The following is a 72,089-nucleotide window of genomic DNA, read 5'->3' as shown; positions in this document are numbered from 1 at the left end:
CAATTTACAAGGAAACTTAACCTTTTGCGGGGGAGTAGAAGGTGGTCCGACCTGAGATGTACTCGGAGCAATAACTGCACAGGTGGCCTCACGTTTATCATATCTCTTCTTCTTTTTCATCATCATCTTCTTCTTCTTAGTCTCTTGGTTACTAGATTTGAAACTTTCACCAGGCGAAGGAGGAGAGGAGGAGAAAGAAACAGGGGAAGAAGGCGTACACTCAACCTTGGAATCAACGTGTCATGATTCAGATGAAGGAGATGGTGGAATAGGAGTCGTGACACCTGGGACCACTGAGGTTGAAAACAACCAAATGGGTAGACCATTGGTTAACCCAGGCAAAGACAACGTTGCCATGTAGAGAGCACCGGCATTTCCAAAAGAAGGAAACGGACCAGGATTCCCATCTAGGGGAAGACCTTGGCCAGTAGACTCGGGGAATGTTGCCATCGGGAACGAGCCTTAGAAACACTCTTATCACAACTAAGAACTTGAACTGTTTCCAGGAATATTTCGTGGGCAGTAAATTTTATGACACAGGAACAAAACTTGACCTTTTCATGTTTCAAGAGTCAAGAAAAGGACAAAAAGGTGACTCTATTTCTTTCAGGGTTTAATGAGCTTGAAAGGACAAGTGCTAGATGGACCTTTTCTTTTAAGGAGTCTGAAAAGGAACGAAAGTGACTGCTCTGGAGAAACTAGGCAAAAGGTTTACCAAACATCCCGTAAAACTGCATGTACACCTTGGCGATCATATGAAAACCAAGGACTTCCCGTATGGCAGTCAATCTTCCCGAATGCTATGTTCAGTGCATTATGGTTTGCAAGGTGGCAGACACGGCTTCCTAGGGATATAGGATGATAACCTAGTGGGGTCTCCCAACATATACTCGACAGTACTGGGAGCACAATTCCGTACTAGACCGCTATTGAGTCATAGAAGGAGGAATCACCCAACTTTGAGCGAAAACAATAGTGACTAGGTTTAACGACGCCAAAGCACGTCTCTAGCCTAGACCTCTAAATAGTGTGCGTTATGTTCCAATGCATTGTTAAGTTTATTCAGTTCATTTTAGAGTTTATCTTGGATTATGTTTCAATTTCCAAGCCCTACCGTATGTATATCAAAAAACCTAGGATGCAGCTAGAATGAGTAAAACATCTTTCACTTCAATGAACACCTACCTACAGGAGGGTAGAGAGATCATTCCCAAACCAAGAAAACCAAGACAAGTGAATGCAAACACTAAGAAACACAATGCATCAATACACTAATCTCACGATGCATTGATACTACTAATGAAAGATTTAAAATTCGCTTTCCAATTTCTCAAACATGAAAATTCGTAATGCAAATGTACTTTCACTTTCATATGCTAAATGAATGCAAATTTTTGATTTTCTTTTTTTTCTTTTTAATTCAAAGAGACAAACAAGCAAGTGTGAACTGATCGATCCAAACAATTGTGATCTATGCTTGGTAGTGAAGAAATCAAATCAACATAAAAAATTGGTTCAATAATCGACACTAAAAATCAACGAGCAAGAAAACAAGCAGCGAAAAAGCCTCAAGCAAATCACAAAACGGTTTTGGATGAACCTTGAATAGACAAGTAACCCAAGCAAATGGTTTCTCGATGAAACTTCTAAAGGACTAGGTCACATAGTCTAAAAACACAAGACTCACTCAATGAAATCAAAGAGAGAGTACCCTAACCAAAATCAATTAAAACAAGCTAATCAGAGACAAGAAACAACAGGGGATAAACAAGATTGATGAATTCAGGAGGTAAAGTTGTAAAAACAACTTTACAGGAATCGTCACAAGTGTTACACTGACAACTAGAGACGAGTCGCTAGTGTTACACTGACAACTAGAGACCGTCGCAAGTGTTACACTAACAACTAGAGACCATCGCAAGTGTTACACTGACAACTAGAGATGAGTCGCTAGTGTTACACTGACAACTAGAGACGGTCGTGAAAGTACACCTATTTTCCGCAACGGTCCAATTTCAAGAGTCGTCGTGGGAATTAAACTAGAAACCCGAGATTGTTGCGAGTACAAAGCTATAACATCAGCGACGTCGTCGCGACTATTAGGTTATCTTCAGCGACGATCTTAAAAAAAAAGACAGACGAACAAGAAAATCCCAAACAAAAACCAGTCAATCCTTTAATCAATAGAGGGGTTTCCCAAATCAACCTAGGTAACCCAAAATACGAATATTTTATCCCCAAAATTCAAAAGAGACCAAATCAAAAACCAAAACAAGAGCAAACAAGAGAAGCAACATACAAAGGACTCCCCAGCAGAGTCGCCAACTTGTGACATAGGAAAGTGTTCTCTCTGCAGACAGAGGCAACCCCTCTAGCCCTAGAGTGGGTCTAGTCACAACAGAAATAGATCAACAATAGATTTCCTTAAAAATTCATAGTTGGAGGCCTACCTCAACCAGTGGTCGATGAATTTCCGTTGTGCTACTCCAGCTTTCGCTTCCTTCTCCTCAATGAGTGATCAACCTGAAACAATGCAAAGGAAATACAACAAAGCACGTAACTTGAAAACAACAATGATCTATTTACTCACAAAGTCAAGAAGTCATGAGCTATCAAGTAAATTACATACAAGACATAGGAAAGCATCATTGATTGTATTAATAATGAAATGAGAGCAAGCTTACAACTAGGTCTTGACGTCGCAAGCCTTCTCAGAGGGTCCAACCAGTGTGTTTCTCAAGCATTCACTCTTTGAAGATGGATCTCCCAACATACAATGTCTTTCTCTCACTCATAAGTTTTAACACTAAGTTAATGGGCTCTTCACAACCTTCCACAAGCTATCAACAATCCCACACTTGTCACACCCACACCAGCTATCTATCAAACTCAAAATCACTAACAGCACTGCTCAATCCAAGAATTTACCAACTAGCTGATCATAGCAATGGTGAGTGTTTAAATAGGAGGAGTCTCCATAAAAGGTGGAAGAAAGAGCTTATCCCCAAGGAAGGTAGCACAAATGACGGAACTGCCATACTAGGGTGACACAAACTATGCCAACAACCAGGTCTGGAGACATCTAGAAGGCCGATTGTTGGAATGAATTCGCCCAATCTGGATCATCACAAGTTTATAACTAAGCTTTAGCGCTGACATCGCTAGTAGGCAATGTAGCCAGTCAAACCGTCGCTAAAGATAGAAAGTAGCCTCGTGTAGGAGCATGAAATCGGATCGTAGCGGGAAACAGATGTACTTCCACGCTGGAAGCACAACTAGACTATTTACAACTACTATTCATCGCGTATATTAAGTCCATTATCGCAATGAGGCAGAAAACTTAGGAAAAGTGGGTCACTTGGCAACATAAGAGAGCATTTGTTCAGTATGAGCATGTTTCACTGGAACACATGACATAGTAGAAGGACTAGGGTGAAGGCAGTGACAAATTACTGTGTAACATACATTTTTGTCATGCCTATTATATCTCTAGCCAAAGGGCTATTGTCGTCCCAAATCAACAGTTGTTATTCACCATTACACCAGAGTCTATCAACCAAATGCTACAAATCCAACCTAGCCCTAATCAAACCCCTCTATCCATTGGAGACCTGTTGGACTTATATGTCACATTGGACCTGGTTAAGATAAGGCAAATCTTCCAGACTTTCATCATTGAAGACTACCATACTCCTACAGATACCCCACCCTATGCTGCCACCATTTTCTCAGAGACTGGCAGACACATAATCACCATGCTCTCATGCATCCTAGGATACACTTTAGATGAGCATGTGGATGAGGTCATCTTGGCCTTCTTGTCCATTTTTACTCCAGGAAAGCCTCCTGCTATCATGTATAATTATGCTCAGTTCATTGCAGATAGAATGCATGAACAATTCACCAGACTTCCCACTGAAAGAGTTTTCAAATACTCTTCAGTGTTGTTTTATATGTTTTTGTATTACCAAACAAATAAGTTCCCTGTAAGTATCCAGAAGTTGGACACCAAGGGAAAGGAGAGATCAGTGGTCTACTAGACACCCTTGGTCTAGAAATTTTCCACAGCATTTACCTACAAAGACTTCATAGACTTATTTGTGTACCCAGTCATGAACATGCTGACCAGTAACACTCAACCTAGGATCAACCAAGAGATCAAAAGGGTGTTACAATTGGCTAAGAATAGCAAGGTGGGAGATTGGTACTTGTACTAGAACCACACTGAAATCAGAGTTTATGGATGCCAATTAGCCCCCTATAAGTTGCCCAAATACCTCCCTATGAGGATATTTTCACTTGAGTACTTCAGACAAATCATCAACTCTGATGAGGTCCACTTCCTATCTGCTAGGAAGAAAACCCAGTTTAAGATGAAAAACCAATTGGGCCCATTCATTTGCAATAACAGAGAGGTTGGACTAGAGGCTGAAAAAATACTATAGCAAATGAAATTCAACAAAAACTTCATGTGGCAATATGACCCTCATGGGGTTACAAATAAACTTAGACTCAGGGTCAAGTTGGGACCATACATCCATCACCCAAGACCTAACATTGAATGGTTTGCCAACCAATCTGAGTGGGTGGAAAACACATTGATTGATATGGACAGCACAGTTTTGGATGTGGAGAACACACTGATTGATCTTGAAAAACAATTTGACCAGAGCTCTTTCCTGTAGGTTCCAGAATTAGGAGAACCAATGAATGTTCATCCTGTGTTACAGACCCCGACCAATGAAGAAAAGAATCCAAAGAGGAACAGGGAGGAGGCATCCAACTCTGCCATGGAGACTACAAATGAGCTGTTTGAGCTAAGGAAAAGGCCCAAGTTGAATCTTGTGTCTGAACAGGAGGAGAATATTGAATCAGTGGAAATAACTGACACTGAAACAATGGGGTAGAGGAGCAAAGATACAGCTACATCAGGTGAAACACAACAGCCATCAACCTCCAACACCCAAATGATAGAGAGACAACAAAGTGTTGAGGTTTCTTCCTTTGTCAGGCCAACTGACAGAGAAAAGGACATCAAAGATAGGTTCAAAGAGATAAATATGAGGAATGAGAAGTTGAAGGCAGAGACATATGCCCAATACTTCAAACATACACCACCCAACCAGAGAAAATTGATGTCAGCCTTTGACATCAAAGTAGGAAAGATGCAGGTATCATTTCTGCAGCCCACTGTTCAGCAACCAAAGACCTCAGTTGATTATAAGAAGACCAATTTTGAGGTGATGGCCAAGGATGTTCATCCCATTGACCAAATAGAGTTCCACAAACAGGTTAGAAAAATGATATACTCCACCCTTACAGGAAAGGCCATGGCTGCCCACAAGCTGCAAGATTCACTGGATAATGTGACAGCCCAGTACAAATTGGATAAGGCCTCCTCATAGGCCAAAGATAACAGGATAAAGTCATTGGAGGACTTGGTCATTCAACTCGGCCATGATCCAAGTGACATTAAGGTCGCTGAACAGTTGATCAAAAAGAATAATGAGGATATAACATCCCTCAAGAAACAACTTAAGCTACCTCATTTGCAACACCCATAGACAAAGGAGGTCCTGGAGAGCCAAACCAATCATGAAGAAATGATGGACCTAGTGTTGCAACTGAATGATCAGTTAAAGGAGATGGAGAAAGAATTGGATAGCTTGATTCAACTCAAACAAGCTAGTCTTGATGATGCTCCTGCAACTGTCATCCCAACAGTTACCACTGTTGTACCTTCTACTTTGGCAGCATCATTGGCCCCCACTGCTCCAATGGCCACAGCACTACTAGCATCTACACCAACTACATCAGCAACAGGATCTACAACAATAGGCTCAACAGGTGATGAAGCAAATAGGTTGGTCAAGGAAATGGAAGAAATGTCCATTCAGACCATTGAGATGAACAGGCTTAAGGAGAAAGTGACCAGCCTGGAGACAGATTGCAGACTTTCCCAAATCATGCACAAAGAAGAACAACAGAAGGCCACAAGGATGACTGAAAGAATAAAAATCCTGGAAAAGGAACTGACAGTCAATGAACCTTTAGGTCAAGCTAGGGAGAAACTATGGGCCATCCATCCAGGTTATTTTTGAACAAATTGATTTGATAAAGTAGGCTACAGAAGCCATTTAGATGGTTAAAGTAGAACTTGGAGATATGCCAAAGGAAGCTGCAAGGATCATTAATTTCCTCAACTTCAAGAAAAAGTATGAGCTACAAGAATTGGACATACCTAACAGAACATGTACAATTTTGGAAGTTAAAAAGGTCCTCACCAAGAGGAATTTGATGTTGAACTTGGAGGATAAGTGCCAAACCATGCAACTGGAAGTTAATGGTTAAATTCGGAATTTTGAGGCAAAAGGGTTTACCAAATCCCTTGGTTATAAATGATAAGCTAATGACATAGGAGGATTATAATAAAAAGATCAGGGAAGTAGCCAAAGATCAGGTGAATACTTCATCCATGAAAGGTATACCTACTGGCAAAGTATTGTATCAAACATTTGAGAATTTGTTTTACCTCCAGCATGAGGTAAAACACCTTTTTATTAATAAGCCAACTTTTGCCAAGTATACAGAGGCAGATGAGATATACAGAAAAATGCTCAATATCCAATTACCAGATGCTGAGACATGGGAAAAACTCAATGATTTACTATAGGAATACACAATAAAAATATGAAATGTATAGTAAAAAGTAAAAGAGCACAGTAAAAGGATATTGACAAGTCAGCAAGGTCAAAGTGTATTAGAAGAAAGGTCAAAGTAAATATAACATCCAGTGTGAAGACCAAATAGCAGAGCAGATTAAATGGAAAAGATCAAAGATTAAAAGACAACAGAACCTAAATAATAGGGACAGCAAACAGTAGTTCAATAGTTGTCTCTATCTTCTTGCATGAAGATATTTCTTTCTCCTAGATTAATTCCCAAGATATTTTGGAATATTTTATAAATTCTTTTTGTATAAATACTTCATAGTTCGAAGTATTGAGTGTGGATTGCTATACATTTGTACGATTATTTTGATCTTAAACCTAAGGGTTAATGTACCAATTTTCAAGTCAACAGACTGGAGCAAGTAATAAAAAGATTGCAATACAACATTCATGATATGAGTTATTACAGTGAAGTATCTTCTTTGTTTGATTTTTTTACTTTCTTATGTGTTTCATAAACTTAAATTTCATCTAAATTTGAATGAATTAACTGGAAATTTAACCCAGAATTTGTTTAAGTACATTCTATTTTCCACAGTTAATCATTTATATGTTTTCCTCTAATATCCGGATTTGATAAACCTAAATTTGTCTCCCATCCCATTTTACCTCTTGCATTTCTCTTCATAATTAAGCCTAGGGAACCCTTAATTTCTCCCTGGATCCAATTGGAAACCATTTCACCATCAAGCCTTTGAGATCTATAGTAACTCCTCTATCTTGCCCTGTAGACACTATTTTTAGAAATTAATCCAGTCTTGTTTGTCTGACATTTGACCCCATAGCCCAATGGTAAAAGACAACCCTTTTTCATCTAAGTAAGTGATCCCACCACCCAAATTCAAATCAAAAACCCCAGCACAATCATAACTAGCCTAAAATCAATTAAATAAAACAAATTTGAATAATAAAGAGAGAGCCCTCTTTGAGATTAGGAAGGTTAGATCCTGATCTCCAAAGTTGGTTTGTGGTTACCTCTATCATTTATTTCTTTAAAAACTTCTAAAGAAATTTTGGAGTGATACCATTATTGGAAACTCAACCGAGGACTCGATCCTAAGTCTAATAAAACTTTAAGGAAACCTTAAATTTCATCTTGAGCCCCTTAAGGTCATTTTCAGAAGTTGTTTTTGAAAAATTTCATAAAAATAGTTAAAAAGGTTAAAATTCTGGCTCCCAAGAAGACTCACTATACTAGGGCAAATCCAGATCCAAACCCTGCTACAATAGTTGATGACCCAGACAAAATTTTAAGAAAACCTAAAAAGGTAGAAACTCAGGCAAGTAGTAGCTAGTTAGTCAAAGCAAATTCACTCCCTGAGGAGTTGTCAACTTTAGAGGAAATTCCATTTGATTTGTCATTTGACCTCTCATTGTTTAGAACTAAATCTGAGAATGCCATTCATGAAATTGTGTTAGACCCTAATTTTATTCAACTCATTGAATAAAAAAAGGTACCTATCCATCCAGATTTAGATAAATTTGTGTTGGACACTTTTGACAAGTTAGAAGCTTTAACCTCTACATTGATAAGCCATATAGATGATGCTTACCTTCAACAATCTGTTGAACTAGCTGCCCTTACTGCTGCTACCTCTGAAATTTCTGCACAATCTTCAAATACTGTAAATACACCTTCATTTACCACCACTTCACCAATAATATCCACCACAGTCCATTCCCCTAAACCAGTTATTCATCAGCCAAACTCCTCATCTAGTTCATCTCCATCCATTTCAAGCCCTTCCTCAAGCACCACAACTTTACCCCCTGGTCAAACTAGAATCTCAGCCATGGCAGACCGATATGCACCTCTGGTTTTACCTACACAACTCCATGCCATGCCCCAATATTATCAAAGCAAAATCTTGTTGTTTGATGCTACTAGTCAGTACACTACACAACAACATGTGAACAAAATGACTGAATATTTTGAGTTGCATGAGATAGATGAATCCGATGTCCAAATGAGGTTGTTTGCTCAAACGTTAACTGAGGATGTTAATAAATGGTTCAAAGCTTTACCTACCAACCATATTGCAGACTTAGCTTCTTTTCATAGATTATTCATTGATAGATGGGAGAGAAAGAAAAACCCTCTGCAAATGCTTTCTGAAAATGAATGAGTCAGTTCAAGATTATTGTACTAGGTTCAATAGCATCTATAATGCAATCCCTGCTAATATTAAGCCTCCACCTGGCCTAGCATTAATCAAATTTCTTGATGGTTTTGACACTAACATGTCATACCAATTAAGGGAAAGAAACCCTGAAACATTGGAACAAATGCAAAGTAATGTTGTTAGTGTAGAGGTCAACCTATTAGCCAAGAAATCTAGAATGAGAAATGAAAAGAGAGTTGTAATTAAAGAGAAAACTTCCACTTCTGATGGAAAAATAGATAGTTTAGCAAAGAGTGTAGAGAGAATAATGGATAGATTAGAAAACATGGAAAGAAAAACTCAGTGGGAGAATCAACAACCACCCCAATAAGAAACCCCAACTTTAGGAATAATCCTAACACTAGAAAGAATATTATACCAAACTAGTATATTAGGCCTCCCTTCTAGGAAAACTATGTTGAGGGTTCACAGAGCCATGAAGGAGAGGATGACACCCAAATAAACTTGTTAGGAATAAAAAATGAAGATGTTGTTTTTCTTACTCAAGAAGAACAAGAGTTATACATGCTGCAACAATTGGAATTAGAATCTGGTGAGTCCTTTGACTTTAAACAGGGTTATGAGTAAGCTATATATGAGGTTCACAAACAATATAGCTTATGAAGTAAAAAGAATAATGAAGCTCCCACTAAAAGATCAATCCAGACCCAAACTAAAAAGATAATAGAAGCTCCTGTCACTAAAATTTTACAGATCCTCCCTAGGGGAACACCAGATACTTCTACCCCAAAAATTTTAGATATAACCTCTACTGAAGATCAAACTGAAACAATTAATGAAATCAATCCAAACAGCACAAATCAAAGAAAAACAACTGAAACACAAACTGAATTGCCTAGTACTGAGAAACAAGATAAAAACACACAGACTACATTTGTTAAGGAAGATCTCATCCAAACAAACAAATCTCAGCTCCCTTTCAACCTCAAAACTGAAATAGAAAAATTGAAGATATTAATTCCCTTGATCGAGTTAGTAAAGAATGAATCCTATAGATCATAGATAACTGAAACTTTAAATATAGGAGAGGGAGAAGATGCTGTCAATTTGAATGATGATCAACCTGAATTATTGTTTGGCCCTGAGGTGAATGGTACTCATCAGCAAGGGGGAATCCCTCCTTTCTACATTAGCCTAAACATTCATGACAAAATATTACATAATGCTATGTTAGACTCAGGGGCATCCCATAACTTGATGCCAAAAGCAATCATGGAGAGACTAAACTTAGACATTACCAGACCATATAAGGACTTGTTTTCCTTTGACTCTAGCCAAGTTAAATGCCTTGGTTTGATCAAGGATTTATGTGTAACTCTAGTCCAATGCCCAACAAAGAGTATTGTGATGGACATAGTAGTTGCAGACATCCCACCCAAATATGGAATTCTATTATCTCGCTCATGGGGAGAAAAATTGCAGGGATCCTTGTAGTTAGACATGTCATATGCCACCATATCTGTTTTTGGCCAACAAAGGAAACTATATAGAGAGACCTTGATGAAATACATGGTGAGTAGTGCAGAAAAACCACAAAAATTTCCTATATACTCCATGCATTCTGATATGGACTCTTTCATCTTGTACAATTCAGACCATGAAAAAAAGGAAATCATAGTTGAAGAACTAAAATACAAAACAGTTGACAGTGAAAACATTTTTCATGAGTCCCTATGGCATTTGGATTTTGATGGATCTGTGAATAGGTTAGGGGCAGGAGCAGGAGTGTGGATCCACAATATGGAGAATAATCATGTCGAAGGTCATGCATTTAGGTTAAATTTTAAATGCACAAATAACATGGCAGAGTATGAAGCTCTGATCTTAGGATTACAAATGGTTAGAAAACTTGGAGCCAAGAGAGTTTCTATACTTGGAGACTCAGAATTGATTATTAAACAAATTAATGGTGAATACTCTATAAACAATCCCAGACTGAGTCAATATAGAGAGACTGTCCTAGATTTGATCAAAGACCTTCTGGAAACAAATTTTGCTACCATTCCTAGAAAACAGAATATGCAGGCCCATAGTCTAGCTACTTTTGCTAGTACCTGCAAATTTCCCTTTCAACCCAACCATCAATACACTACAGAAGTGAGACATAGGCCTGTCATACCAGACAATTTGAAGTATTGGAAAATTTTCTCACAGGATTCCCAAATTTATAACTTCATGAATGCTAAAGGCGAGTTTCAGAATTGTAATATAGATACAGACTGTATAGTAGATAATGACATAGATAGTGACATAGATGTAAATATTTTAGAAATAGGTAAACCCACTAATTTCACTAAATTAGAAGTAGATAACTTAGAAAATGTAGAAATAGAGGAAATAATGAATGATGATCCTGAAATTCTTAATCTTAAAAATATTTTTTGCCTAAGGGATTAGTCCCCTTAGAAGATTTGTTTGATTCCAACGATGTAGCTAGGAAGCCGAAAATGGATCCTTTGAGAGCAGATATAGAAGAATGTAACATAGGAACTAAAGAAAAACCTAAACTCATTAAATTATCAAAAGCCTTACCTCTAGATGAAAAGGTTAAATACATAAATCTATTTAAATAGTTTCAAGATGTATTTGCATGGAGTTACGAAGACCTAAAATCTTATGACACCAGCATAATTCAACACAAGATACCTATCAAAGAGGATCATAAGCCTTTTAAATAGAAACTTAGGAGAATTAATCCAGTTCTTATGCCATCTATTGAGAAAGAAGTTAAAAGAATGTATGATGCCCAAATTATAGCTCCCATTAGATACTCAGATTGGGTTTCAAACTTAGTCACTACTAGGAAGAAAACTGGAGAAATCAGACTTTGTGTTGATTTCAGAAATTTAAACAAGGTCTCATTAAAAGACAACTATCCTCTACCAAAAATAGACTGTATCCTTTAGAGGGTAGTAGGCTCATCCAAAATTTCACTACTTGATGGATTTTTTCGATATAAATAGATCTTAGTTCAACTAGAGGACCAAGCCAAAACTGCATTTACTACTCTTTGGGGTACCTTCATGTATTTGAAGATGCCTTTTGGATTAATGAATGCAGGAGCAACATTTCAAAGAGCTATGGATATAGCTTTTGCCAAGGAGATCCATGATTTCTTAGTGGTTTACCAAGATGACATCACAATATTTTCTAAATCTGATAATGAACACCTAGATCACCTGAGAAGAGTTTTCATTAAATGCAGGAAATTTGGTATTTCCTTAAATCCCAAAAAGACACTCTTTGGTCTAGAAGAAGGAAAATTGTTGGGACATATAATATCCAAATATGGAATTAGAATAGATCCTGCTAGAATAGAGGCAATCTTGACCATCACCCATCCTAGAAACATCAAAGAATTGCAGTCATTTTTAGGCAAAATTAATTTTCTTAGGAGATTCATTTCAAATTTAGCAGAATTGATTAGAGAACTAAATAACATGTTAAGAAAAGATTCAGCACTTAAATGGACAGTGGAGGAAAAACAGTCCTTTGAAGCCATCAAGGAAGCCCTAACCAAAACTCCAGTCCTTATAAGTCCTGATTTTCAGAAAGATTTTATATTTTTTTCTTTTGCTTCAGAACACACTATTGCAACAGTCTTGTTGCAAAAGAATGACCAGGGATATGAACAACCAATTGAATTTTTCAGTAAATCCTTAAGAGATGCCACACTCAAATACAACATAATGGAAAAATAAGCACTAGCTTTAGTAAAGGCTATCAAAGATTTTAGAGTATATATTTTGTATTCTCACATCATTGCTTATGTTCCAAACTCAGTAGTAAAGGAAATTTTGACAAAAAATGGGCCTTAAGGAAAGAGAGGCAAGTGGATTTCCACTATTTTGGAATATGACATAGAAACAAATCCCACTAAACTTATCAAAGGCCAAGGTTTAGCCAAACTCATGTCTGAATCGAACTCTCAGGCCCTAGATATAAATTTCATTGGTGCCCTTAATGATCAGGAAGAGATGGTGACTCCACAGATCAACGAACCTTTTACTGATTCACATTGGCATGCAGATATCATATTTGTATTACTAAACTTACAAGCTCCTCCTGGTTTAACAAGAACTAAAGATAGATTTTTGAAAATGAAGTCATTAAAATATTGTATCATAGATAATTCTTTGTTTTGGAAAGACAATGGTGGTATTATTTTGAATTGTTTACTGAAAGATGAAGCTGATAAAATCATGCAAGAATTTCATGCAGGGGATTGTGGAGGACACTTGTATTGGAAAACTACTGCTGACAAAATCCTGAGGGCTGGTTTCTACTGGCCCACTCTTTTTATAGATGTTAAGAAACATGTGACTTCCTACATAAGTGCCAAATATTTGAGGGAAAGAGAAATCTTTTACCCCTGCCTCTCAAACCAATCTCCACAAAAATTCCATTTCAACAATGGGGGTTAGACTTCATTGGAGAAATACACCCAGCCTCATCAGCTCAGCATAAATGGATTTTGACAGCCACTGATTACTTCACCAAGTGGATAGAATCCATCCCTTCTAGACAAGCCACATACATTGTCATTATCTCATTCCTAGAAAATAATATCCTGTCAAGATTTGAATGCCCCCAAAATCTCATCACTGATAATGCAGCTGCTTTTAAATCCAAGAAAATGGTAGACTTTTGTAACAAATATCACATCACCCTTGGCCATTCCACTACCTATTACCCTCAAGGTAATGGACTTGTAGAATCCTCTAACAAAAGCCTGGTCAATATCATTAAGAAATTACTGGAAGACAACAAAAAGTTGGTCAATGCCCTATGAGCAGATAGACTAACTACTAAGAAGTCAATTGGTACATCTCCTTATCAGCTGGTATATGGAATGGATGTTTTTTTTCCATCATCTTTAGGAGTACCAGTGATGAATATCATCCAGGAATTACAGGTGGAACCAAATGATATCCAGAGAAGGATAAATTAGACCATACACTTGCAACAGACCAGAGAAGAAGTATATGTAAAATCACAAGTAATCCAGGACAAAATCAAAAAGATATTTGATAAAAAGACCAAAGCTGATGATTTTTACATAGGTGATAAAGTTCTTAAGTGGGATTCAAGAAGAGAAGACAAGGGCAAACATGGAAAATTTGACTTCTTATGGCAAGGCCCTTATGTCATTTATGGTTATAGAGGTAACAATGCATTTTTCTTGAGAGAGATAGATGGATCAGATCTACCGGGAGGACCTATCAATGGTAGAATGTTGAAGCATTATGTATCCACAAATTAACAATAGTTCACTTTACTTTGATCATTGTACATAACATTGTAGAGTTTAGATTGGATTGGATGGTGATCTTTTGAAGTTGAAGCCTGGAGAGAAGGCCCTAAGCTTTGAAGGTTTCACCATCATAAGTATGAATAAGGTAGAAATCATAGAAGAACAATTTACAGGGTAACTACAGTCACAATTCAAAGGCTATTGATCTTAAAGTTCTTGACATTTCACCAGGAAATGCCATCCCCATGTGGAGCCACTATTAGGGTCCTATAATAATAGGATTCATAATTTTGAATTGGCTATGGTTAGTCTTGTAATATTGTACATACTTTTTCTTTCTACAAAATGTTTTCCATATTAAAAATTAAAAAATGTAAAGAGGGTATGTCCTAAAAGAAATATCAAAGGACAAAAAGAATAAGAAAATATCAAAAAAGTAAAAAATTATGAACCCCAAACAAAAACAGATCATGAAAGTGTGCAAATTCAAGTGCCACTACTTTTACTTTACTATGCAAAATAATGGTTGTGTGTAGCTTTCCATAAATTCCACAATCCATGATAATCAAACTATTTAATCTTAACTAGTTTATGTTTTAAATTTCATGTTCATAGATAGAGAATAAAGATCTAGCCAAACTGTTTAATCTTGGCAGATCAATAGTTAGATAGAGAAATAAAATGTGCTCATAAGCTTAATATAAGCCATTGGAAGTTATAAGGTTAGAATTAGATAGTTTACTTGTCAAAATAAAAGGAAAGAAAGGGTTTGCTAGCCTAAATGCACCCAATAAAATGAAGAAAAAATGTTAGGATAAGTAAAGGGTAGGTAGAAGAAAGGTTGCAGAAGTACAAGGTTGTTAAAGCATAAGCACATTTATCATGCTTAATCCTATGTTTCAGTGTGCAGGAGCAGTTATGAAAGTGAAAGGATGTTCACAAGCTGATTTAATTAACTTCCCCTCATTTCATTTCATCCCCCACTACATACTTACTAATTTCCCCATTATCCCATCATTTCTTATGAATGTACCCTTTTCCCTTCATTTTGACCCTTACCCCTTGGTTTCACACATTTTCCTAGCAAATTACCCTCCAAAGGTCATCCCCCTACCCTAAACCCCTTTTCCCTAGTGTGAAACCCACTTCCCATTGAAAAAAAAAATCACATTCCCCTTTATTAATTTCCATAAAAATCTATAAAAACCCATAAAAACCCTTATCCTAAGTTTAATCCCCCCCTCGCATTATTTAATTAACTCCCCGACATAAATCCTTTTAACCCACCACCCTTGGTGCGGTTAAGAAACCCCGCCACATTCAACCCTGGTCCCACTTTATTAATCCCGCTCATTGTATTTTAATCCCCACTTTATTCATTAATTAATTACAGTTAGTTGTAATTAATCCCCCGGGCCCCACAAATATCCACCCCTATTCCCTCCGTGCAGTTTTACCACGTGACAGCCGTTAGATCTTTCACCCTCAGATCTGACAGCACGCATCCATATCGCGCTCATCCCCTCTCCTACCTTTACCAACCCGAGAGCACGCGAGATTCGCAGTTTTTCTTGGGCCCCATTTTTCTACGTGGCAGCACCAAGCGAAATCGCGTGCTCTAGGGGAAATATCGCCCGACTTCCAAAAGCAGTGCGATGGCCCCTGAAATGCCTCCCTGCCAAAAGCTAAATCATCCACTATTCGTTATGAATTCCGTGCCAAATTTTTAACCATTGCTGATTAAAAGGCCGAAGAAGCCCATTTCAACTCTTTTCGCTCATTTGCACTGTGAAAGCTTCCTAAGCCTTCCTGCCTCACCCTGAGCCTCTACAACCAAATTTGACCTTCGATTACCTTCCGAACACACTCCGAATGCCCAAATCAGCCATCCAGTGCACAGCTAAAGCAACTACACCCTTTATTGTCACCATTGAAACCAGTTTGCAGCCTATACCATCAATTCCAGGTATTTTTGAGAAAAAACCAAAACGACCCTCTCAATTTGAAAATGTACAGTTATTTCAAACATTATTTAATTGAATTTAATTAATTTTCCCTAAATTTGAGAGTATTTCCACTCGAATACCCAAACCCTTATTCTGCAAACTGCAAATTACCCTTTTACTCCACCAAAGTTTTCAAAGTTTCACTTCTATAGCTTGTATAAGCCTAATTCACACCTTTCCCCCTAAAAAATGGCTACCCAGACCTCTTTGGACATGAGACCTGTGTCAACCCCTCACCTAGACATCAACCATCTAGCACTAGCAGACAGGGATTTCCAAATAAAAGACATTGCTACTCCAGCCCACCTTCTGAAGCTCCACTATTGGAGTAAGGATAGATTTCTAAACCATGCACATGATATCCACCTTTGGGAATCGAATTTACCCAAATACATGTTCCCAGAAGTTCACCCATTCCCTGATATTGTACATTTTTGTCATGCATGTTATATCCCTAGCCAAAGGGCTATTGTCGCCCCAAATCAGTAGTTGTTATTCACCATTACACCAAAGTCTATCAACCAAATGCTACAAACCCAGCCTAGCCCTAATCAGACCCCTATATCCATTAGAGACATGTTGGACTTATATGTCACATTGGACCTGGTTAAGATAAGGTAAATCTTCCATAATTTCATCATTGAAGATCGCCATACTCCTCCAAATACCCCACCCTATGCTGCCACCATTTTCTCAGAGACTGGCAGACACATAATCACCATGCTCTCTTGCATCCTAGGATACACTTCAGATGAGCATGTGGATTAGGAGATCCTGGCCTTCCTATCCATTTTTACTCCAGGCAAGACTCCTATCATGTAAAATTATGCTTAGCTCATCGCAGACAGAATGCATGAACAATTCACCAGACTTCCCACTGAAAGAGTTTTCAAATACTCTTCAAGGTTGTTTTATATGTTTTTGTATTACAAAACAGATAAGTTCCTTGTAAGTATCCAGAAGTTGGACCCCAAGGGAAAGGAGAGATCAATGGTCTACTAGACACCCTTGGTCCAGAAAGTTTCCACAGCATTTACCTACAAAGACTTCATAGACTTATTTGTGTACCTAGTCATGAACATGTTGACCGGTAACACTCAAGCTAGGATCATCCAAGAGATCAAAAGGTTGTTACAATTGGCTAAGAACAGCAAGGTGGGAGACTGGTACTTGTACTAGAGCCACACTGAAATCAAAGTTTATGGATTCCAGTTAGCCCCCTATAAGTTTCCCAAATACCTCCCTATGAGGATATTTTCACTTGTGTACTTCAGAAAAATCATCAACTCTGATGAGGTCCACTTCCTATCTGCTAGGAAGAAAACCCAGTTCAAGATGAAAAACCAATTAGGCCCATTAATTTGCAATAATTTTTGGGCATGGAATCCCCCCACGGCATGTTTTGGGGCTCAAAGCCCAAGTTTTGGTCAAATAATGTTGTAAGACTATGCGAATTATGGGAGCAGAGCGCGAAATGAATGTTGAGTCATAGGGTTGTGCGCCCTAAGTTTTGTAATATAATGTAATGTAATGTCAGCCTACCCATGGTCGGCGGACCATGCGATTGTATAAATGAGAGCGAAGCTCTGAGTTGTAAGGGGAATCGATAGATTGATGAATGTAAGAGAGGCAATGATCTAGTAGCGGATAGAGAGGAAGTCTAAGTGTCTTGGGTCATAGTAGTAGGAAGAGGCTCTGCAGTTGAGTGCGTAGAGGCCTAGTAGAGTCCGCAGCTGAGTGCACGGACCCCTACAACTGAGTGCGCAGGGTGAAGTTGAGTCTGTAACCCAAGAAGAAGAATAATAAAGAGAAGTTTGATTCCAAATACTGTGTATCTACTTTTGTATTACTTTCTATGCATTTATATTGTTTTGTTTATCGTGCGCACTTATATGAATATTGAACACTATTAAGTATAATTGGGATCATATAGGTAAGTTAAGTAATCAAATAATATCAGGTTAATAGTAAGAAACTTGGGCAATAACATGAATTGCGCCTTGAGTAGGGCTACGTGAAGGCATCATTGTAGGCTACGAGGTACTGATAGGTGCGCATAGCGACGTGCGCTGGGAAAAATATGCAAACCACTGAAAAACCATCAGACATCTCTAGGGTGTGGAAACCTGGTTCTAGCACCCTCCCATACTACTTTGGGTTAGACCTCAGTCCACACTCTACAGACTATTGTCGAAAGGGCCAGTAGTACCAGGATTTGTTTGACTAAATCATCTCTGAACCTGGGTCAGGCCCCTATAAGCCAACAAATGGTTCCGTTGCCAGGACTGGGATCTACATAAGGGATGTCTGATGTCATGTCACTAGAATCCAACAAAGAAAGAAATTGAAGGGTGGTTGGACAAGAAGATTCACGAGTTCACGCACACATGAAAACGGGAATCTGTGAGTATCTAAGGAACAGTGGTTGGAGTGCTACTTATATACAGAAATCCTTGAAATTTTATTTGCATCCTTTCCTTCTGAGTTGTATGAGTGGATCGCGAAGCTAGCAGACAATCAGGGAAGTTGTAGGCTTGACAAATTGATCGTGTGGACTCCGGAATTAGTGCGCAAACTAGAAGTGTCATGAGATAAGATCGCGCGAGCTGTGGACCATTGGCTCGATCGAATTATAGGAGGATTTATCACTAAGTTCGTTGTAGATACAACCATTAGCTATAATGAGGCGGAACAATGCTTCCTCAAAGGACCGCAAGGTAAGTATATTAAATCTTTGAACACTTGGATTAAGATGATATTGTGTGAAAAGTGGGTTATGCGAATAAATTAATGTTTGGGACTATGCGAAGTGGGAAGATCTACAGAAGTGGAGGTAGTGAAGAATTAGAAACCAGTCCCTTCATTTCACCCTTGTAGGAAAGCAACGAAGGGCTTGCGAAAGTTTCTCTAAGAAGCGTAGTCAGTCTAATAAGGCAGTGAATTCCGCACTTACCACCTCCACCTACACCACCATCCATCTCACCCTCCTCACCTCCATCCTCACCCACCCCACCTCCGCCACCACCACAATTCTGTATGGCGAGTGTGATCAAACTACCAGTATTCAGAGGAGTAGGGAATGAAGATCAGCACCAATTCTAGTTTGTGGTAAGGGTGGTGTGGGAAGCAGAAGGAGTTGTGGATGACAATAGCAAGAAGGCTACGCTGGTAAGTGCGTTGTAGGATCATGAATTAACATGGTACATCAAGCATTCTAATGACCATCCAAACGCAGGAATTGCAGAAATCCAGACCGCGATGAATAGGGTATTTAGCAAGCCAAATTCAAAGACACAATCAATTATCGGGTTTAAGGAGATCGCAATGCTCCTAGGCAAGCCCCCCTGGGATCTAGACCAAAGACTAAAGAGTATGATTCACGAAACCAACATGACTTTGACAGATGGACAACACCACACATGGTTTGTAGCGTCACTAACACCACAATTAAAGATGGTGCTGTCACAACAAAAGCTTTCCACCCAAGCTGAAGCTTTGGAGATGGCAATGAGATTGCATGAGATCCCCATATAAGACCTAGGTCTGAGAGTCTGAAAAATCCATGTGCAACTGCAAAATCTGTGTCTGCAGATGCATAGTTTGAAATAGGATAGGACACCTCGACAAGAGGTGTGCGAGGAGGTATGGGTGCATAAAATGCAAAGGCTAGGGGCATGACGAGGACCATTGTCCAATGTTCACGAATTATTTGATGGGAGGAGGGTCGATGTTGCTAAGACCTAAGGCATAAGTAGGACCAAGCATGGCACCTAAACTATGGTGCGTGATCTGTCAGACATGAGGAAAACACACTATGAATAATTGTCATCTATTGCAGAAGTATACGCAGACGTCCCAACAATTTTTTTATAATTTTTGCAGGTCAATAGGCCATGATGAACGCACCTATAGAAGCTACGAACTAATGATGGATTAGACTCCTACCTACCAGGTGCATTCAAAAATGCAAGCCCTCGACCCAAACACAGGAATGGCACACGTTGGATTTCAAGGGTGCGGACGAGGTCAAGGTGGAATGGTACCAGGAAGGGATTGCGAACAACTAATTTGTTACCATTGCAGAGGGCCAGGGAAGTATGCCCACGATTGTACAAACCCGACAAGGACATCATGTTTGTATTGTACTCATTTTGATCATGAGGCAAAAGACTGCCCTACCTTGATAGTGAGGTTGCGGGATAAAAGGGGTACTCCAGCCTCCTCCGACTTAGAATTTGCAGATGATGAGATCTGAGTCACGCAAAGAAGACCCGAATGTAAACATAGTGCTCAGGATTGGTATGACCATTGGCGATGATAAAGGTAAGTAGTCAGAAGAAAGTGCATGAGTTCACAAGGCTCCTACAAAGGAACCCGAATTTGATTTAGAACGCGCGAAGGAGACATTTGTGGAAGCTAAGAAGAGCTTCATGGAGGCCTCCACTTTAGGTAGTAAGGATCAAATCGAACCAGGGATGGATCCTTCAATGCTCACTACCTTTCTGGAGACATACATGAAACTGCTATGCGATAGCAAGGCAGTAAAAGGACTACAGGAACTTATCACTAGGTGTGCGGGGTCAGGAGAACTGCGCATGGTCCGAAAACTTGGAAAGCATGCATTGCGCACAGGAATGGAAATGAGGTTGACTGCGCAAATCAGTGAATATGAAATGGATTAGGTAATCTTGGATCTTAGATCAGACATGAATGTACTGCCGAAACAAACATGGGAATGCATGGGCAGACCCATGCTACAATGGTCTCCTATTCAGTTGCAAATGGTGAACCAACAAAAGATCTTGCCCATGGGAAGATTGCAAGGGGTAACGGTGGATATTGAAGGTGCGAGCACACAGGCAAATTTTCAAGTAATAGAGATTTTCGATGACAGCAATCCCTATCGCACGCTACTAGGGATAGATTGGGCCATCGAAATGAACAGAGTCATAAATCTAAAGAAGCGCAAAATGATTTTTGAGAAAAATTCACTACGAGTAGTAGTACCGCTAGATCCAACCGAAGGATCGTGATACACTGAACCGGTGCACGATGATGATAGTGATGATGATCTCAATTGCATCTACAAGATAACCATGTGAGAATAGGATTGGGTAAACCTGACTGCAAATGGTAGGATTTCATGGGAGCACGAAAGCTCCTACACTTCGGATTCAGACAAAGAAATAAATCACTGGCAGAATCGACTGCACAAAGTAACAACACTTAATTGCAACATGATGGTCAGGTCATCTGCGTGACAATAGAGGTAAGGGATCTGCCTACATATGATGGGTTGACAACGGTGGATGAATTCCTAAACAAATTTGAAAGCGCAGTACCAAAACAGTAGTGGTTCGATGCTCTGAAATGGGCACTACGTGTGACGCCCGCAAGGTGGTGGGGTACACATCAGATAAGTTTTGAGGACTGGCACAGATGTAAGAGAATGATGTGCCTATGATTTGGGAAATCGCAGATACGACTAGTAGATAAATATGACAAATAGGATGATCCATGTACACACCTCGTGAAATGGACCAAGGTCTACGGGGAAGAGCCACAACCTGAATGGGTACATTTATTCTATCATACCCTGGATGTCATACCCATGAATTGGTATACTGAGATGGAGCTCCACCATGGTACGAGTGAATGGGATGTCTTATGTGAGGGATTTCTGTTAACTTTCACATTTGAAGATCGTTGGTGGGATACTATTGACGATGCGCTATAGGCAGTAAAAGAAGCTATCTTCAAAATACCCCAGGAGCCAATGGAAGTACTTCAACCAGAATGGACGACACAGCTGAGCTGTGTGCTAGAGTGCTACAACGTAAATGTTGAGGAGGATGATGAAGACCCACGAAATATTAACATTATGGAAATGGAAGGTTGTCGTGAGATTAGAGTCCCATTGATTGAGGATCCCGACATCATCACCCACGGAGGCAAAGCCAAAGTACGCAACACTTGGGGACTATTGGGACGATGCCACGGTGGATAAGGTCGCTGAGTTACTCCGCAAATACCAAGACTTATTCTCGAACAAAATTACAAACTTAAAAGGGATCGTTGGCGACTTAGGGATGATGAAGATCACCCTGAAACTTGACGCAAAGCTACTTAAGCAGCGGCCTTACCGCTTGAATCTGAAATATAAAGAAAAGGTCCACGAAGAATTAGACAAAATGCTCACTGCTGGAATTATTGAGCCAGTGGAAGAATCTGACTGGGTGAGTCCTATGGTAGTACAGGAGAAAAAGCAGAAGGGAAAAATAAGAATATGCGTGGACCTTAGGAAGCTAAACGACGCCTGCGTACACGATCCATTCCAGACACCATTCACAGATGAAGTATTGGAGAATGTTGGTAGTCGGGAAGCATACTCATTCACGGATGGGTTCTCAGGGTACCATCAAATCAAGATCGCACCAAAGGACAAGAGCAAAATGACCTTCACAACGGAATGGGGCTGCTTTCAATACACCGTTATGCCATTTGGACTGAAGAACGTGCTAGCCATTTGCTTGCGTATCGTTGTGGCTGTGTTCAAAGAATACATCCACAAGTTCTTGGAGGTCTATCTGGATGATTGGACTGTCTTTGGCTTAGTTAAGCACCATGTAGCAAACCTACACTTGATGTTGGATACCTGCCACCCACACCAAATTGAATTGAACCTTAAGAAGTGCACATTCCTCATTCCCTTTGGAAAACTGCTAAGACATGTGGTTTGCAAAGAAGGACTAATGGTGGACCCTACAAAGATTGGCGTTATTCTAAATTTGGAAGCACTGTGAAGTGTTAAACAACTGTGCACTACCTTGGGACATACCGGATACTATAGGAAGTTCATCAAAAGTTATGCCCAAATGACAATGCCAATGGAAAAGCTATTGAAAAAGGATGTTACATATTGTTGGAATGATGATTGCATGAAGATTTTGGATGTCCTGAAGGGAAAATTGGCCTCCGCTCCAATCCTGGTCTTCCCAAAATGGGATGTGGAATTTCATGTACATGTTGATGCATCGTGTATTGAGATGGGAGTCGTACTCACATAGGAGGGCGCGAAGGGCGTGGATCACCCGATCGCGTTTGCAAGTCGGAGATTGTCCAAAGTAGAAAAGAACTATTCCACCATCGAGTGCGAGGGGTTAGTGATGGTGTACGTGCTCCAAAAATACCGACACTATTTACTTGGAGGACATTTCAAGATGTATACCGATCATTCCACGTTGAAATACCTGGTGAATAAGCTTGTGTTGGGGGGGCCCATATGCAGATGACTCTTACTGTTCCAAGAATATGATTTTGAGGTCATAGTTAAGTCAGGACACCTGAATGCAGGACCAGATCACTTGTCACGAATTGAGACGGGTGAGGAACCAACGAATTTGGAGGAGGGACTACCTGATGCACAGCTCTTTGCATTGTGAATTGTGGATGGACACTTTGAATATATAATCCATTTTCTAACAATAGGGACTACGCCGAAGGAATACTCATTCGAACAGAAAAAGGAATTAGTGGTGCATGTGGCGGACTTTTCTATCATTGCGGGGCACCTATACAAAATGGGCAATGATGAGATATTGCAAAGATATGTACCTAAATTTGAATGAGATCAGATCCTCACAGAAGCACATGGTGGTGCTGTAGGAGGACACTATGCAAGATGCGCGACTACACAAAAGATTCTTTGCGCAAGGTAATGGTGGCCAACCCTACACCAGGATTCGAAAGCACACTGTAAGACCTACGACATATGTCAAAAGAATGGAAAACCATCATAGAGGGACGAGATGCCATTAAATCCACAAATGACACTACAACCATTTGAAAATAAGAAATCAACTTTGTGGGACTGATTAAACCTTAGGGAAAGACGGGTGTGCACTACATCATCACTGCGATGGAGTACCTGACATGATGGGTGAAAGTACAGCCAGTTAAAGACTGCACGGCCCCTACGGCTGTGAAGTTTTTGTTAAAAAATGTGTTGACCCGATTTGGTTGTCCAAAAATCTTAATGAGTGATCATGGAACACATTTCCTGAATGAAACCATTAGCGTGCTCATAGAAGAGTTCCAGGTGTATCATCAAAAAAGTACACCGTACCACCCACAAGCTAATGGGACAGTAGAGGCATTCAACAAAATACTAGAGACTGCACTGACCAAAGTGTGCAATGCACAACAAACAGACTGGGACCCGTGCATACCTTCCATACTATGGGCTTACAGGACAACGTCCAAGAAATTGACAGGACAAACACCTTTTCGGTTAGTCTATGGCACGGAAGTTGTCATGCCAATGGAATACATCATACCTAGTCTGCAAATAGTAGCACTCACAGGCATGACAGACTATGAAGCTCTGGAAGAAAGGCTCACGCAATTAGAAGAACTCGAGGAAGAATGGTTTCTAGCTGGATTTCATCAACAGGTACAAAATTAGCATGAAAAGGCATGGCACGACCGCCATATCAAGTTGCACACCTTCAAGCTAAATGAATTAGTGTTTTTGTATGACAGTAAGTTTGAAACATTTCTGGGAAAATTCAAAATGCACTGGCTGGGACCATATGTGGTTAAGGAGGTCACAAATGGAGGCGCAATCTAGCTAGTCAAACTAAATGGAGAACCCTTCCTAGAAAAAGTAAACGGCAGTCGTTTGAAGCGCTACACGGGTGAGTCGGCTATCTGACTAACTAGCCAAAGCATAGTCTTCATAACCCGAGGATCTAGACAAGGGTGCGAGACTATAAACATACATAGCAGATGCTGGTACAGAGGTAAGGACACAATTCAAACACAGAGGGTTCAGAAGCAAGAATGCAGCAGGTTCAACAGGCAGCAGCACAGTGCGCTGCAGACATTTAGGCCATTCGAGACCAATTGGAGGGACTCCATGCCAAGATCACCGCGCCGACAGAGTGACTCGAGGGCGAGTCACGATGTTTGTGTTGGGGGCCTGTTGGGCATGGAATCCACCCACAACATGTTTTGGGGCTCAAAGCCCAAGTTTTGGTCAAATAATGTTGTAAGACTCCGCGAATTATGGGGGCGAAGCGCGAAATGTATGTTGAGTCATAGGGTTATCTGCCCTAACTTTTGTAATGTAATTTAATTTCATGTCGACCTACCCATGGTCCACGGACCATGGGATTATATAAATAAGAGCGAGGCTCTAAGTTGTAAGGGGAATCGATGGATTGATGAATGTAAGAGAGGTAATGATCTAGTAGCGGATAGAGAGTAAATCTAAGTGTCTTGGGTCGTAGTAGTAGGAAGAGGCTCTGCAGCTGAGTGCGCAGAGGCCTAGTAGAGTCCGTAGATGAGTGCGTGGACCCCTGCAGCTGAGTATGCAGGGAAAAGTTGAGTCTATAACCCAAGAAGAAGAATAATAAAGAGAAGTTTGATTCCAAATACTGTGTATCTGATTTTGTATTACTTTCTATGCATTTGTACTATTTTGTTTATCGCGCGCACTTATATGAATACTGGACACTATTAAAGTATAATTGGGCTCATACAGATAAGTTAAGTAATCAAAGAATATCAGGTTAATAATAAGAAACTTGGGTAGTAACACAGATCACGGCTTGAGCAGTGTTGCGCGAAGGCAACATTGTAGGCTGTGAAGTACTGATAGATGCATGTAGCGACGTGCGCAGGGAAAATCTGAGGACCACTAAAAAACCATCAGACATCTCTAGGGTGCAGAAACCTGGTTCTAGCACCCTCCCATACTACTTCAGGTAAGACCTCAGTCTGCGCTCCATGGACTATTGCCGAAAGGGCCAGTAGTAGAGGGATTTGTTTGGCTAAATCATCTTTGTACCTAGGTCAAGCCCCTATAAGCCAACAATAATATAGAGGCTAGACCACAGGCTGACAAAATACTACGATAGATGAAATTTGGCAACAACTTCATGTGGTAGTATGACCCTCATGGGGTTATAAATAAACTTAGACTCAGTGTCAAGTTGGTACCATACATCCACCACCCAAGACCTAACATTGAACAGTTTTCCAACCAATATGAGTGGGTGGAAAACACATTGATTGATATGGACAACACAGTTGTGGATGTGGAGAACACATTGATTGATATTGAAAAACAATTTGACCAGAGCTCTTTCCTGCAAGTTCTAGAATTACGAGAACCAATGAATTTCCATCCTGTGTTATAGACCTCGACCAATGAAAAAAAGAATCCAAAGAGGAACAGGGAGGAGGCATCCAACTCTACCATCGAGACTACAAATCAGCTATTTGAGCTAAGGAAAAGGCCCAAGTTGAATCATGTGTCTGAACAAGAGAATATTTAATTAGTGGAAATAATTGACATTGAAACAATGGGGCAGAGGAGAAAAGATATAGCCGCATCAGGTGAAACACAGCAACCATCAACCTCCAACACCCAAATGATAGAGAGACAACAAAGTGTTGAGGTTTCTCCCTTTGTCAGGCCAAATGACATAGAAAAGGACATCAAAGACATGTTTAAAGAGATAAAGATGAGGAATGAGAAGTTGAATGCAGAGACATATGCCCAATACTTCAAACATAAACCACCCAACCAGAGCAAATTGATGTCAACCTTTGACATCAAAGTAGGAAAGATGTAGGTATCATTTCTGCAGCCCATTATTTAGCAACCAAAGACCTCAGCTGATTATAAGAAGACTAATTTTGAGGTGATGGCCAGGGATGTTCATCCCATTGACCAAATAGAGTTCCACAAACAGGTTGGAGAAATGATTTACTCCACCCTTACAGGAAAGGCCATGGCTGCCCACAAGCTGCAGGATTCACTAGATAATGTGATAGCCTAGTACAAATTGGAGAAGGCCTCCTCACAAGCCAAAGATAATAGGATAAAGTCATTGGAGGACTTGGTCATTGAACTCGGCCATGATCCAAGTGACATTAAGGTTGCTGAACAGCTGATCAAAAAGAAGAATGAGGATATAGCAGCCCTCAAGAAACAACTTAAGCTGCCTCATTTGCAACACCCATAGACAAAGGAGGTCATGGAGAGCCAAACCAATCATGAAGAAATGATGGACCTAGTGCTGCAATTTAATGATCAATTGAAGGAGATGGAGAAAGAATTGGATAGCTTGATTCAGCTCAAACAAGATAGTCTTGATGATGCTCCTATAACTGTCATCCCAACAGTTACCACTATTGTACCTTCTACTTTGGCAGCATCATTGGCCCCCACTTCTCTAATGGCCACAGCACTATCGGCATCTACACCAACTACATCAGCAATAGGATCTACAACAATAGGCTCAACAGGTGATGAAGCAAACAGGTTGGTCAAGGCAATGGAAGAAATGTCCATTCAGACCACTGAGATGAACAGGCTTAAGGAGAAAGTGACCAGCCTAGAGACAGATTGCAGACTTGCCCAAATCATGCACAAAGAAGAACAACAAAAGGCCACAAGGATGACCGAAAGAATCAAAAGCCTGGAAAAGGAACTGACACTCAATGAACCTTTAGGTCAGGCTAAGGAGCAATTGTGGGCCAATATCATTGACTTTGTCAATGATATTTGGCCATCCATCCAGGTTATTTTTGAACAAATTGATTTGATAAAGTAGGCTATAGAAGCCATTCAGAGGGTTAAAGCAAAAATTGGTGATAGGCCAGAGGACGCTACAAGGATCATTCATTTCCTCAACTCCAAGAACAAGTATGAGCTACAAGAATTGGAGATACCTGACAGAATAGGTACAATTTTGGAAGTTAAAAAGGTCCTCACCAAGAGGAATTTGATGTTGAACTTGGAGGATAAGTGCCAAACCATGCAACTGGAAATTGACAGATTCATGGTTAAATTCGAAATTTTGAGGCAAAAGGGTTTACCAAATCCCTTGGTTATAAATGATAAGCTAATGACATAGGGGGATTATAATAAAAAGATCAAGGATGTAGCCAAAGATTAGGTGAATACTTCATCCATGAAAGGTATACCTACTTGCAAAGTATTGTATCAAACAATTTGAGAAATTGTTTTACCTACAGCATGAGGTAACACATTTTTATTAATAAGCCAACTTTTTCCAAGTATACATAGGTGGATGAGATATATAGAAAAATGCTTAATATCCAATTACCAGATTTTGAGACATGGGAAAAACTCAATGATTTACTATAGGAATACACAGTAAAAATATGAAATGTACAGTAAAAAGTAAAAGGGCATAGTAAAAGGATATTGACAGGTCAGCAAGGTCAAAGTCCATCAGACGAAAGGTCAAAGTAAATATAACATCCAGCATGAAGACCAAACAGCAAAGCAGATTAAAGGGAAAAAGATCAAAGATTAAAAGACAGCAGAACCTAAATAACTGGGACAGCAAATAACAATTCAATAACTGTCTGTATCTTCTTGCATGAAGATATTTCTTTCTCCTAGATTAATTCCCAAGATAGTTTGGGATATTTTGTAAATTATTTTTGTATAAATACTTCATAGTTATAAGTATTGAGTGTGGATTGCTATACATTTGTAGGGTTATTTTGATTTTAAACCTAAGGGTTATTGTACCAATTTTCAAGTCAACAGACTGGAGCAAGTAATAAAAATATTTCACTATAGGATTCATGAGATGAGCTATTACAGTGAAGTATCTTCTTTGTCTGATTTTGTTACTTTCTTATGTGTTTCATAAACTTAAATTTCATCTAAATTTGAATGAATTATCTGGAAATTTAACTCAGAATTTGTTTAAGTATACTCTGTTTTGCATAGTTAATCATTTATATGTTTTCCTCTAATATCTAGATTTGAGAACCCTTAATTTCTCTCCCATCACGTTTGACCTCTTGCATTTCTCTTCATAATCTGGCTTAGGGAACCCTTAATTGCTCCCTCAATCCGATTGGAAACCATTTCACCATCAAGCCTTTGAGATCTGTAGTAACTCCTTTATCTTGACGTGTAGACACTATTTTTAGAACTTAATCCAATCCTGTTTGTCTAACATTTGACCCCATAGCCCTATGGTAAAATACAACCCTTTTTCATCTAAGTAAGTGATCCCACCACCCAAATTCAAATCAAAAACCCCAGCACAACCATAACTAGCCTAAAATCAACTAACTAAAACAAAGTTAAATCATAAAGTGAGAGCCCTCTCTGATATTAGGAAGGCTAGATCCTGATCTCCAAAGTTGGTTTGTGGTTACCTTTATCATTTCTATCTTTAACAACTTCTAAAGAAATTTTGGAGTGATAACAGACTCACCTATAGCACTTTGACATGTGCTAGACCTATTTCAATGAGCAAGAAACTCATTGATAAATATAACAACTATTTATTTCCTTGAATAAATACAAATATCAAAAGTACATTTATGAAAACTGAACCTAGCTACACTTTCTTCAACACTCCCTCTTAACTAGGGAGGTATTCATAAATCATTACAAGGTGTTTGGCTATTTTTTAATCTTGAAGAATTCACATAAGAGAAATCGGATTGTTAATCCATTTGTTATAGCATCATAGTAACCAACATTGTTCATAGCAAGGCCTTGACTAATAGCTCTATCTCTCATAAGATCAGAGCATAATTTTGTCAATTCCAATGACTTATAGAAAGCTTAGTCATTGTCTCTCAAGGTACATACCACCTGGGTGTTCACTAAGTATGACCTTCTAGGACTATTCTTGTCTTGGGTTCCCAGCCCTCAAAGAATATTGGTCCTCTTGCCTACTCTTATCTTGGATGCCCTAAACATCCTAAAAGAGTATCAAATGCCAAATGATTACCCAATCCTCCCATTCTTTCTTCCCAAGTGAAGATAAGAATGTTGTGTCTATGTCTTCCTGTTAATTGAGGAAGACATGCCCAAGTTTCCTCCAACAAGGAACTTGACCAAGCTCCTTTGTAGTTGGGACCTTGTTAGAACTCCCTCTTCAATAGGGACTTATCCATTCATCATCAACTTCTTCTTCATGGGTCCTTCAACTGCCTGATATCTTTCTTTCCTTTGATGTCATTATGTCTTTGTTTGAACTTCTTCTTGGTAGGGCACATGCCATAGATGACTTTCCTTCCTTGTTTGTCATGTCATTGCTCCCTTCGTGGAAAGTGGCCTTCTTGATATACACCAGGTCCTTTTGTCATTTGGCTACTCCTTTTTCATCTTGTTTATGCTTCAGAATACTTATCACATGGATGCTTAGTTGTACTTTCTTGTTCCCATACCATGATTTAGTAGCCCTTCATGACTTCATCCTGATATTGATTCAACATCAAATGGTGCTTTTGATGGATGGCCTCTTCATCATGACATCTTTGTAGAGTTGAATCAGTTATCTGCACCTTGGTATCTCCAAGGCCTTCATAGGTGTCAAGGATCCTTTGATCTTTTTCTTCCTTTGTCAGAGTTGTCAGGCCTTATTTCAGGAGATGTCTTTAATGGATCTTGTCAGATAGTGATTCTTTGTGATCATGGTGTTCTTCACATGATTGATCTCTTTCTTCATTTTCTTCTTCTTGGATGATTAGTCAACTACATTATACTCCTTATGGGAGCACTTCTTGAAGTTAACCTTCATTGCATTGTAGTACATTCCTTTGAGCATGTCATTGGTGAAAGAGATTCTTTTATACTTGATCATGCCACATAACTATTCCCATGACTCAATAATATATATATATGATGACATGACTTAACTTTGATGCATACATACCTCATCTTAATTCTTCTTTGATCATCTTTGTTTCATTTATTGTCCTTGGTTTGGCCTTTCTTGCTTCATCTTTTCTTGCATGCATATCATCCTTTTATTGAATCCCATGAATGGGGCTCTGTTGTGGGGAAAAGTATCCGACTCGGATGACCCTATCCCTACTCTAAAGGTGACAGTCTTTAGCAACAACTGAAAGTAAAGCTTTGATATTTTCCTTTATGAAAGTACAGAGAGAAGGAAGAAAAGATTAACCAACCTGGTGTCTTTCGCTTAGTCGATCCTTATCCTCTCTCTTTGTCTCTTGTTCCCAGCTCCTTGCTCTCTTTGCCGGTCCAGCTACACACAGATCCTGCACAGAACAAGAGAGGAAACTACAAGATACATGTACTCATAACTGATGCATGGATTAGAGTGAATCAAATATACAAGTAAATACAATACATCAATGCAATACAAGTATATAGGAGAACATGCAAAACTTTATTGATAGAAGTAACAGGGTTCTGAGAAGGTTACAACCATTGATGGCTCCAATCCAGCAACACCTCCCCAGCAGCAAGAACTCTCCTCTTCACCTCTAGTAAAACAATCACCCAATAGCTCTAACTGTAAACCAACAGCACCTCCTTGCTTTACACAAAATTCCAGCCTCCCTAGACCTCATAGAAGAGCTCTATATATAGGAGAGAAGAAGAAAGGATGAGTCAGCTTGAGGCTGACATAGAGCTGACTAGTGTCCTCTCCTTCTTCAGTTAAACCTCAGTCCTTGAGTCCACTTGGAGATCCTTGCTTACACATGGTGATCAAGTACCTCTTACTCATCACAGGGCGAATCTCATGAACCAAGTGTCAGTTTGGAAGCTTCCTGGGCAGTTGACACCTTGCAGAATGACTGTGCCACTTGGCCAATCTCGCCCAGCGCAGGTAGCCTTCATTAGATTTGACTTCCAGCGCAGGTACAAGGAGGAGCAGTTGCATTCCAGCGCAGATGCTCAGTGGAGCAGCTGACATGATCCAAAATAAGCCTATTTTTGAGTGTTTTCAGGTGGAGAACTGATGGGAAGTGCTGTGGTTTGCTGACCTTGTTCTTCTAGGGGTAAGAACAACATGTTTAGGGACTGAGGATCCCTGTAATTATTGACATTTCATGCTCCATGCTGCGAGGCACAAAAATGTCTATAACAGTTGCCCCCTAAAGTATGAGGCCGTTTATCGGGTGAAATGCTTTATCTAGAGGGTCCGAAGTTCATTCCAGTGCTGAGGAGGCGCCCTGTAATACAATACATTATTTTTCATTCTGTTTTCATGATCTAGCTGAGGCGGGCATTCCCATGCTCAGCTTTATAAATACATTTTGGTACATAGAACAGACGATCGTCTGATAGTAGATTGATAATTCTCTGCTGAAATTATCATCCTTTGAGTAGGATGATCATCTGCTGCAATGATGTACATGACAAATGCTTTTATATTTCCTGAATATGTATCGCAGCCCGGATGGATGAAACTAGATCCGGGGTCTTCAAACTCGTTCGATCTTCACTCTAAGTACAAGTCGATCCATGTGAGAATTTCGCTGAAGTCGAACATGGAAAGACATCGCTTGATTACCGGTCAATGATGAAAACCATTAACAAGCGCGAGAGGAATCACCGATAATGATAATGACCCTCAAGGTACTGCAGTACAATTCACGTGGCGTGAATAAAGGACTTGGCGTCGAACGCCACGCAAAATCTTCTGGTCGAAGGTCATTGATGTATACCTGTCGCCGGAAGTGAGAAACTTGCCATTGAGTCATGCAAGCTTCAAAGTACTGATGGGGTTGTTCCTAGATCAACTTCTTGGATAATGAGCTGAAGTCGACAAGAAGCGATCCGTCAAAGGAGGGCCTTAATGAATCCCACATCAATGACACGGAACGGAGCTAATGATTTTAGTGGAGGTGAAAACAAACTGTGACATATGATTCAGGGTGGCGATCATGAATGGATGAAGGATAATGTATGGTAGTGGATGGGACACGGTTGACACTTTCAGAATGACCCCTCTTGAACATATAACGACACTAATGCGATGGATCGGTAGCATTACCCCAAATGTGGATGGTTTGGCGAGGACCATGGTGATGAGACCGGTGAATAAAACAACCCAACCCGATGTGGTACGGAGGAAAAGTGTCATGTTCAAGAGTGACTTGCTACCATTAAGCTTTGATGCTCTCCCAATTTTTCCCCAGTCATTTCTGACCAGTACCTCTTTATTTTTGTCAAGCTTGAGGAGGATAACATATGCTTGTTCTATAACCTGCCCTTCGGGCAAGCCCATCGCTATGATTTAACGAGCTTAGCGATAGGGAAACTCGTTCTCGTCTAAAGACAAGTTTGTCGCTATTTAATCATTTTAACGAGTCTAACGACAAGGAAAACTCGGTCCTTTTCATTTTTAGAGAGTCTGAAAAGGTACAGAAAGTTAACTCCATAATTCCTTTTTCATCATCTAATCCCTTAAGTCTGAAAAAGTATAAAACAATACAGAAGGGATGAATTTTCGATTGCTTTAACGAGCCGAACAAAACAAGCGCTCGATCTTTTTGTGCAATAATCCCTCAGGTCCAAAAAGATTAAAATCTAGAGGAGGGATAGCGTTCCGGTCGTTTAACGAGCTGGAAGGCCAAAACTCAGCAAACTTTTCATATTTTACGAGTCAGTGAAACGAGCTCAAAGAAGACTCGTCTTTTGAGGAACGAGTGATAAACAGGGATAGCAGCAGATTCCAGGTACAAATTGGAATTTTCCAATCACGGTAGTGTCACAAGGATGGCTAGGTGAAATCACTCTTTGCAGCTGTTCCTCAAAATGGGTAAACACACATATGGGGGTGAACGACCGGCCAAATGAAATGGAGGTGATGGATGAAAACACGACCAAGGCTTTTAAGGCTGATAAATTTACGATTGCAATGGTTATTTACCGAGATAGGTTCATTTTTTAATGAGCTTGAACTCTGGTGGAAAATTTTGCTCACACTTTTCTATTTTTTAACGAGCATAAATTCTGTGGTAAAACTGCTCGATTCATGGTCAAATTTGATTTTTTACTTTTACTAGCTTTTCTCTTTTCAAATGTAGTACTTCACCATCAATTGCTGCAACAAATTTTGTTAGAAATGGACAACATTTGCATGAAAATGAGATTATAACCCTAATATTTAACTTTAAACTGTGTAAAAAGTCATAAAAAGGTGTTTTTACCTCTCATTTACCATTTCATTTGCATTTTGCTTGTTGGAGCTCTGGAGGTGCCTCTTCTTCCTTGATTTTCACCAGCTGATTTCGGGAGATTCTGTGGACGATTTTCGGCGCCGCTTGGACCAGGTAGGAGCTAAACCTTAGCCCTTCACTTTCATGGTTTCCTTTTTCAGTTTCATGCACATTTTTCAGGGTTTCTGAGCCCCAGGGGTTTCATCAGGGCGCCCTGGCATCAGCGCAGGTTCCCCTTTCGAAACTTGCGCTGTATTTCAGGCAGCCTTATGGCAGACTGATTCTCAGCGCAAGGGGAAGGCTCTCTGCCTGCGCTGGACCTAGAAAAGCTGACCTTGCATGAGTTTTTTGATGATTTTTCGCCAGATTTTCATCAAAATCAGGAACTTACTCATTCTCTTGTTTGATTGTAGGGAACTTTGAACAAAATGTCCCTTACATGGCGAGAACGAGAACATGAAGCAGAGGACATGGTTGCACTCCATGACCCAGTCACGGTGAACGCGCTTCGGAACTGTGGCCTGCTGAAGTTCTTCCGTATCTCTAGCATGAGAGCACAGATTTCTTTACTGCAGTATATGCTTGATGCTTGGGATCCTGTTAACCAAGTATTCCAGATTAGGGGGAAAACCATCCCCTTGACCATAGAGGAAATGTACTTCTTGACTAGGCTGTCAAGGCGGGGTGCCCCCATTTCTTTGTCAGGTACGGTCCGAGGGACTAATTCCACCAGGGACTACATTCGTCAGTATTGCCGGGAAGGTTCACAGCCGAGCAAAGACGGCAAGATCAATATCCGTGACATCACTGATAGGTCTCTCAGGTCCATTCTGTTTACCATTGGTAGGATGGCCGGTAGCGCAACTTTACATGTTGCCAACAGATCTTATATGCAGCACGCCTTGGAGTGTCTCCAACCGAAAGTGTTTAACTGGTGTGATGCAGTACTTGTTCAGATGAAAAGTCAATTGACCAAGGTAAAGGACGGGGGGCTGAAGAACTTTGGATTTGGTTCTATTCTGACTGCCTTTATCTTGGAGAAAATCCCATTGATGCAACCTCAGTACATCATGCTTGATTTGCCTTCTCCGACCAAGCCACGCATGCAGAGGTGGGTTGACCATATGTCCCAGCATGCTGGTCAACCTCATATCACTTTCACTGAGTCCTTCTTTAGGTGGTTCGAGCGTCAGGAGATGGCATTTTCTGAGTATCCATATGTGGGTATGGACTACCGAGGTGATCCGGACTTGGTGCTCCCGGATGGCGAGCAATGGGGTGCTATTGGTAAAATCTCTGACCATATCACTGTTTATTGTTTTTATTCATGATGTTACTGTTCAAAACTGATCAAACTCTTGGGTGCATGCAGATGTTGGTCCTGTTCGTCCAGTAGTTCATCCACGATCGCCAGTTGCTGCCCCAGCAGCAGAGCCTGCTAGGAGAGTTGTTATTCGCGACCTTGGTGATACTGAGATACTTGCAGCTGTGCAGGAGCAGGTTGAGAGCCTTACTCGTGGTCTTCCGGATGTACATATTGACGAGTTACCTTTACAGTTGCAGCGGTACACTATTGGCGTGCCTAGACGATGGACTCGTCTCTTGCGCATGATCGCACAGACCGTGACGTACTTTCATGAGCACCACTAGGCTAGGGTGCCCCCTAGCATCTTTTTGAGTTCTAGGTCGTATGACCAATTTTGTTTTGATTACAGCACATTATGTACAAACTATAAACAACTTTATATATTTTGATTTTCGGAGTTTATTTCAGTTTATTTGTGATCCACTTGCATAGCACCGATGCATCTCTTTTTATATATGTTGTAAATGTCTATCTAATACATAGTTTGCTAATGAATCTGTTAATGTGTTCAAGTTTCTGGAAATATGTTGGTATTGAATTAAATCAAACTCTCTTTCCAAAATCTTAACCCTTAGAAACATACGATAAATAGCTGGATTGCGGACTGAATATATACCAGTGAGTTGTAGTATCACAAGTTGTGAGTCTAGCCTAACAATTAGTCGGCGTATACCATGAGCGATGGTATCAGAGAGGAGTTCAATCAACGCGCTATATTCAGCGATATTGTTCGTTGACCGCCCAATACACACACCTCTGAAACTCACTAACTCGCCGCTTGGATCAAAAATGGCCCAGGCTGCGGAGGACAAATTCCGCGTACTACGACTCGCTCCGTCAGCATATCCCACATATGTCTCAGAATAATTCGACATCTGCAACAAATGAGAAGGGCGGATTACTTTAACCGAAACAAACATTTTAGCGAAAACAAAATACAACAAAAGCACTCAGGTTACTATTTAGGCATAGTAACGCTTGAGGTACAACCCGTTACGGGGTTGCGCCAGTGGTATTCCGTCATAATCCATTAACTCGTAGGCTCCTTTTGCTAACACCCTTTTAACAATATAAGGACCCATCCATAAGGACTTAAATTTTCCTGCTCCTAATTTGTCGGATTCTTGGTCGTAAAGCAAAACCAAGTCACCCTTAGAGAAGATACGAGGTTTGACATTTTTGTCGAACTGCGCCTTGACTCATTTCTTATGGGCTTCGTTCACCAAAGCGGCGTCACGACGGTTTCCATCCAACTGGATCAATTCCAAGAAACGAGCCTCTTCTTCTGAGGTTCCGGGGAGGAGGTCAATTGCGAGTTTAAGAGACGAGATTTCGCACTGGATCGGTAGGACTGCCTCCAGGCCATACACCAATTGGAATGGTGTGAACCCAGTGGCGTTCTTTACCGAGGTTCGGTAAGCCCACAATGCTGAGTACAGGAGTAGGTGCCATCTTCTTTTGTGAACCCCGATCATCCTTTGCAACATACGCTTCAGGACTTTGTTGATTGCCTCAACTTGTCCGTTGGCTTGTGGATAATATGGGGTAGAGCTGTCGTGCGATAGCCCTAGTTTGGCAGCTAATTCAACCATCATGTGATTGCGAAAATGCGATCCATGATCTGTCACTATAGCCTGTGGAACGCCGAACCTGGCGACTACATGATTAAAAAAGAAAAGGGCAGTTGTTTCACCAGTGTTATCCAATGTAGGCATCGCCTCGGCCCATTTGGTAAAATAGTCAACAGCGACTATAATATACCCATGCCCCCCGGTCGAGGTGGGGTTACATTGCATGAAATCAATGCCCCACTTGGCGAAAGGCCCAACAGCAACTATAGGCTGCAAAGGTGCGGGCGGTCTCCTGGTTTTGCTATCAAAGATCTGACACGCATGGCAACTTCTGACAGCTATTATGCAATCTTTAAACATAGTTGGCCAGAAGTATCCTGCTCGTAAGATTCTTTGTGCTATTGCATACCCAGATTGATGCCCCCCGCACGCGCCTGAATGACAATCATTCAGGGCTTTCTCGGCCTCCTCATGGGTAAGGCACCTCCTCAGAACCGTATCGACACCACGACGGTAAAGTGTATCACCGACGATCATGTAGTCTTTAGATTGGTATCGTATACGTTTCCGTTCCGAGTGTGAGGTATTAGGCCTAAATTTTTGGGTTTGGAGATAAACAATGATGTCTCCATACCACTCATCGCTTACTGATATCAGAAACAAATTTTCATCCACGATTGACTCTTCTGATGTTTCATCGTTGGACGACGATGGGAGATCGCACAATAATTCCGCAAAAACTAGAGCTTTCTTTGGTTTGGATTTTACAAAATCCAGATCAAACTCTTGAAGGATCGCTATCCATTTTGAATATTTGCCCCCAAGCAACTGTCGCGACAGTATATACGTCATGGGGTTGCAATCTGACAGAATGGTAGTTTTCCTAAAGAGGACATAATGTCGAAACCTTTGAATCGCTTGAACAGCAGCAAGCGCTAGTTTTTCAACATAGGAATATTTACTTTCTGTGTCATTTAAGTTTTTACTTAAATAATAAATAGGATGTTCAATTCCATCGACTTCTTGCACTAAGACCATCGCAATGGTCGTATCTGCTGCAGCTAGATACAGGCTAAAATCTCTTTGATAGTCCGGGGCGTACATTAATGATGCTCTTACTAGAGAATCTTTCAGAGCGTCAAAGGAAGCTTGCGCAACCTGGTCCCAGACAAAAGGTACATCCTTTTTCAAAAGACGAGTATAACCTTTGGCAAGTACTGCGTAATTTGGAATGAACCTCCTCAGAAAGTTTGCTTTCCCTTGGAGTTTCTGAATCTGAAGCAAATTTGAAGGTGGAGGCAAATTAATGATTGCCTGAACCTTGCAAGGGTCGAGACGAATCCCATCCTTAGAGACCACAAAGCCAAGTAAACGACCAGAACCGACGCAAAACACACACTTGTGCGGATTGAGTCTTATCTTGTAATGTCGGCAACGTAGAAATATTGCTCTCAAATGCCGCGGATGATCAGTTCGCTTCCGCGAATGAGCCGGAAGATCGTCGAGGTAAGGTTGAACAATGTTCTTGATGTCATGGAAGGCATAATTCATTGCCCTTTGAAATGTCGCCCCTGCGTTCTTTAAACCAAAGGGTAATTTTCGATAAGCGAATGTGCCCCACGGACAAATAAATGCAGTCTTAGACTGGTCCTGTGGGCGGATATTTATTTGATTATACCCGGAAAATCCATCCATAAAGGAAAAAATTTCACATCCGGCGCATTCATCAATTATCTGGTCGATGAAGGGTGTAGGGTAGTTGTCCTTCGGACAAGCTTGGTTTACATCCCTATAGTCGACGCACACTCTTATCGTCCCTTGTTTTTTCATAACAGGGACAATATTCGATACCCAATCGGTTAGAGGAACCGGGTAGATGAATCCAGCATGGAGAAGTTTTTCAACTTCCGCCTTAATGGCAGCGGCTTTCTTCGGATGTACCTGTCGAAGCCGTTGTCTTACTGGTTTGACATCAGGATACATTTTAATTTCATGTTCAACTATGCTCGAGTCAATGCCTGGCATTTCATCATATGACCATGCAAAGACATCTCTAAATTCGCGAAAGAGAGCACTATATATTTCCAGTTCTGAAGGGGAACAACTTTTGCCGACATGGATATTCTCCACAACATCAGATTTTGTCGAGATGTTTACGGCTACGGTCTCTTCAATATTGGATAGGTTTCTCTCTGAATCCACCGTATTTACAGTATTTGTTAGGAATTCAAACACTGAAGGGTGGTATAGGTCGTGCTGAGTTTCTTCTTCACACTCTGGAAGAAGGGAACGATGGTGGTGATCATTCCATGGTGCCCCCTCAATCATCATTGATTGTAAGATTCCTTCGTTAGTCCCATGAACTTTTGACCATGGATCTAAAGGGGTACCATATTCTTCGGACCTATCTACCCAAACGCTTGACGAGCGTTGATTTGGGCTCGCCTCCCATGCCTGAAACATTGATTGCTACAATATTTCGATAGGGCTAGGTGGCAACACCACTTGATAATCCATGACGACTTTGTCTTTTGCGACCTTCGACGAAGATACCATGTTGCATGTTGCTACAAACGGGATATCCCCTACATGAAAAGGAGGTGGCAACGCGAAAGTTCCCATCATTGTGGGATCTTTTAGCAAGCCTACTCCGATATCTCGTATTGAATGGTCGCTTCCATGGATCAGGGGAATGCTTCCAGTAACTTGTGAACCATTAGGGAGGAAATTCTGTTGGTCGACGATCGTAATCCCTCCTTCAAATGGGAATGCGATCTTCCTAAAATATGTCGACACTACAGCTGCCATGGCATATATCCATGGTCTTCCCAGTAGGATGTTATAGTCGAGATTGCCATCAATGACTTCAACATCAATTTCTACTGTTTTTCCTCCTAGTTCAACCTTAAAATTATTTAGGATACCATACGGAGTGTACGACCTACCGTCAAATGCTTTCAATGTCGTCGAAGATCGCGACAAGGTTGGAGATCCAAGAGTTTTCCAGCAACTCATCAACATGATACATGTCGATGCTCCCTCATCAATAATCGTTCTATGAACAGTTTTGTTGAGTGCTTTCACTTGAATAAGGAAAGCTAATTGCGCTGGTAACTAAGGATCATATCCTTTGTGATCAAAGGATACAAGATTGGAATCTTTAGGATCCACTCCACCAATTGCTGATAACAATGCCTGCCTTTGGGATGGACAATTTTGCAGTACCTCAAGAGTCGACATAGCAGATGGCGATTGGGCCAAATCCTCCACTATATTATAGTGTTGCGCCGCTCTGGCGCGAGGATTGAATGTCGATTTGTGTACTACTCCCTTAGGTGGCTTTATTGTCAATTCATGCGGAAGGGGGGGTACAACTTCTGCCGAAGTTGTTGTCGAACTACTGGGTTGATCTTTCCCTTTGTCGTTCGACACCGGCGGATTCCCATAATCTTTATTCCTGGTCGAGATCAAAGCATCATTTTGCTTAGAAACCGACAACATAAGCACTTGAGACGGGGAAGCATTTCCACTATCAACCATGTTTTGACCTGGGGTAGGAAATGGATCAGTCAACACAGCTGAAGTTTGGGAACTTTTAAAGAACCTCTTTAACTCAGCTTTGAACGGACAGTCCTTTGTCGAATGATTTTCATCGCATATATGACATGGATAAAATTGTTTCCTTTGCCCAGGAGGGTTTGAAGAAGTTTTTTGAGGGGATGACCCACCTTGTTTCTTCTTCTTCCCTTTGTTTTGTTTCTTCTTGCTTCCTGGTTGATTGGAGTTTTTGTCTTTATCCGTAGATACAGCATTTACCTCCGAAGCAAGAATCTCTTGATTTGCTTTTTGATTCGAAGTCTTACGGGCTTTCTTATTCGAATCCCTTGTCGACTTAGCGTTTGCAGTTCCAATCACGCCATCACCGGCATGAGAGTCACTATTCGATCCGGGAGGAGGAGGGATTGAAAATTCCGGTCTGGGGGCATCAGGTATCTTATCATAGAGCGTGCCCGACTGAGTATACACCAAGTCCAAATATTGAGCACGAGCAATAACTTGCTCCTCTGTTACGACGCCTCCCTTGGCCACATCTTCTGTTATGGCAGGCAGAAGCGACTTTATAAACCACTCAGCTAATAGCTGATCTGGAACATAGGTTTTTACCATTCTGCGACGACGACGCCACTCATGTATATGATCTGATATATGTGTGGCCGTTGTCTGCTTGAAATTGGTCAATATCTCTGTTCCAGTTTCGTACCTTATAGGTAACTGAAAGTGCGTTAAGAAAGTCGTGGCTAGGGAACTAAAATTGTCGAACGAGGCTCTAGGTAATTCAATATACCATTTAGCCGCCAGACCAGTCAATGTCCTCTGGAAAAGGCGAAGCCTTATCGAATCATCATTCAAGGTATTCGACGAACACCACAGATGGAATGTCATCACATGATTCGACGGGTCTTCGCCCGGATTTCCATTGAATTTAGGAATGTCCGAAGGAAGTTTGTGAGGAATCGCTGGCCACCAATGGGCATAGGCGATTGGATCGTTCGTCAATCGATGTAAGTCTGGTAATTCTAAGGTCGCCACGAATGGCAACTGTTGATTCAGTTTTGGCGAGGCGTACCCAGGATACGATGGAATTGCCTGAGCAGTAGGCCTTTGCATACCAGCATAATGCAACTGATGTTGATATGACTGATATGGTTGGTGGGCTTGGCCACTGTAAAGTGGTTGGTTTAACCCATTCTGAATATAGGGTTGCCCACTATTTGCAAAGATCTGTTGCTCAGATCCCTGGTACACCTGTTGAAACTGAGGTTGTTGGTATTGCACCATCCATGGTTGTGAAGCCATGTTTTGTTGTGCGACACTAACCGACGGACCAAGATGTGGGGTTATGGTTCCCGTTTGTATCTGTGTCGTCCCGGCAGTTGGCGATTGTGGTTGTGTTGCAGGGTCAATTGGCTATTGCATTACAACTTGGGGTTGACATACAACAGGCATCGACTGAACTTGCGACACGGTTACAATTGCTGGCGTCATCGGGATACTAGACATAGGTACACATTGTTGCATGGAATATACAACTCTTGGTTGTTGGGGTAACATAGGTACCCAACCACTCGTCGTTACTTCAGCTAAACTTGACTGTGGTTGAAAACTGCCGTATGGGTATCCTCCCGGAAGAGGAAGTGAAAAGGCATATTGCCCCCCATACGGTAACAATCCGGAGCTCAAGGGTATAGATTGCCTTTGAGGACTGGATGGCCTAAACTGATTCCCAAAGGGATCAATTTGTCTAGTTTCAACATAAGAATTACCGGGTATTATACCGGAAGAACAAACTGGAACAGACCAAGTTGTCATAATAGTCCCTGGGTGGACTCCTTCTAGTTGATGAGAACTAGTTGGGACAGATGGTATGCCGGCAAACATCGTTGGAGTGACAGCAGGAGCTTCTGCTATTGCTGTGTCATTTGGCACAGTCCTAGATGTCGACGGTTGTTCAGACATTTTAAGTCTATCCAATAAACTTCCTAACGATTCTTCAGGAACTTCCGGTGGCGATAGACAAACTTCTGATGCAGAAAGAAAAAGAGGGGTACTTACTCCAAAATGAATTGGAGTATTTGCTTGCTGGTCCTCTACGATTTCCTCTATTGCAATCAGACCAGGAGGAAGAGGAAGACCGTCAGGTCCGTAAAATATTTCTGGTGCCGAAGAAGGGGTTGCTTCGACAGCGACAGTTGTTTGACCAACAAGACTCTGTGGACTGGTTTCAGACGGAACTGGTTCAGTTATGCAAGTACTTGTTTTCAGACTAGGATCAGTACAACTGTCCTTCTGTTGCTGTTGAACTTCTTCAATAGAGGCAGGGATTCCAGAAATATCGGGAGTGACCAGAATCTCAGATGTTGTTGGAACTTCCGTTCTAACTTTAAAAGGAGATTTTGACCTGGTCCAGCGAGTTCGCTTCGTCCGTACTACTCTCGGTTCCGGAGACAAAGACGGTTGACTTGCAAGTCTCCCCGAACGACGGAGTTTTAATTGACTTTCCTCCACGGTTGCGGATTACTTGATCAACTAAAATACAAAAAGGGGAATTATGTTTCCGTATTGAATGAATTTTATTAGACGCTTTTAGACACAACTTTGCTTTTTCATGTTTTAAGAGTCGAGAAAAAGCTAAAGATGACTCTAGTCGCCTTCGATGTATTAACGAGCCCGAAGTGACAAATGCTCGGTTGGACCTTTTCAGTTATAGAGTTTGAAAAGGGCCAAAAGAAACTGCTCTGGAGATCTAGGCAGAGGGTGTGCCAAACCTTTCGCGAAACCACAGAATACGTTTTACGGTACGGGTGGTCGATCTTCGTGAATGCTGTGTTCACTGCATCGCGATCAGTAGGGCGGTCGACACGGCTTCCTAAGGATAAAGGATAATTGCCTATAGGGGTCTCCCAATATACGCGACGGTACGCGGGAGCTCAAGTCCGTATTAGTGCTATCGTCCCTCAGGAGGAATCACCCACCTTCGTAGAGATCGACAGTCACTACGTTTAACGACGCCGGAACACGTCTCTACCTAGACCTCTATTGTGAGCGTTATGTTACAATGCGTTTTTAGATTCATTCAATATATTTTAAGTTGATCTTGTTTATCAGTTTGTCTTTCAGGATCACCACGAGATGTATTGGTACAAATTCCTAAATGCAGCTAAAATGATAAGCAAGCTTTTACAATCTTTTTAGCTTTGAAAATCCTAACTACTGAGGGGAGAGAAAAACAATATCTTTCCACACAGAGCACAAAGCACAAAATAATGCACTTTCTCCTAGATCAGACACACAAACTTATCAAAATGCAAATGCAAGATGCATGTATTTCTTTTCTTTTCCCTTAATGTTGATGTAGACAAAAGGAAATTGTTGTATAATTTTCGAATTCAATTTGAAGTGTAAACAAACAAGTTTCGTCTAAAATGAAAAGGCACCTTACAGGTACTTGTTTTAACACTAAAAATATACGAATTCAAACCATAAGATGAAAAACAAACAAACTCAAACAGCCATGAACAGTAATAAAACTAGCTCTTAAGATCACAAAGAGGTCACAACTATACTGGTTCGCTTTTCACAATGGGAAACTGTAACTGAAACAAGAAATACTGAAAGAACATTCACAGTTTCATCACACAACTGAGGCGGAATAATGTCAAGGAGAAGTGGTTTACAGCAAGTACAATGACCAGCAAGCAATCAGCAAAAATCAGTGAAAACAGGGCCAAGACACAATGGGAAAACTGAGCAAGACAATGGCTAACTGGACCAGCGCAGGCTCTGGTCTGTCAGTTTGACTCTCAGCGCAGTTCCCGAAGGGAGCACCTGCGCTGTAATGCAGACTGCCTGTGGACAGCCTGCTCTGGGACACGAGAGTTGCGTCTACAAAGTTTTCCGGGTCATAAAAAGCTCAAAAATGCACTGTTTTTGCTGAAATAAAAAGCTATAGGTCAAGTACAGGCTAAGGGATGATCAAGAGGATGAAAAGCTATCACAAAGAGTAAAGAGTCTTTTGTAGATAAGCTCTTCAAATCTTGAATTTCCTCAGCAAATGAGCAAGAGTAGCAGCCCCTCTACTTCGCTTTTGATATAGTCAAAAGCTTTTCGATTTGGTACTCTTTTCTTCAAGAAATGAATAGCAAAATACTACAAACACCAACAAGATACTAGGCTCCCCAGTGGAGTCGCCAGTTTGTTGTGGGGAAAAGTATCCGACTCGGATGACCCTATCCCTACTCTAAAGGTGACAGTCTTTAGCAACAACTGAAAGTAAAGCTTTGATATTTTCCTTTATGAAAGTACAGAGAGAAGGAAGAAAAGATTAACCAACCTGGTGTCTTTCGCTTAGTCGATCCTTATCCTCTCTCTTTGTCTCTTGTTCCCAGCTCCTTGCTCTCTTTGCCGGTCCAGCTACACACAGATCCTGCACAGAACAAGAGAGGAAACTACAAGATACATGTACTCATAACTGATGCATGGATTAGAGTGAATCAAATATACAAGTAAATACAATACATCAATGCAATACAAGTATATAGGAGAACATGCAAAACTTTATTGATAGAAGTAACAGGGTTCTGAGAAGGTTACAACCATTGATGGCTCCAATCCAGCAGCACCTCCCCAGCAGCAAGAACTCTCCTCTTCACCTCTAGTAAAACAATCACCCAATAGCTCTAACTGTAAACCAACAGCACCTCCTTGCTTTACACAAAATTCCAGCCTCCCTAGACCTCATAGAAGAGCTCTATATATAGGAGAGAAGAAGAAAGGATGAGTCAGCTTGAGGCTGGCATAGAGCTGACTAGTGTCCTCTCCTTCTTCAGTTAAACCTCAGTCCTTGAGTCCACTTGGAGATCCTTGCTTACACATGGTGATCAAGTACCTCTTACTCATCACAGGGCGAATCTCATGAACCAAGTGTCAGTTTGGAAGCTTCCTGGGCAGTTGACACCTTGTAGAATGACTGTGCCACTTGGCCAATCTCGCCCAGCGCAGGTAGCCTTCATTAGATTTGACTTCCAGCGCAGGTACAAGGAGGAGCAGTTGCATTCCAGCGCAGATGCTCAGTGGAGCAGCTGACATGATCCAAAATAAGCCTGTTTTTGAGTGTTTTTAGGTGGAGAACTGATGGGAAGTGCTGTGGTTTGCTGACCTTGTTCTTCTAGGGGTAAGAACAACATGTTTAGGGACTGAGGATCCCTGTAATTATTGACATTTCATGCTCCATGCTGCGAGGCACAAAAATGTCTATAACAGGCTCCCAATGAGACATATTCTCTTGTTTATGAACCTTCTTTTGAAGATTATATCAGAGGATCTTGAAGACCCTTACCCTGCAAATGTTTCTTCTTTTTGATGATGGAGGCCTTCTAATATTTTTAATCATGATCAATTATTCTTTCATTGTGGATGAGGTCCTATAATAGGTATGCTCCTTCTACATGAATATCTTGAGCTATATCTACCATGCTCCTATATTCTAGAAGATATCTTTAACCATGCATTCTATTCTATTTCTACATGCTCCTATACTACTCAAAACTTTGAAAGAAGACTTTAAGTAAAGAGGTTGACTTAGTCATAGTAGAGATCTGGAGGATCTTCCTTCTTCTGCTTATTTTCTTCTTCTTTCACTTCTTGAGTTACATGAGCTTCTTCCCTTTTTATTTTTTTGTTTTTGTCCTTCTTAAGTTTAGGACAATCCCTTTTGTAGTGTCCATATTCTTGGCATCCAAAGCATTGGATTTTGGACATATCTCTATTGCTTGTTCTTCATGGACCAAATTTGCCAAATTTTCCCTTTCTCTTGGACATGGTTGAAAATTCTCGCTCCTTTGATCCCACATAATCCTTTTCTTTGAGTCTAGTTTCATCTATCTTTCATAGATACCATAGTTCACTTAGTGGAGTAGCTTCCTTCTTAGCATATATGCTTGATGTGAGGTTGTGCCAATCCTCAGGTAGAGCATTGAGTACTACAGTTGTCATTTATCTGTCATACATGACTTCTCCTAGCTCTTGAAGTTGATCCCTCATCTCAGAGATATTCATGAAGTATGGAGCTATTCCTTCCTTTGATATATTCATCTTGTACAATTCATTTCATAGAGATATCACTTCTCTAGTTGTGCTTATCGAGAATAGCTCTATTAGCTTGTCATAGATTTCTTTTGAGGTTTCAAAATTGGTGACATAAGGAATGAGAGAGTATTTGATGGATTCTATTAGAATCCTTGAGCTCTTCTCTCATCCTTATTGTACTTGGCTAAGGCTTGAGTTTGTTCTTTAGCAGGGATAGCGATATTCCCTTTGATGCGGTCTAGAAGTTCATTATCTTTGAGAAGTAAATGAGTCCTGTTATTCCATGCAAGGAAGTTAGTGGTCCCAACAAATTTGCTGCTTTCCTTACAAAAATACATTGAGGTATATTCAGGAGGGGACATATACCTACTTGATAGAGTTTGAGATACAATGTACTTTCTTTCTTCTTGAAGACTTGATGGCTTTCCTTCCTTAGATCTTGATGGTCTTCAAGTTGATTTCTCCAAATGGACTTGCTTGATGATGAGATTTGCTTGATGACTTGACTTTGTAGTGATTTTCCTTTTGAAGATGGTGTAGCTTAATGTAGGTCCCTCTTTGCTTTTCTCTTCTTATAGGTGCCTTTAGATAAGGATTTTCTTCTTGCTTTGTAGTCTTCCTTGATGAATGATAGATGATATACCTTCTTGTCCTTGATGTGATTGAGACTTCTTTGCTTGATGTTTCAACCTTGTAGATGTTATCGAGATGTTCTTCCTTGATGAGTCACCTTATGAGTGCTCATGAGATGCCCTTTTCTTCATGTGTCACCTTAGCTCTGATACCATGTTGAAGAATCTAGGGAAATGATGTATAGTAGGATCCTTCTAGACTTGATAATAATTTGTGAAGCTCTTTTACAATTTATCTTCTTAGCTGAATATTCTTCTCTTCTTATTAATGCGCGTGTATTTACTTCATCAAACTACTACCAAAAGCATAAGAGCAAGAACACAAGATGTTGGCTCTCTATCAGGGAAAAACCTCTCTCTCTTAGAGAGGAAAACCCTTTCATAAATTTATCTTAATTAAGATTCTTATTAATCAATTCCAAACCCTAGACCCTTGATAAGAAAATACTACAAGCATAAGTCAGTGCTTCCTTCTTCCTGCACTTTGTTTCCCGGCTCTTCTTCCTCCTTCTTATGGCACTTCGTTCCCCAACACTTCATCCTCCTTCTTCCTTCTTTGACTAGAGAATGACCTTGTTTATGTGAGCTCTAGAAGAGATACTTATCTTTTATACTTAGTGAGATCCTTCACCTATGGATACACCTTCCTTCTCTTAACCAACCGAGTTTCTTCTTGATGTGTAGTTGTAGGCTTGATGTGACAACACAACAGCCCCAGTTTCTTGCACGTGTGGGAGGTTTCCTTGAATATTAGGCTCCTTTAACCTTTTCTTGGGAGAGCCTCTCCTTCGCTTGAGAAATAGGCCTTATAGGCCTAACTTTCTAGCCTAAACAATAAGATATATATGATTGTGATATTGTTGTTGATGTAACTTTCTCGCATGTGTGACTGCTTTTCACCCTAAAAATAGTCCCTTCAACTTCGGTTTAGACTTATCCTTCTTTGCTACACTAGAGGCTCCTTAAACTCTACTTTTTTTCACCTTTTCTCAGCTATCTTTCTTCATTGATTTCAGAGTTGTTGTTGTAGCGGCTACAACCATCCTCCAAAATTTTAGCTTAACTTCATTTTGGAGCCTCCCTACCAACCATCCTTAGAAACATGTCTTGCACTACCTAGGTACTTATGCTTTCAGTTTAGTTTCTTTGGCTTAACAGCTTGTGTTCGCTAACTTGTTTGCCTTTCACCTGCAAGTTGACCTCCCATGACTTGGTCTCAAACTAGTTCTTGTGCTGACTTGGAAAACTATGGAGCACTGGAGGGAAACCAGCCTTGCTCTTTGGAATTGCGTAGTGCATCCTGGCAGCCAACAGTGCTCTCCAGAATTGTACAAAGAAAGCAAGCTGCCTTCCCCAAGAAAATTGTACAGAGAAGCTCATCAACAAGCTTGCTCTTAGAATTTGCACAATTTTGACTGGAATCATTGGCTTTAGTCCAGAAATTGCGTAGAGCTTGAGGGGAAACTAGAGCCACTCAGCACAGAAATTGCGCAGAAGTCATTCCATGGCTTGCTGATCGTTGCATGTACTCACAGGTTGATCAATTCCCTCTAGGACTATGTAATATTCCCTTGCATGTATGGAAAATTTTCCCCTGAAAAAGAAAAAAAGAAAAAATCAGAAAGCATCCCTAGATTTTAGGGATCCATTTTTGGCTTCTGGGAGTTACATGCAAAAGTGGTTTTAGAAACCTCCCGCCAAGTGTCACTTTTTCCTAGAATTGTGGCATGCACATCATAAGAATCGATCTTGTCAAAATTATTTATTCCATGCCTCAGAGCTCATTCTTCACTTTCAATCTTGTATCTGGCATTCCCACTACATCTAGGAATATCTGGCACACTCATCACAACTTTTTTCGAGTAAGTCCACTTTTCATGTCTTTTGCTGCTTTTTTGTCGCTTTTTACATTTCAGTTTCTGTGAATGTTGTTTGCTTGTTTTTTTTGAACTCTTGGTGTCATTTCAATACATGTTAGCTTGTAGAAGTGTCATTTCAAGTTTTGCATTGCATTTCCTTGTTGTCACATGCATGACACTATTTTTGCACTAACAGTCTCAATTGCGGTGACTTTCTTCACACACTTTGTTGATTTCCCATCTTACTAAATCATGCACTTACTGATTGCATGCATGTTCATTCACTCATGTCTGTACCATCTTTGCACATGCTTTCAGACCTTTTTTTATTTTCAGTCGCCCATCGACAAGTCTAAGCTGCCATGGCCTGGACCTTGCCTTGCTCGGCTTGCACTATGCATTTCTAGGATGGAAGGCCTTCCCTTGCTCCCAGGAATTGCGTAGAGATTGCCTCACACTGGCCTCCCAGGCTGTTCTCTATGCATTTTTGAGAGAGTTCCTCAGTTGGCCCCCAGGATTACGCAGTGCAATTTCCTTGGTAGCAGTCATGCTCATTGAAAATGTGCATTGTGCAGTTCCAGTCCTCAGTAGGCAAAGCTAGACTACGCTTTACATGGTTCCAGCAGTCAGTCTCCCAGGTGTGTGCATGTCAGTCCTCAAGTTTCTTTTGGTTTTAAAATGACATTATTCTTTCCATGAGTGTTGCTCTGTCTCTAGGCATCACAGGTGTTCATCAATCTCTCAGTAGTACAGGTACAATGGCTTCCAAGAGAACAGGGTCAAAGGACACCATAGAGAGCACAATTGGAGATGTGGTCGAGCAAGTGTCTATGAGCTTGCCCATCTATGAAGATACTAAGTTATTCATAGACAAGGAGATCAAGATCACATGGTAGGACATCAATGACATCTTTTCAGGCACCTTTGAAGAGAATCTAGAGGACCACGGAGTCTATGTCAACATATACAAGTCTAGCTTATACCGGGTTTCATGCAGGTATCCTGCATTTCCATGCATGAACATGATCCACTAGATTGTCTCACATACTGATCCAGAGACAATGGTACTGAGCAGTGTTAGTGGAACAAAATTTATTACCTTCAGGGTAGAGAACTTTCAGGATATGTATCAATTTCCGCAATTGGCAAACAAAATGGATGCACTCTTCACTAATCCCAGCAGCAATGTGAACTCAAGAGACATCTTGAAGAGCTGGGTAAGAGAGTCATCTAAGTTCAAGATGACACCCAACTAGTTATACAACACAAAGACACTAAGGAAGGCTTATCATTTCTTGGTTATCTTTGCATGTCATTTGTATGGCCAAGAGAGTACAGAGAGATTCCCATAAAGTTGGGTGATTGTGTTGGATCAGCTGGTGAATGAACGAAGACCTTTCAACTGATCTGACATGTTCACTCTCCAGCTAAAGGGACAAGTAATAAATGCTAGACATCTGCCCAAGGGACAACAAGCAAAGTTATTCATGTCCTCTTACATGGTTGATGCAATCTGTGCCTGTCAACAGTTCCATGGTTTGGGTTGTGCATGGACACCTTCAGAAACCTCTATGCACATCTATTGCAATATTTTCTTTGAGTGAAACTTTCATGGAGTTATACTACAACTATTAGACCACTTCATCACCCTAGTGTACAGGATGATATTTGAGTAGGATATGCCTTGCATGTCACAGGAAGTGATGGAGGAATTGGTTATCATAGCATATTGGTATGCCTCACCCCTTAGCACCTTCATCTAGATGTACAACGTGGAGAAGGTTCCTCATGTGTTACCAAAATTTTCCATGGACAAACTATTCATGTAAGAGGTTGCATACCACATCTCGACAACGTTGTCAATAAGAAGGCACCTTGGCTCGTGTTAGAATCGATCTGTTTAGCCCTCCATCAGAGATCAAAACCTCTTTTGTTGCATTTCATTTTAGGTGTCTCATTCAGCTCGATCATCTACATTCCATTAGGAGCATCAATCTTCTGACGGAAGGGTCTTGTCTCCATACTTCCCTCATGTCATGTACCTGCTGGTTCGTGTCTGATCATCAAAGTTCATCAAAGTCAATTTTACAGTCATTATGGATGGTCTTTTGGTCAGCCAAGAGTCTTTTCAATCATTAGGTCTAGGGTTTCACAAATTTTGTCTTCAAAGTGTCTAATAATGCCAGCAGGCACATGAGGATGTTCTTAATAAGTTTTCATTCCAAAATTTTCATTATTAATAATGCTTGAAAATGATTCTTCTTCAAAACTCTGTTTTGAAGAAGAAATCATCAAATTTATTGTTTGTAATAAATATGTAATTTTTAAAGTTTTTCAGTCATGGAGTATTTCAGGCGCAGCCCTGGTCATCCTTTGCCGAAATCCAATGCCAACCATCCCTGCAAAAAATTGACAAAAGTTTCATCATTCAAGTCAAAAGTCAAAATGGAAACCAAAACAGAGTTTGTATTAAAATGTCAAAGTGCCAAAGTTCTACAACTTTACAAAGTGGGTTATTTGAAATCAAAAATTCAAATCCATTGGTCATATAAGATATTTTGGTGTCCAAAACAATTCATTTGCCTGCAAGAAATATCAGTGAAGCCGAGTCAAGTTTGGAGGAGCGAAAGCATGTGTTGAAGCCAAGACTGTGTGTTGAAATTCTACTGCACGGCGTGTTGGGTAGAGGTTGCAACGCACACAGTGGTCGCGACGCACACAACCATTCTCCACCGTGCAAATTTGAACGTGCGCGGCGCACTCACCAGGCGTGGCGCACTGGGTTGTGCGTGTGGCGCACAAGGCCAATACTCCAGATTTTTCACTGCCTTCAATGAAATCCCAAATTTCTTGGCTCCTTTGCTCCAAGTAAGTTGAATCGTCTTGTAATTTTCCATTGATCAATTTTAGGTGTGGTTTCAAAGATTGGTTGAAGAACTTGAATGCTAAACTACAAACCCTATCCTCTTATTTAAGCTGCTCCTTAGGGTTTTACAATTGGTGGTTTAAAAAAAAAAATTGTGCCAAGTATTTCATTCCTCACTGGATTCTCCCTCACTGTTTTACTATCATCATACAGTCCCTTTCCTTTTCCCCTATGTCCCAAAGCCACTCTTATCACTTGTTTTCATTAATCCCTATCCCTTAACCCTATCATTCCCTATCACTTTCCCTCTCCCATATTATTTGCAGAGTTCCAAACAGTCAAGTGACTGTTATTACACCTTAATCTCACTTGACAGCCCACTTTTCCCATTGTTCCATATTCCTCACAGTCCCTCATTTCCCTTTGGCACCTTTGGCATTGAAAACAAAACACTCATTTATCATTTTCAAACCAAACCAAACACATACTTGACATACACCTTTGTAGCACCATGACAGACACCGAGTCATCATATGAGAAAGACAGTGATTCTACCACAGAGCTTCATGCACCGAGGAGGCCTCGTAAGGGTGGCAGACATGTCAGAGAAGAGCCCACCTCATTGACTGAATTGCAGGCTTGCCCACTTGCCATGGCTTGTTTCCAACAACAGTCATGCTTTCAGTATTGTGAAATGATTGCTCAAATTCAGCATCATTACGAGTTGGCTCGGTTGTTTGTTTTACATTTGCATAATGGTCAGGTAACTCTTGCTGGTGTAAATTTCACCTTGACACCAGAGATCATTTCTCAAGCAACCGGAATACCAAATGTAGGTGAGGAGTGGAACAAAAGACAGCAGGTGGAAAAAGTACATTATGAACCATACATCAGGCCTAGCTATGTGAAACATCTCAGCAGGGTGTTCGCATTCCGGTTTTTGAAAGAATCCTATGTGTCGTTGATGAGACTCATTATCAGATACTTCAGTTGTGAGGGCTGCTACTCACGCCTTTATACATACCATATCCGATTATTGGTGCATTTCACGAGAGTGAAGATGATGAACATTCCATATTTCATGTGCTGAAACATTGAGAGGATGACTACTCTTGTGCAGAAGAAGACTCCTCAACAGCAGTACAATAGCATTTACCATTATGCGCTCATCAAGATCATTGTTGTACATCAACTTGGCTTGCAGGGTATCACATGGGAAGACTTCATTTCCCATGAGTTCTTCACAGCTTCAGTATCTCATCAGGAGGTTGTCCATCATGCAGGTGAACCTTCACATCAGCATGGAGGTCAGGAGGCAAAGACTACTAGTGTGCCGACATATGTCACCTATCAAAGAGGCATGAGAGGATTGTTTGCAGCAGCCTGACGAGTACTATCTCCACCTGGGGTGGAAGGGGTCTTGTTTCCATCATCAGCACCACAGGTACAGGTACAGGACAGAGGCAAGAAGCCTATGCAGCATGAGGGCCCTTCAGGAGGCCTAGACACTGATTTCATACTCATCGATGATGATGTGAGCTCTCCTAGCTCAAAGCTGAGGGAGGTCATTCAGGAGCAGAAAGCCAAGATAGATGCATTGAACAACAAGTTGCAGAGAGCTCAATGGTTCATAAACTATTTGGAGTAGTGAAACAAACAACTAGAAGATCAGCATACAGTCATGGAGTTACAAAACATTCGGCGAAACCACCAAGCTGCCCAAAGGAGGAGGATAGAGTTCACTTCATTGGAGCAAGAGATAGAGGCTGATCGAGAGACTTGGCTTGAGAGGGTCAATATTCATCTTGAGAAGCTGTTGGCAAAGGCAAACAAAGATAAGGACATGCTCAGGCACATGAAAAATCATTATTGGGCACAAACTCATGTTTGCAAAGCAAGGATCAAAATCCTGAAGGCAAGACTAAGGAGGGCACTAAAACGACGCAAAAGGCATGATAGGCTCCAAATCTTGGCCGAAGCTTCTTTGGCTGAGCATGATACTTGATGATGGACCTTCAGTCCAAATTTCAACAAATTTGGAGAAAATTTTGTCAATTTTGATTTTTTTGGCTTCAAAACAGATTTTCCTGCCCAACGCGTAGCGCCACTTGGCGCGCGCTTATAATTGGGAGGTCCTCTGGAGGAAAACTTTGTATTTCTGGATTTGTTATGAAAATTTATGCATTCTCATGAATTACCTAATGATTTCATCAAGTTCTAGTTTGCCTAAAGGGTCAAAAACACACAAAAAATGACCTCTCTACCACCTTTTGCACCCACAGGAAGCAATGTTGGGAGATTGGATTTTTGGAGGGACAAATGGACACCAAATCTAGAAATTCCACTTGGGTTGGAAAGTAGACGGGTAGGGATTTCCAACGAGATATCTTGAGCTCAATTTGGACTTTGGGAAGACCCTCAAAATCAGCCTCAAAGTTGTGCTACGCATACAGGTTTCAGGCACAGCGCATAGGGGAATTTGGCCTATTTTTCACTCAGCAGCTCAGAATTTCGCCCAGTTTTGACTAGTTTCACTTTTTCATGTAAATTTTGACTTATCTTGATGTAAATTCATGACTTTGATGTAATTTTGGCACATTGTTACTCATCCATGTAGATTCATTCACTAAAAAGTCAAAAGATAGTGAATGAATCAGTTTCCTTTTATATAGAGGCAAGTTGTTTCATTGCCTATTTTTCAGTTCCTTGTTTAGATATGGTTGAAACAGCTCCTAGAATGATGAGCTTGACCCCTAGAGGCATGGGAAGGAGTTAGGCTTGTCTATATCATGTAATTTCTCAGTCATTTTTAGGGTTGGACACTTGGGATTGCTTGGCACTCCATTGTACATCTGATTTATGCATTTTTGGTAAAGGAAAGACCTGGGTTTGTAGCACTTTTTGGGATCCCTGTGGATCTCTGTTTTGATGGTGTTCTTCTCTATGTAATTTGTATGTTCACTGATATTTGTGTGTACCACTTCCTTTCTCTTTTGCTTCTAAAATTAAACAAATGAGTGACAAAGGTAGAATTCATTAGTTTGTTGTGCTCTGCCTTTCAGTTTTGTTTAATTTTCAATGTTTTCTTCAGTTTGAAGAGGATCCTTGACACCCTCTTGCCCTCTTCAGCTTCTCACCAGTCTGAACCCTCCATCTTTACAAATCAAAGCATCAAAATGATTTCCTTTCTTGCCCCAATCAGAACTCTGCAAAACTGGCCTTCATCCCCGGACCCAAATTTGCCTTTCCCTTGATTCCAACAAAACCCCCAAAAAATCAAATCAAATCCTTGCACTTCATACCTAGCCTAACATTAGAAGATATTTTAGTCATCTCAAGCCCCATAGATCATCATTTGCTGAGATTGACCCGGAGAGAGCCCTCTCCTGTCCTCGTAGGGCTAGCTACGAGGCTGAGCGTGGTTTGATGTTGGTCCTAGATCCTACCTTTTCAGCCTGAGGTAAATCTAGGCACTAACATAGTGGCGACCATACTGGGGAAGAAAAGTTTATTTGTTTGTTAGTGTTCTTGTTTTACAAACTATAGACGAAGCCTGAAGTTATGCCAGTAAGCCTTCGAACTACACCTTGCTTTCCGAGTGCATAAGGAGATAAAAACAGCTTCAGTCAATCTCTGGTCTAGTCTTATAAGCTGAACATCTGACTTGAAAATTGCCCCAGTACATGTATCAAGTTCAGATCTGATTGTTGATGGTGGACAATGATCAGACATCAAAAGGCTAGAATCATTCACCTGGCGACTCCAGTGTCGAAAATCCCAAGGTTCAAACTTTTTATGGCAACTCCACTCTTCAAGAACTAGCAGCCTGAAGGATTTCTTGGTGAATTTATTGTTATCAAAATGGTTTCGCTGGATCGAAGGTATGCTCCCATGAGCCGAGATCACATTCCAGGTTTTCCAAATAAAATTCCTAAGGTAGATTGGCAAAGGAATTTGCCTATGTTTGACGATGATGATAGGAAGGATGCTGCTTTACATCTGGTTAGATTTCACATGCATATTCACAAGTTGAAGGTTGATTTTCCTGAAGATTGCTTGATGAAGATATTCATGGCCACTTTGGAAGGTGAAGCCCGATCTTGGTATGAAAGTTTGCTACGTGCTTGTATTTATTGTTTGAAGGATTTTCATACCATGTTATTTGAGAGGTATAAAGAATCTTATCCATAATTAAATTTAGTTCAGAACTGTTGCACACATGCTCATAGTTTTATTGAAAATCTTGAGAAAGTTTATGAAGATGATAACTTCATGGATGATGAGATCATGGAAGCCCTATATGAAAATCCATTTCAGCAGCATAAAGAGAGCGATACTTATCAAGATGATCAGGAAAATTTGCAGCAGGATCAAGATCTTAGTACAGTGGAAGATGATGAAAGAGAAGGTTTTATTTTAGATCTGTCCATAGAAGAAGACAACATGTAGGAAAGTCAAGTTTCAATCTTAGAATGTGATAAAGTCAAGTCGGTTATTTCAGATCTAGATTTAGATCATGATGATCAAGAGTACCTTGGTCTAAATCCCATGAAGGAGAGCTCTGCTATTGAGATCATTTGGAATGAAGAAGATAGAGTTATTGACCCAAGTGTTCTCATTTCATTGGAACTCAGCCTTCATGAGGAGGTAATCCAATTAGTTCATGAAAAACAAGATGAGATCTTTGTTCAAGTAAGTGAAAAATGTTCTTTCAATAACTCAGTGATAAATGCTAATTTGATTGCCATGTCATATGAAGAGGATTAACGATGTTTTCAAATTTCAGAAGATCAGGGAATTAAGGACTGTCATTCAGGTTTTTCATGTTTCAAAATGTTATTTCATGAAGACAATCACTGTTTGAGCAAAAGAAAACAAAAGGTATTATCTCCTTTGTCTGAAGATGAGATAGATCAACTTCAGAAAGGCTATGTTACAGCCCAAGCTAAAGCAGATTTGCAGTGCGCACATGGTGAAGAAAGTGTTGGTGAAACTTCTTCCTCTTTTGAAAATGATGACAGTCTTGTAATTAGCTTTATAGATCAACAAATAGATAATATTTTCTTTCATGAAGATGATAAGGCTGTCATGTTTGATAATCTTGAAGATTTTTTTCTGTTTAAGAATGACCTAGACCATGAAATCGAGGAATGTGAATCTGAGAGACACAATATGCCAGAATTCAAGTTAGTTACTATCAATCAGCAACTAGTTGTTCTTTCAGATCAAAATGAAGGGAGTACTTGTATTTTTGCTACTGGATCTCAAGACAAGATAGTGCTTCAGGATTATCAAGATCCCTTCAGCATCCTTTTGCAAGCACTAGAGAAGATGAATGTTGCCTGGTTCGTTAGCTTAAGCCTTGGTTTCAGTTCTTATTGTGAGTTGCCTACATGTACATCATTCTGCCTGCTTGGGGAAAGTGAGAGCAGAATTTCAGTATGTAGCCATCTACTCGATTGGTTACATTGGAAGGCTCACTACACATGATCGTACATATTTCATTAGTAGGTAGGTGGTTGTCATCATGATTTGAAGCTCTCAAATCTCAGTGGTCTATTGCAATTAAAAAGCTTTGTAAGTACTTGTTTCAGTTAAGTAAGTCTTGATTCATATTTTGTTTTCGTCAGTTTTGAATGTCTAGTTTCATCTTTTGAGTATCTTGTTTCAGTTTGAGTTAGTCTTACTCATTTCAATTATGAGTCTTGAGTCTTGAGTTTCGATGTTTTGTTTTCAAGATATTGGTTTTAGTTTGTCAAGTTATTGACTCCATCGCCTAATGGATGAAGGCACTGTCTATCTCTCCCAGAGATCTGTAGTTCTTGGCAGCTCCAAGGAGCTACCATCCCCATTGGAGCCAATGCTAGAGTCGGTCTATTCAGCCCTCCGTCGGAGATCAAAACCTCTTTTGCTGCATTTCATTTTAGGTGTCTCATTTAGCTCAATCATCTGCATTCCATTAGGAGCATCAATCTTCTGACGAAAGGGTCTTGTCTCCATACTTCCCTCATGTCATGTACCTGTTGGTTCATATCTGATCATCAAAGTTCATCAAAGTCAATTTTACAGTCATTATGGATGGTCTTTTGGTTAGCCAAGAGTCTTTTCAATCATTAGGTCTAGGGTTTCACAAATTTTGTCTTCAAAGTGTCTAATAATGCTAGCAGGCACATGAGGATGTTCTTAATAAGTTTTCATTCCAAAATTTTCATTATTAATAATGCTTGAAAATGATTCTTCTTCAAAACTCTGTTAGGAAGAAGAAATCATCAAATTCATTGTTTGTAATAAATATGTAATTTTTAAAGTTTTTCAGTCATGGAGTATTTCAGGCACAGCCATGGTCATCCTTTGCCAAAATCCAATGCCAACCATCCCTGCAAAAAATTGACAAAAGTTTCATCGTTCAAGTCAAAAGTCAAAATGGAAACCAAAACAGAGTTTGTATTAAAGTGTCAAAGTGCCAAAGTTCTACAACTTTACAAAGTGGGTTACTTGAAATCAAAATTTCAAATCCATTGGTCATATAAGATATTTTGGTGTCCAAAACAATTCATTTGCCTGCAAGAAATATCAGTGAAGCCAAGTCAAGTTTGGAGGAGCAAAAGCATGTGTTGAAGCCGAGACTGTGTGTTGAAATTCTACTGCGCGGCGCATTGGGTAGAGGTCACAACGCACACAGTGGTCGCGATGCACACAGCCATTCTCCACCGTGCAAATTTGAACGTGCATGACGCACTCACCAGGCGTGGTGCACTGGGTTGTGCACGCGGTGCACAGGGCCGATACTCCAGTTTTTTCACTGCCTTCAACGAAATCCCAAATTTCTTGGCTCTTCTGCTCCAAGTAAGTCGAATCGTCTTGTAAGTTGCCATTGATCAGTTTTGGGTGTGGTTTCAAAGATTGGTTGAAGAACTTGAATGCTAAACTACAAACCCTATCCTCTTATTTAAGCTGCTCCTTAGGGTTTTACAATTGGTGGTTTAAAAAACAATTTTGTGCCAAGTATTTCATTCCTCACTGGATTCTCCCTCACTATTTTACTATCATCATACAGTCCCTTTCCTTTTCCCCTATGTCCCAAAGCCACTCTTATCACTTGTTTTCATTAATCCCTATCCCTTAACCCTATCATTCCCTATCACTTTCCCTCTCCCATATTATTTGTAGAGTTCCAAACAGTCAAGTGACTGTTATTACACCTTAATCTCACTTGACAGCCCATTTTTCCCATTGTTCCATATTCCTCACAGTCCCTCATTTCCCTTTGGCACCTTTGGCATTGAAAACAAAACACTCATTTATCATTTTCAAACCAAACCAAACACATACTTGACATACACCTTTGCAGCACCATGACAGACACCAAGTCATCATATGAGAAAGACAATGATTCTACCACATAACTTCATGCATCGAGGAGGCCTTGTAAGGGTGGCAGACATGTCAGAGAAAAGCGCACCTCATTGACTGAATTGCAAGCTTGCCCACTTGCCATGGCTTGTTTCCAACAACAGTCATGCTTTCAGTATTGTGAAATGATTGCTCAAATTCAGCATCATTACGAGTTGGCTTGGTTGTTTGTTTTACATTTGCATAATGGTCAGGTAACTCTTGCTGGTGTAAATTTCACCTTGACACCAGAGACCGTTTCTCAAGCAACCAGAATACCAAATGTAGGTGAGGAGTGGAACAAAAGATAGCCGGTGGAAAAAGTACACTATGAAACATACATCAGGCCCAGCTATGTGAAACAGCTCAGCAGGGTGTTCCCATTCCGGTTTTTGAAAGAATCCTATGCACCGTTGATGAGACTCATTATCAAATACTTCAGTTCTAAGGGCCGCTTCTCATGCCTTTATACATACCATATCTGATTATTGGTGCATTTCATCAGAGTGAAGATGATGAACATTCCATATTTCATGTGCCAAAACATCGAGAGGATGACTACTCTTGTGCAGAAGAAGACTCCTGAATAGCAGTACAATAGCATTTACCATTATGCGCTCATCAAGATCATTGTTGTACATTAGCTTGGCTTGCAGGGTATCACATGGGAAGACTTCATTTCCCATGAGTTCTTCACAGCTTCAGCAGCTCATCAGGAGGTTGTCCATCATGTAGGTGAACCTTCACACCAGCATGGAGGTCAGGAGGCAGAGACTACTAGTGTGCCGATATATGTCACCTATCAGAGAGGCATGAGAGGATTGTTTGCAGCAGCCTGATGAGTACTATCTCCACCTGGGGTGGAAGGGGTCTTGTTGCTGTCATCAGCAACACAGGTACAGGTACAGGACAAAGGCAAGAAGTCTATGCAGCATGAGGGCCCTTCAGGAGGCCTAGACATTGATTTCATACTCATCGATGATGATGTGAGGTCTCCTAGCTCAAAGAAAAGGGAGGTCATTCAAGAGAAGAAAGCCAAGATAGATGCATTTACCAAAAAGTTGCAGAGAGCTCAATGGGTCATAAACTATTTGGAGCAGCGAAACAAACAACTGGAGGATCAGCATACAGTCATGGAGTTACAAAACATTCGGCAAAACCGCCAAGCTGCCCAAAGGAGGAGGATAGAGTTCACTTCATTGGAGCAGGAGATAGAGGCTGATCGAGAGACTTGGCTTGAGAGGGTCAATATTCATCTTGAGAAGCTATTGGTGAAGGAAAACAAAGATAAGGACATGCTCACACACATGAAAAATCATTATTGGGCACAAACTCATGTTTGCAAAGCAAGGATCAAAATCCTGAAGGCAAGACTAAGGAGGGCACTAAAACGACGTAAAAGGCATGATAGGCTCCAAATCTTGGCCGAAGATTCGTTGGCTGAGCATGATACTTGATGATGGACCTTCAGTCCAAATTTCTGTTGAGATTGCAACAAGATGATGGAGCTTAGTGAAAAGAGTCGCCTTCACTAAGTGGGCCCGCAGGCTATTTTTGGCGCAAGTCTATTTTTAGACTATGTCTATTTTTAGACATATGGATCATGTCTATGGATTGCAGGTTGCTGTTTATGGATGATTGATCAAGTTGGGAAAAAATAGATGGACTTCTATTTTTGATGAAAGTGTGAGTGATCAAAGTCTATTTTTAGACTGGCTGTCAAAAATAGAAAAGTCAAATATTATTATCTCACAATAATATTTGGACTATAAACTTAATCTTATTCTCTTGGAGCACTTCAGTTTGAGCTACAGAGGTGGCACATGCAGCTGTCAAAAGGAAATACGCTTTTCTTATGAGTCAGTTGAGTTGTTGCATGCATGACTTCAGTTAGAACTCAATCAGTTGAGTTTGGTGGAGTTTATTGTGGAGTTGATGGAGTTGTGTTCAGTTTAGCTTTGTTAAACTGGTTGTATTTAGTCTAACTGGAAAATAGACTAGAGATGAGTTGGGTGAATTAGTTATTAATTAATTCACAAGTTATTAACTCATAATACAACTAATGAATACATCAGTTAACTCAGTTGCATGTCAGTGCATGTTCAGTTCAACAGGGACAGGTGGTAGAGAATCAGATTGCTATCAGTTGTGACTATAGTTGTGCACCAGATCTTGCACAATCAAGGGATTGAGTATGCCAATGAGTTTGCTCACGTATTGGCCCATATTATAGCTTGTGCTCATGTCCAACAAAGTGTGAGTGACTATTTTGCAGGTGAAAAACGAGTTTGGTGAGCCATTCTCATCAGTTCTTGAGCAGGTATTGAGCAGTGGAGGCAGGCAAGCAGTGGAAGAGATTTGGAGATCAGATCTGAGCTGTATTGTGTGTAACAGAGGTGGAGATACTTGTGAGAAGTATTATGCTGTGTAATGTTACATGACTCAATCATTAATATATAGATAGTTGGGGTTTTTTAGCGAGATGCTTTCCCCGGGATACATACTGTGTTAATGTGTGAATGCTCTTGATGTTTTATTGTTATTGATGCTGCTATATTGATGATCAACGTAGAGGAGCTTATGTATTGTGTATGTTTTCTGCAATAGTACATGATCAGGATAATCTCTGTTGAATATGTGTTAAATTATTCAAAATTTCTACATGGTATCAGAGCTGTTGATCATCAGATCTACTATTCAGGAAGTGTTTACATTCTATTTCTCTAGGCAGAGCCTGTAATCGGGCCAGGTAGCCTCTGGATTCATCCTTCCTTTGGAAGGTGAAATATCCGGTAAAAGCCCATATAGTCAATCTCTGTACGAGAAATATTTTGTTCTCACGAATTCTAGATTGGAAGCAGTTGAGTTGGTTGCTGGTGGAATTCAAATTTGCAGCAGTGTTTTCTTGGTGACAACGCAGCAATGTCTTTCAACGGATTGCGATTGGAGTATGCTCTTGAGGGCAGCTCAAACTATATTGCATGGAAGGACAGGATGGAGGCAGTATTGGATGATAACGGGCTGAAGGAGTTCATAGATATGGATATCCCAAAGCCTACTGATGCTGCTGAGGCGGAAGTTTGGCAAAAGAAGACCGCAAAATGTCGAAGGATTCTGTTAGTGGGCGTGAAGGATCACATTGTGTCCAGCCTCCATGGAAAGGCTACTCCATATTTGATGTGGAAATCATTAACAGAATTATTCCAAAGCAAGAGCGATCAGAGGAAGCTGGCGCTCAAAGATAAACTCAGAAACATCAAATGCAAGAAGGGTGACAGTATTCCCAAGTATCTCACGAAGTTCACTCAGTGTCGAGATGAGCTGGGAAGTGTGGGGGTTACTGTCGATGATGAGGACTTGGTGAGCTTGGCTCTCCTTGGTCTTCCGAAGAGTTGGCATTCCTATCAGGACTCTGTCAATGGTCGGGAGAAGTTGCCAGGATGGGAAAGACTATGGTCAGATCTTGTGCAGGAGGAGATCAGGCGGAGTACCAGGGACGGATCTTCGTCAAAGGGAGCTGATGAAGAGAATTGTGCTTTAGCTGCCAAAGCAAAGAAAGGGAAGAGCAAGAAAGCTTCTTATTCTGGTGCGAAAGGCAAGAAGCAGGATATGTCCAAGGTGAAGTGTTTTCACTGTCACCAGCACGGACTCTATGCCACAAATTGTCCGCAGAAGAAGAAGAACAAGCAAGCTGCTAGATCTGTAGGGGGAGAGGCCTTAGCTTCTCAGTTTGAGCTTGATTTTTCATTGATCGCATGCTTGGTTTCAAGTGTGATGGGATCAGTGTGGTTCTTGGACAGTGGTGTGTCTTTTCACATGACGGGAGATAGAGATTTGTTCTCTGATCTGGAGGACAAAGATCTTGGAGTGCACATCGAGATGGGCGATGATGGTAGATACAGTGCGACCGGTATCGGTACCATTTCCTTTGAGAGGGAGTTTGGTAAACCCTTCGTATTGAAGGAAGTCATGCATGTTCCAGGATTGACGAAGAATCTCATCTCAGTGGCGATGTTAGAAGACAAGGGGTATGATGTTGTTTTCAGCAAGGGAAAGGTTTTCCTGCGCAGCAAGACAACTGGTGAGACCCGGAAGATAGGGTTTCGAGTGAGGAACCTTTATCAGTTGCATGTAGATGGATGTGCAGCAATGGCGGGCAAGGCAGAAGGATTGGTGAGCTGGGATGATGGCGAGTTGTGGCACAGGAGATTGGGTCACCTTCACCATGGAGCCTTGAAGATACTGCAACAGATCACTATAGGGCTTCCTAAAGGCACACTTGCGTAGTCAGATCAGTGCAAGGGGTGTACTTTGGGGAAGTTTGTGAAAGCCACCTTTCATGAGAAGGATAGTCGCGCCATGACGATCCTTGAGAGAATTCACACAGACGTGTGTGGACCTTTCTCAGTTGCTTCGACAGCAAAACACAGGTATTATGTGATTTTTGTTGATGATTTCTCTCGTAAGTGCTGGATCTTCTTCATGCAGAAGAAGAGCGAGACATATTCAAAGTTCTGTGAATTCAAAGCACTGGTCGAGAAGGAGTCGGGGAAGAAGGTGAAGGCTCTTAGGAGCGATAATGGTGGTGAATACATCTCGGACGAGTTCAAGGATTTCTGCGAGACAGAAGGGATTCGTAGAGAGCTCATAGCTCCCCATAACCCACAACAGAACGGGGTAGCTGAGCGGAAGAACAGAACGATTGTGGGTGTTGCACGGGCAATGTTGCATGATCAGGGCCTACCCCTTCACTTGTGGGCGGAAGCATGCAATACAGTAGTTTATGTGCAGAACCGTTGTCCTCATAGGATACTCGGCATGAGTACACCTGAGGAGACTTATTCTGGTAAGAAGCCTGATCTTTCTCATTTGAGGATTTTTGGTGCTAACGTTTACATGCATGTGACGAAGGATGCCAGGAAGAAGTTGGAGCCGACCGCAGAGGTTGGGATATTTGTGGGGTACACTGATACGCCCCACAACTATCGTGTGTATTTTCCAGACAGTGGTAAAATTGTTGTGCGACGGGATATAAAATTTCAGGAGGAGAAAGCCATGAAGTGTTCGCTTGAGAGGGAGCTACACTTGCATGTAGATGATGAGCTATTAGTTCCTAAGGATGAGCTTCAGGACGTGGATCAGCCACAGGACGAGGTTCATGGAGTGGAAGAGACCACTCATGCAGCGCCAACCATCAGAGGGCGAAAGCGCTTGACAGAAGCTGAGCGACTGGCTCAAGATGCAGAGAAAGTTGTAGGACCACCTACAGCCCAACGCAGGCAGAGACAGTCACCTGATCGGTACACTGGATACATGGCTCTTATGAGCAAGTGTGTTGTGACTGAGCCATCCTCTTTCGAGGAAGCTGTGGAGGATCCCGCATGGGTAGATGCCATGGTGGAAGAGTATGATTCTATTGTCAGAAACAGTGCAGGGGAGATTGTTCCTAGACCGGAAGGGAAATCAGTGGTGGGTTCGAGATGGATCTACAAAGTTAAGCAGGCAGCTAACGGGAGTGTGGAGAAGTACAAGGCAAGATTTGTTGCCCGAGGCTTTTCACAGATTGAGGGGATCGATTATGAGGAGACCTTTGCACCTGTCGCAAGGTATTCTTCCATACGGACGATTCTTGCTCTCTCAGCGCAGATGGGATGGCACATTCATCAGATGGATGTGAAGACTGCGTTCCTCAACGGAGTCATTGAGGAGGAGGTGTACATTGAGAAACCCGAAGGCTTTGAAGTCTTCAGCAGTGAGTCGCATGTGTGCAGGCTCAAGAGAGTGTTGTATGGGTTGAAGCAAGCACCACGTGCTTGGTACACACGGATAGACAGCTATTTCACAGGACTTGGATTCTCCAAGAGCGAGGCGGATCCGAACCTATACCAGATTGTGGTGGAGGGTAAGTTGCTTATCATTGTACTGTATGTTGATGATTTGATTCTAACCAGTGATGAGTTGTTGATACTGTCATGCAAGAAGGATCTTGCTACAGAGTTTGAGATGAAGGATTTGGGCCTCCTTCACTATTTCCTGGGATTGGAAATATGGCAGCGCAGTGGTGGACTGTTTGTTTCTCAGGGCAAGTATGCTCGGGAGATACTGGAGAAGTTCAACATGCATGGTTGCAAGCCTGTTGATACTCCTCTTCCTAGAGGTTGGAGGAAGGAGGATGCCACTTCGGGAGAAGAAGTGGATGCCACTATTTATCAACAGTTGGTGGGGTCGCTGATGTATTTGGTCAATACACGACCTTATATATGCTATGTAGTTAACCAGCTTTCACAAGCTATGGTTAAGCCTACCAAGCTCTTCTGGAAGGCGGGCAAGCATGTATTGCGCTACTTGAGAGGCACATTGGGATATGGTTTGTGGTACAGATAGGAGGATGAGGTGAAGCTATGTCGCTTCACGGATGCAAATTGGGCAGGGAGCCCAACAGACAGAAAGAGCACATCAGGAGGGGTCTTCAGTATTGGATCGACAACAGTTTCTTGGTACAGTAGGAAACAGAGATCGGTGGCACTCAGTTCAGCGGAGGTCGAGTATATGGCAGCAAGTTTGGCTGCATGCGAGGCTATATGGATGAGGAAGATCCTAGTTGGTTTGTTCGGTTCTCATTTGGATCCTACTGTGATTTACTGTGATAACCAGAGTTGCATTAAACTCTCGGCTAATCATGTATTTCATGATAGATCTAAACATATTGACATCAGGTACCATCATATCAGAGATTGTGTGCAGCGGAGGATCATGTTACTTTCATACATTCCAACGGAGGATCAGGATGCTGATATTCTGACGAAGGCTCTCACCAGGAGAAAATTTGAGTACCACCGAGGCAGGATAGGGGTTGCTGATAATCCATATCTTGTCGAAAGGGAGTGTTGAGATTGCAACAAGATGATGGAGCTTAGTGAAAAGAGTCGCCTTCACTAAGTGGGCCCGCAGGCTATTTTTGGCGCAAGTCTATTTTTAGACTATGTCTATTTTTAGATATATGGATCATGTCTATGGATTGCAGGTTGCTGTTTATGGATGATTGATCAAGTTGGGAAAAAATAGATGGACTTCTATTTTTTATGAAAGTGTGAGTGATCACAGTGTGAGTGATCAAAGTCTATTTTTAGACTGGCTGTCAAAAAGAAAAGTCAAATATTATTATCTCACAATAATATTTGGACTATAAACTTAATCTTATTCTCTTGGAGCACTTCAGTTTGAGCTACAGAGGTGGCACATGCAGCTGTCAGAAGGAAATACGCTTTTCTTATGAGTCAGTTGAGTTGTTGCATGCATGGCTTCAGTTAGAACTCAATCAGTTGAGTTTGGTGGAGTTGATTGTGGAGTTGATGGAGTTGTGTTCAGTTTAGCTTTGTTAAACTGGTTGTATTTAGTCTAATTGCCAAATAGACTAGAGATGAGTTGGGTGAATTAGTTATTAATTAATTCACAAGTTATTAACTCATAGTACAACTAATGAATACATCAATTAACTTAGTTGCATGTCAGTGCATGTTCAGTTCAACAGGGACAGGTGGTAGAGAATCAGATTGCTATCAGTTGTGACTATAGTTGTGCACCAGATCTTGCACAATCAAGGGATTGATTATGCCAATGAGTTTGCTCACGTATTGGCCCACATTATAGCTTGTGCTCACGTCCAACAAAGTGTGAGTGACTATTTTGCAGGTGAAAAACGAGTTTGGTGAGCCATTCTCATCAGTTCTTGAGCAGGTATTGAGCAGTGGAGGCAGGCAAGCAGTGGAAGAGATTTGGAGATCAGATCTGAGTTGTATTGTGTGTAATAGAGGTGGAGATACGTGTGAGAAGTATTATGTTGTGTAATGTTACATGACTCAATCATTAATATACAGATAGTTGGGATTTTTTAGCGAGATGCTTTCCCCGGGATACATACTGTGTTAATGTGTGAATGCTCTTGATGTTTTATTGTTATTGATGCTGCTATATTGATGATCAACGTAGAGGAGCTTATGTATTGTGTATGTTTTCTGCAATAGTACATGATCAGGATAATATCTGTTGAATATGTGTTAAATTATTCAAAATTTCTACAATTTCAACAAATTTGGAGAAAATTTTGTCAATTTTGATTTTTTTGGCTTAAAAACAGATTTTCCTGCCCAACGCGTAGCACCACTTGGCGCACACTTATAATTGGGAGGTCCTCTGGAGGAAAACTTTGTATTTCTAGATTTTTTATGAAAATTTATGCATGCTCATGAATTACCTAAGGATTTCATCAAGTTTTTGGTTGCCTAAAGGGTCAAAAACACACAAAAAATGACCTCTCTGCCACCTTTTGCACCCACAGGAAACAGTGTTGGGAAATTGGACTTTTGGATGTGCAAATGGACACGAAATCCAGAAATTCCACTTGGGTTGGAAAGTAGACGGGCAGGGATTTCCAACAATCTATCTTGAGCTCAATTTGGACTTCAGGAAGACCCTCAAAATCAGCCTCAAAGTTTTGTTATGCATACAGGTTTCAGGCGCGGCGCATAGGGGAATTTTTCCTATTTTTCACTCAGCAGCTCAGAATTTCACCCAGTTTTGACTAGTTTCACTTTTTCTTGTAAATTTTGACTTATCTTGATGTAAATTCATGACTTTGATGTAATTTTGGCACATTGTTACTCATCCATGTAGATTCATTCACTAAAAATTCAAAAGATAGTGAATGAATTAGTTTCCTTTTATATAGAGGCAAGTTGTTTCATTGCCTATTTTTCAGTTCCTTGTTTAGATATGGTTAAAACAGCTCCTAGAATGATGAGCTCGACCCCTAGAGGCATGGGAAGGATTTAGGCTTGTCTATATCATGTAATTTCTCAGTCATTTTCAGGGTTGGACACTTGGGATTGCTTGGCACTCCATTGTACATCTAATTTCTGCATTTTTGGCAAAGGAAAGACCTGGGTTTGCAGCACTTTTTAGGATCCATATGGCTCTGTGCTTTGATGGTGTTCTTCTCTATGTAATTTGTATGTTCAACGATATTTGTGTGTACCAACTTCCTTTCTATTTTGCTTCTGAAATTAAACAAATGAGTGACAAAGGTAGAATTCATTAGTTTGTTGTGCTCTGCCTTTCAGTTTTGTTATATTTTCAATGTTTTCCTCAGTTTGAAGAGGATCCTTGACACCCTCTTGCCCTCTTCAGATTCTCACCAGTTTGAACCCTCCATCTTTACAAATCAAAGCATCAAAATGATTGCCTTTCTTGCCCCAATCAAAACTTTGCAAAACTGGCCTTCATCCCCGGACCCAAATTTGCCTTTCCCTTGATTCTAACAAAACCCCCAAAAAATCAAATCAAATCCTTGCACTTCATACCTAGCCTAACATTAGAAGATATTTTAGTCATCTCAAGCCCCATAGATCATCATTTTCTGATATTGACCTGAAGAGAGCCCTCTCTTGTCCTCGTAGGGCTAGCTACGAGGCTGAGCGTGGTTTGATGTTGGTCCTGGATCCTACCTTTTCAGCCTGAGGTAAATCTAGGCACTAACAGCCCGCTCTTCCTTTGCGGATCAGTTTGTATGAAATCTAGAGTCTCAAGCATGTTTAGGCCGAGATGGAGGAATTCAAGACATTCACCTTTGGCACCAGAAGTTTCAATCCATATGATCTACATTTCTTAATGAAGGACCACTGTTCGAGAGTGTATCATCATTGGATCCATGGGGCATGTCATTGGCTTGAGGAAGATCCATGGAGATACTGCTATAACTCCTCAAGGCTCAATGAACGTGTCAGAGTGGATGTAGAATGCTTACCAACACACAAGGTAGTAACACTTGACAGAGAAGTAACATCAGTAGCAAAAAAGGGCAGCAGGCCCATGCATGACAAAGGAAAGAGGAATATTGTCGATAGTGTAGAGGCAGAGCAAAGCTACAAGTTCAAGGAAGATCCACTTGTAGTAAGAGCAGCTTTGGAGATTGAAGCAAAGAAGTGACAACGCAACAGAAGGATTGTGCAAAGACAAAGGGAGAAGTAGAAACTAGAGGAGGCAGAGAAGAAGTTGCAGGAGGTGAAGCAACAACTAAGGGAAGAACAAGAGCTACGCAGAAGGGAGAAGGAAGTGCAACAGGAATAGGAATAACAAGAAGTGCAATGTGCACACATTAATGAAACTACACAAATACATGCTATTGAATCATAAAATCCAGTAGATAGCAAACAGGGTGAGCAGTCATAGGAGCAGGACTTCGCTCAAAAGATTGAATGGATGTTGGAGTGTTGGGATGGGGTCCCCTAGGTCAATTTTGGGGTTAAAAACCCAAGTTTTGTTGTAAATTTTGATGAAAAGATGTAAAGTCTCTGCAAATTGTGGATGCAGAGCGCGTAGGTAGTTAGGATTCAAAAGGGGCTTTTACCCTCATTTATGTAAAGTTGATTTGGTTTGGAGATCTAACCATGGTCCACAGACCATGGGATTATATAAATAGGTGTGTCTTATAGAGTCTAAGACAGATATGTGTTAATGTAATGGGTATAACAGATGGAGTCTTAGAGAGCTAGCACAGAAAAGGAAGACTTAGAGGGGGAAAAGGTTTTGCAGCTAAGTGCGCAGAGGCCTAAAGTAGTGTCCACAACTGAGTGTGCGAGCCCCTGCAGCTGAGTGCGTGGGGAATTTTTGAGTCTATAGCCTGATATTAAAGATCAATAAAGAAGACTATTGGAGAAGTTCATGTGTTTTATCTGTTTACCTCTATTGTTTATGTTTTCGATATATGTTGTGATAAAATAATGTCTTTATGAAATAATGATGTATTGATGTGCGAATCTACTGGATAAGTCTTATTAACTAAACGCAATACATGTTGAATATTTACGCGAAGATCTTAGTATATTCTATTATGTTTATCAAGCACTTAAGTAGATATAAGTAGATTCTGATCTAAGGATAATTTATGGTGCGCGTAAGTAGGTCTAGGGGTCATTCGAAGGGAGTTACAGTACTAAGCCCTAAGGTCTTATAGATATGCACAGAGGTAGATATAGGGCATAAAAATACATCACACTAATCTCTGGATGTAGAAACTTTGTTCCATCATCCCCCCATACTACTTCGGGTGAGACTTCAGTCCACGCTACGCAGATTGATGTCGAAAGGCATATGCCTAAGCCACCAGCTCAAGTGTGAGATTATTGATAAATGGGAATGAGTACATGGCTAAGAAATTGTAAGCAACTAAGCAGAGAGAAGTGAAATTTACAGCATCTGCCATATCAAAGTGGAGGAAAGCGATACTTGATGAAGTATTGTCTCTCAAGACAGTCATGTGAAAACCGTAATTCAGGTTCATCACCGTGCATAAGTTAGTTGTCCATCTTAATGGTTGGCAGCAGTGTTGTGCTAGGAGGGCATGCATCTTGTCAGACATACACATTGATGTTGATCACATGCAGATATGGACAATGTGGTACAAGGGAGCCCTGTTGTACTTTCCAAAGATGATGAAGCCAGAGGAAGTGGAGTTGAAGTCACTTATCCAGAGTCAGATCCAGAACTATGAGGAACTCCCCACGGGTCATAACCAACTTATAGGATTCACATGCACGAGAATTCAGGAGCATGAATGTCATTGTGTGAATGCATGCAATCCATTCCATTGGCACACTCACTGAGGCAAAAGAAAAGAATCAAGTCCGATTGGAGCTAGACATGTAATTCGAGCATTTGATGTGTATAGCCACTAGCGAATATTTATAGATGAGCGCAGAAAACATGCACAAGTATGTCGTTGGTCCTGCTGCACTCAAGAATATGATGTGCATGCCACATGACGAGTTGGACAGAGGTTCCAAATTAGTGTACCCTCATGCTACAGAGGCAAGAGTTCACTTTCAGAAGGATGTCACCATGGAGTATGAGGACACCATAGAAAACTGCCAAGCTTGGAATTAGTTTTCCACCAACAATCACCAAGAGGATGTTGATGAGTTAGTCATCCCACAGCTGTCTGAGTCTCAGTGATGTCTTTTATGGCTTACTCAAGCCCATTTTTGTCTCACATGCGTACATGTGTAGATTGTATTGTAAACATGTTGTAAAGTGAAAAACCAAGAGTCAATAGTAGAAAGTAAACAGTCATGTGTAAGTTGAAGAGTCATGAGGGTAGCTCAAGAGTCACAAATGGGAATGTCATCCACCCCACCCTTTTCTATATATAGAACCTCATAACTCATTGTATTGGCTTTTGGGAGCCTAGCTTCTAATAGGTATAACTTAGAGAAAGCTTGGAGTGTATTGTAATGAGCCTTGGCCTCTCCACAATGCAGAGCAGGTACATCTCTTTAGAGGAGTAGATGGCAGTGACTATAACGTTCCACTATTGGGGCTAATGGTTGTAATGGTTGTATGTATGATTGGATCTTTCACTCTCTTTAATATAACATAGCCAACATGTTTCATCCATGTATTCTTATTGTAGTTCGCCTATTCTAGTTATTCTAACAATGTATGTAATTGTAACTTACGCATGTATGTACGGACTACTCCGTATATGTTTTTATGAATCTTATCAAAATATGTTGTTGGTTTAACTCATCACTTTGGATTTT

The sequence above is a fragment of the Pinus tabuliformis genome, chromosome 9, assembly GCF_031772625.1.
Source record: "Pinus tabuliformis cultivar Carrire ecotype Pingquan chromosome 9, CPIR1, whole genome shotgun sequence".
In the NCBI taxonomy this organism is placed as follows: Eukaryota; Viridiplantae; Streptophyta; class Pinopsida; order Pinales; family Pinaceae; genus Pinus; species Pinus tabuliformis.
This window is presented reverse-complemented; position numbering follows the sequence as displayed.